Source organism: Pteronotus mesoamericanus, unplaced genomic scaffold, assembly GCF_021234165.1.
Source record: "Pteronotus mesoamericanus isolate MK-2021 breed Mesoamerican mustached bat unplaced genomic scaffold, CSHL_Meso_final contig_94, whole genome shotgun sequence".
Taxonomy (NCBI): Eukaryota; Metazoa; Chordata; class Mammalia; order Chiroptera; family Mormoopidae; genus Pteronotus; species Pteronotus mesoamericanus.
The window spans coordinates 51,279,474-51,344,450 of record NW_026555285.1 but is presented as its reverse complement, the minus strand read 5'-3'; the positions used below and the strand labels follow the sequence as shown (position 1 = coordinate 51,344,450).

Below are 64,977 nucleotides of genomic sequence, written 5' to 3'. Positions count from 1 at the left end.
GAAGTCAAGCAGCAGGGACACGAGGCAGAGGCTGGGTCTGGGGAGACAGAGGCCGGGCAGCGAGTCGGGAAGGGGAGGCCGGTCTCGACGGCGCAGCGCGGGGCCTGGCAGCGAAGTAAAGGGCAGGCACCGCGTGGACTTGGGGAAGAGCTGGATGTTTTGAGTACATCACTGTCTCCCGCGAGGCAGAACGTTGATTGGTCTCAATTAGTGCCCCTGTTTGATCGCTGTCAACCTCAGCGGGCCCGCCCGGCCGTGGAGCATCGTCTGGCGAGAAAGCTACCGCACGAAACTTGGCAAACCACCTTTGACACGTCCGTTCAGTCCCAGCACCCTCTCCTTACATTGCACAGATCTTTTTTCATGTGTCATCTCCATTTTTATCTTCCTTGAAATAATAAAGCATAATATGCTAGAAATGTATATTTCCTTCCATCCTCAGTATTAAAATGGCTACACAAAAAATCAGTTTTGATAAGTTTTTTGTGTTAAATGCACACTGATATGACAGCCTTCACAATACAATCTAACAAAATTGTTTCCAATGAAGGTTAAGACAACTAAAATGCTACTAGGGCCATAGTATGGAAAAAACCAAACGAACTTTTTTTTTGGCCACCCTAATATATTTTTTAATCCTCTCCCTAGGATATGTTTACTGATTTTAGAGCAGAAGGGAGCGGGGAAACAGCGAGGCACTGATCAGTTGCCTTAGGCGTGTGCCCCAACTGGGAATGGGGCCCACAAGCGTTTGGTGTACAGGGCGACGCTCAAACAGCGGAGCCGCACTGGCCAGGGCCTTCCTGATATTTTTACCTCAAACTAAGCGTTCACTCCACAAATACTGACACGTTACTGGGCACTGACCGCGTGCCTGGCGCCCTCGCGGGCTGCGGGGTTACCAGGCAGGGCCGAAACCCGCGTTCTTACAGAGAGGCAGGACAAACGGGCACAGCGCTCACCCAACGCCCTGCAGCGCGTCTGTTACAAGGGGGAAACCAAGTAAAGATCTTGGGAACAATTGTGCGTAAGGGCCATTTTTTCTTACTTTTCCCCCAAAGCAATTTCCCACTCTCGTACCTGTGTCTACCAAAGATACCAGTTTTCTCCCATCCTTGATTCTTGATTCCTGCGGGGGGGGGGGGGGGGTCCGACTTCTGTTGGTCTTCCTGTCAGAGGGTCCGTACGACGCACGCCCTCTGGCCTTTCCCAGCGTCCCAGGTCCCTGGTTCCAGACTCTCCCTCCGATCCCTTTCAGCTCTTCGCCCCCCCTCCTACAGCAAAGCCTGCACATTTTCCCTCCTAATTACCCTCGGCCACGTCCCGTTCTGTGCGCTTGGGAAATCAGGTTGCAGGAAGATGGGCGGCCCTCGGTTCGGCACCGGGGCTGCGGAGTCGGGCCGGCCAGAGTGAGTTCTGAGTCAGACCCAGGGGTGCTCCCTTAGGCTTCCCGGTGCCTCGGCTGTTAGGTGGGGTAGTGATTCGCATCCCGAGATAGTTGTCAAGGGTGAACCGAGATGAGCCGACAAAGCCCTGGGGGGGGGGGGTTCTCAGCAGCCGAGGGCTGACCCCCGCCCCCCAACCGCTAAACCAAGGTGCTCCCCTGCCCCCCTTGCCGCATCACAAGGCATTTATTCGGTGTCGTCCTACCTTGTGCCACTTGTCTTACTTATCCAAGGAGCCTGGCAGTTACCGTGGGGAAACTCCACGCTCCAAACCCGGAGGAGCTCCGCGCAGAGCAGGTCCCTGGGCCACAGGCCGGCCACGACGTCTCACCCGCTGCCGCAGGGCCTTTCGGCTGTTGGGGCGCTGCCTACGCCCACCCTTCTCCAGGGGGAGCCGAAATGTCGCCTCTGTGGACACCTCCCCGTGCCTGCGCCCCGAGGGGACCCACGAAGGTGTGCGAGAACCCTTGTATACGTGTCTCTCCTGGAGAGAGCGAGTTGGCCCGGGCCGGTGCCCATCTGGTCAGTCTGGGCACCGGGTCCTCGGGAAGTGTTCAGGGACAGCGAGGGAAGGAGAGTCCAAGGCGCGGGGCCGGGGGCAGAGCTCCCGAGGAATCCGGGACGGGGGTGCAGGGGCCAGTCCCGGCGGGCAGCGCAGTGCACGTGGAGCCGTTAAGCAAGTGCCGCATCAGCGCCCCGGGGCGGGCAGGTGCCGAGCCGTGCCTGCGCCGAGGGTCGGGAGGGAGCGCCCCCCGCTAGGCCCACGCTGGCCCGCGACAGGAAGGCAGCCGACTCCCCCGGGACGGACGCCGTGTCCTAGGGCAGCGTCAGCCCTCACAGTTCAGAGAAGAGGGGCTTCGTTTTGTCCTTTCATCGCAGTTTTCAGGCCTTGAACCAAACTTGGCTGGAGGGTCCGCCCAAACACACCCTGTGACTGATTCTCGTCCCTCATACGATTCCCATTATGTAGTTTTGGGGGGGGGGGGGCTTCTAACAAGCGGTAGGACGGCAGCCCATCTTAAATCAAGAGGTGAAAAAAACAAAGCAAAGGGGTCTGATTTCCTGTTACAGGACAGTCGGCTTCCGAAACCTGGAGCATCAGCACGAGGCCTTCTTTCCCGGAGAAGGGCATTTTCTTGGAACTTCCCAGACCCTACGGTTCCGGGGGACATAATGGATTAACCTTCCGTCCTGGGCTCGAGGAAGAAACAACGGGAACTGGGCACATGACAGGCTACCTTTTAGGCGCCAGAGTTTCTTGGGAAGAAAATGAGAACGTGCCGAAAAACCAGACGACACGCAAACGGTCCGTAAAGCCACGTCCTGCCAAAGCTGGGAGGGTCCTGTGACTGGCAGAGAGTGGGCGCCGCCGTGCCCTCCGCCTGCCTCGTGCCCAGACGGGAGGGCCCACAAGAGCGATGGGCCCATTTCTCTTCTCAATAATACATTTTTAAAAGGGAGCCACGGCCAAGTGGTATCGGCTCTGAGGGCCTCAGAGGCTTCACACCACGCACACGCTCCGAGCAGATCCTGGCTGCTTCCCGCTCAGAGCGGCCTCAGGCCGAGCGCCCAGCCGGCCGGTCAGCGGGCAGGGGCGAGAGGCGAGCGACATCCGGGTGTACCGTCCTCCTGCAAATGCTGCCCCAGGCCACCGCCCGGCGACAGCCAAGCTGGCCAGGGGGACGGCAGCGCCCGGAGGGGCGGGATGCGCGGTCGAGGGCAAGGCCTTGCGTTGACCTGTCAGGGGTGCCATTGGTAGGACTTCTTGTTTCTTTAGGATTTTATCCATTTTCAGAGAGAGGGGAAGGGAGGGAGGGAGAGAAACATCCCTGTGCGGTTGCCTCTCGCGCGCCCCCTGCTGGGGACCTGGCCTGCAGCCCAGGGACGTGCCCTGACTGGGAATCGAACCGGCGACCCTTTGGTTCGCAGGCCGGCGCTCAGTCCACGGAGCCGCACCAGCCGGGGCTGATTTTTCCACGCACAGGAGCAAAGTCACACTCTCCCGCGTGGCTTTATTCTACGTTCACCTCTGCAGTCAGTGCCTCTTCTTTGGAGAGCCCCAGGCTGCCAGGGCACCGAAGGCCATCAGGACGGAGTTTCCTGCGTGGGTTCTCGGGGGTCCACGGCGACCTCCAGAGGCGGCCCCGTAGGCGGCAGCCAGGCCGCGCGGCAAGGTTGCACACGATCGTCGCGCAGTGCCAGTAAGCCTGTATCTCTATTCGATTAGATAGTATTGTATCTTAATGGCTGTTGAGCAAACAAACACGCGTAAGGACACGACAAGCCGCTTAAAGTTCTGTGGCGAGTTTCAACCGCGTTCACCACTCCGGGGAGATTAGATTTTCTCCCTCCTGCACCCACGCAAACGAGCTGCTGCGGCGCCGGCTGCGGGCGACGGGGTCCCCTGGACTCTGCGGAGCTCCCCAGGCACCGCGGCGAGTAACCATCCGAGGGGCCGGGCTGGGCGTGTGTAGGGGAGTGTGCGGGGCGGGGGGTCGTTTCCAAACCGAGGTGCCGTCTTTTAGCTCTTCTTCTGGGAACCACCCTCCTCGGCCTCCGGCTCCAGGTGGGAAGGCGAAGTCCCCGGGGCGACCGGGGCGGGGGCGGGGGACGGGCGGCGACCAACGCCGGCCGGGGAGACAGGGAGGAGGGCCGGGCAGGGGGCCACGGAGCCCGGCCGCCGCGAGGCGCCCCGCCGCCAGTTTCCGCGCACGTGGCCGCGGGCGGGCGGCGCTGCCCCGGCGCGGGCTCCCCCGGCGGCCGGCGCGCGGCTGCGGCGGGCGGGGCGGGCCGGGAGCAGGGCTGCTGGCGGCCGTCCAGGTCGGCGCACTAATGCGGGCGCGGAGGCTCCGCGGCTCCAGTCTGACTGACGCCGGCTGGGGCCGCTGATCCGGTCCCCGCCGCCCCGGGCGCGCGCGGCCAGGCCGGGAGTGCGCGGCGCGCGGAGCGGGCTGCGGGGACCCACCGCGGGGCGGGGGGCCGCCGGACGGGGCGGGGGGGCGAGGAGCGCCGCCGGGCGACAGGTAAGCGGTGCGCTGCGCGCGGGCCGTGCGCGCGGGTGTGCGTGCGCGGCGAAGTTTTCCCACCGCGGCGCAGTCTGCGCGGCTGCGGGTGGGAGGCGCGGCTCTTTGTGCTCTGCTTCGCCTCCTTCTCGGCGGCGCCTGTTTGGGGGCAACGGACCGGAGGGGCCGCTCTGGGCGGTGGCGCGCGCCCTCCCCGAGGCCGCCGCCCGGCCGCGGGCACCCGGGGACCCGTCCGAGGAGGCGCGTCCCGCGGCGGGGCGGGGGCGCCGGCCGTGCGGGGCCGGGCCGGGGCGCGGACGGGGATGCGCGCTGGCTCTCGGCTCCCCGCCCCGGGCGCCCCGAGGACTGGCGCTGGGGAGACCCAGACTCGGGCGGAGTGACCGTGCGCTGCGGCTGCAGAGGGGCGGGCGGGGGGACAGTGCAGACATCGGAGTGGTGGGGGGGCCGATGGCGCCCCGGCCGGCCGCCCTGGCCCCCGGCCGCGAGGCGCTCGTTCGGCTCACCTCCGCGGCGGCGGCGCGGCGGGAGGGGCGGGCCGGGGCGCTGGGAGGGCCGCGCGGTGTCTCTGGGCGCGCGCCGCGGCCGCGCCGGGAGCTGGATGTTTGTCTTTGCCTGCGCCTGCCATTCGGTGCCAGCGCTGCGCGGAGGGGCGGGGGCCAGCCGGGAGCGGGCGCAGGAGACTCGGCGACGCCGGCTTTGTGCTGGAAGGAGGGGCGCGGGGAAAGCGCTTCCGCGGAGGGCTGAGCGCTGACAGGCCCTCCAGTGCCTGCGCCGGCCGCCCCTGCCGCCCGGGGGCGGCGGGGGGGGGGGCTGGGAGTGACCGCTGAGAAACGCGCTGCTGCCCTGTCGCTGGGCTGGGGCTGGCCCCCGGGGGAACAACCTGCGGGTGGCGTGAATCTAGTTTTGGAATAAACTTGCGGGTGGATTCTTCACCCAGTCACTCACAGCCAGATGCGGACCCTCGGGGCGCTGGGGTGGCTTTTTTCAAAATTTTATTTTACAGAGAGAAGAAGAAACATAGACTTGTAGTTCCACTTACTGATAACATTCATTGGTTGAGTCTTGCGTGTGTGCTGACCGGGGACCGAACCCTCAACCTTGGCCTATGGGGCGATGCTCCTGCGCTGGCTTCTCCCGAGTCCCGTCCTCAAGGCCCCTGCCAGCGCCTGATTTCTGGGGCAGCCTCTAGGGAGCGTGGTTTAGCGGCAATAACAGAGGATAACTGGCAAATTAGCGGCATTCAGTAAGGCCACCTCCTTGGTCATGACCTGCGTTTGGGGTCCTCCTGGGTGGCTGAGATGGGAACTCTGCAGGCTCCCCCTGGCCTTAGGGTCCTGTCCTAGAGAGGGTTGTTTACATTTTAAAAATAGGGATCTAAATTTAAAAAGGAAGTAACAGGAAAACCCAGACACATTCTCCCAGCTCCAAATAGACAGCTGATGAAGTGAGCGTCTCTGCATGTGCAGGAAGCCGGGGACGAGATTTTGGAGCCCTTCCAAGCCTGTGGTTCTCCAAGGAGAACGCTGCAGATAAGGAAATGATGCAATCGTTTATAAATAAGGGGCGTGTTAAATATAATACGGCAGGAGTTTCAAATAATAAAAACAACTTTTAGGGGCCGTAGTTACCTTCACAGACGGCGAGGCGGCCGTCTACGGCGGTCGGCCTTCGGCCTCCGTGCGTTCGGGGGTCCGGCTGCCGAGCGTGGCCTGACCGGCGGCCTCGGTCAGCAATGGCCCGGGCCCCAGCTTGCGGTTCCCAGCGACGGATCAGAGAACGCCAAACCTCCTGAGCTGAGCAAGCTCTTTTTTTTTTTTAAATCAGCACAGCGTTTGCTAAAAACCAAAACTATAAACAAATTTTAGGTTAAACCCCCAAGGCTTGACGACGCATACACACTTGTCATCACCGTTTTAGCGTCAGCCAGAGCTATTTGTTCTTAAAATGCTCTCCACTTCCCGTCCTGTCCCCAGCTAATGAGGCGTCAGCAGTTTCTTGCAGAGGTCGGCCACTGCACCTCCGATTGGCCCCCGGCAGGGGTGGCAAGGAAGGGTTTTGGTTTTCGCGAAATGCTGCCAAGGATGCCTGTCAGCGATAAACAGCTGGTAAACTTGTTTGTCCTTTCCTTTCGTGTGAGCCGTTGCTGGAGAAAACAATCTGTCAAGCAGTTATTTTATAAATATTAAATCTTTCACTTCAGTTTTACAAATAGTTTTAATTCTGATTAATGAGAGTGCACATGCCGTTGCCGAAATGGAGAGAGCGCATTTACTACGGGTCGCTCTGGCCCTTCAGCAACTAACTAGTTTACACTGGGCCCTCCCTCTGCAAAAAAATACACATAAAAAACAGCAATTGCATCATATTCTGCCTCAATGTGTCTGAAATGATACTGATCCATAAAATGTGTCCTGATTTAAGGGAAGGTAAAGGTTATGGAAAATAAAGCAGCTTCTTTTGTGTGTGTTTACTTTGCAAAACATACCGCATTCCATTGTACAGCTCAGTGAAGCTTAGTTTTCTGTGCGTAGCTCACAGCATCGGGAGAGGAGTTCAGGAACCAAGCAGCGTCCAGCACCGAATGGCAGTACAGACACACCGAACGCTGGGGCTTTTCTACCGGTCACCACCCAGGGCTGCCGGGCTGACCTTCCCTTGGCTCCTGTTGCTCCCAAGCGGGAGAATTACTCTAACTCCGAGCAAAAGCAAACAGTAAACTCAAAAGCGTAGCGCCGGCTTTTCCTGCTAACCCCAGTCTTCCTCCGGAGTCGCGGACTTACCAAAACAACAACTGTCACTTGGCAACAAACTAACCTTTTAAAATAACGGTTCCTGTAAATCATGTGTCTTAAGAAGCGTGTACCGACCGAAGTCCTTGAGGTTTTGAGGTATTTGCAGACGGAGCCGGCCCACCCGGGAAAGCTCGCCTCGCGGGCCGCCGCGCCCCGCCGGCACCCCCCGCCCCCCACCCGGGCAGCTGGCCCCGCTGCCCCGCTGCCGGCCTCGGGGGGCCCCCCACCAGCCCCACGGCGGGGCTGGCGGCCGCCCTTCCCGGGTCTGATGACGCCGGCAGCGCCGGCACCGCAGCCCCGCCACAGACAAGCCGGCCTCCAGACACCCCCCCCACCTCCGTCTGCACCTTGACTGGCACCGAGGCCCCACGGCCTTGCCTGCTTCCCCGCCGCCCCTGATTCCCAGGCTTGGCTCCATCCTGCTCGTCCCCGGCCCCGCCCGACGGCCGTGGCGCAGGCGCACGCCCTCCTGGGAGCTGCTGCGGCTCTCCGCGTTTTCCACTCGTGCCACTTCGGGTCTTGTCATGAGCTGCTTCTGTGCTCACTTATTTCTTCTCCGCAGGTGGAGGAAGGGGCCCCGTGTCATCTGTCCTTCCGTTCCCTTCCCGGCGCCCGGCGGGGGGCTCGGTCCACAGGTGTTCAGCCACGCACCTGTCGGCAAACCCGCGGCCCGTCCTGAGATAAAATCTGAAAGGGGCCTCCCCCGTCGAGCAGGCCTTGGCGGCCCGTCCGCCGAGAGGCCGGGGTGACCGTGAGCCCAGGGCTTGCGCGGAGGGCGAGGGGCTCGGCCCGACACCCTGCCCGGTGGCCCAGCCGCCTTCCCCGAGCCCCGCGGCGCGCCCGCCGGTGAGGACGCAGTCAGACACTCTTGCTGCGGCAGCACCTTTCCACGCTGGAGTCGCTGGATACCCAACGGGGACCATTGAGCGAAAAGACCAGGTTTTAATGCGACAGGGCTGCCCCAGCGAAAGCCTAGCGCGGTTGCGCGGACGGTCGCTGCCACGGCGGGCCGACCCTGCTCGCGCCCGCAGCCCCGCGAAGGGGAGCGCCGGGTCCGCGCGTGAGCTCGCAGGGCGGACGCGGGCCGTGGCGGGCGGGCTGGTGGCGCGCTGGGCTGTGCGCGGGCGGTCGCGCGGGCCTCGGCGCCCGGTCCCGGCCTCCGTGTCCTGGCCACGCAGGGCCAGCCAGCGTCTTCAGACGCATCATCTTTGGTTAAGTGATTCCGAATTAATAGAGTTAGTATAATGTAAAAATACAGTTTGTTACTTTGGTATAAATATCATGCCTATCCGATATATCTGATTATGCAGTTTTAATGGGGACATCGAATCAACTCAAAATCCATCTTGTAAAGAATCAGAATGACACAAAGTTTAAATTTACCATGTAAAGTTCAAGGCAGAAAGAGTAAGAAACAAATTATAAACATGCATGGACAGAGCAGTATCACTTACGAAATCATAAACCTTGAAAAGATTTTGGTTCTTCCTTTTGATTCCAGAACTCGTATTTAATTCAGAGACGAAAATGTAACCCATGAAGGAAATGTCAAGGACTCCTACAAAGCTCTGGTTTTTCCCGTAAGGACAATTTTCACTTTCTTTTGTAGGGGGAAATGACCAATATCAAAATCTTTCTTGATATTCTGATGTGCTAGTGCCCCTGGCAGGGATTGTTTTTACATCCGAGTTTTCCCGGCAGAAATTCAATGTTTACTACCTGACCGCTTCTGGCCCCCTTTTACGGTTTCACCTGCGGGGATCTCACCAGGAACGGGGCATCCCGGTCACGACCTTGGCTCGGCGCCAAGGGCGAGGGGCGCGGGCCTCGGTCCACGAGCTCGGGTCCCCGGGGACGACCGCTCGCTCCAGAATCGGGTCCTGGTGTCCCATCCCGCGACATGTGACCTGGACAAGGCACGTGTGCTTTGTGGACACCCGGACGGCTGTGTTCATGGCGCTGGGGATGCGTCCTGGAAAAACGTAGGGGGGTCTGGGCGTCAAGGAGGCCCAACCCCGCGGACCCCGGATGCCCCCCGCCAGGCAGCCTGGGCCACCAGCCTCCCCCGCCCTGCCCGGGGCGCGTCTGCCCGCTGGCCGCGGTCTCCCCTGTGCCCTGGGAGCCGAGCAAATGCAGGTTTGCGTTGAGGGGCGGCGGGTTCCCACGTCTGTATGTTGTTTTTTCAAGAGCACTCACTAGATATATGATGATGATTCATTTATTTTTTTCTGCTGGTTCAAAATTCTTTTTTCTTCGATTTTATTGACTTTACCGAATGACAGTGGTTAAGAAAATTATGTAGGTTTCAGGTGCACAATCTACAGCACATCGTCTGCATACTGTGTTGTGGGTTCCGCACCACGTGACGCCTCCTTCCATCACCACTTACCCCTCTTTTCCTCTTTTCCTTCCTTCTGCCCCCTCCCCTCCAGTCCCCGCTCTGCTGTCTGTCCGGAAGGTGTACTTTTTCTTTGCTTAATCCCTTCCCCTTTTTCGCCCAGCCCGACCCCGCCTCCCCGAGGGCAGCCGCGGTCTGATCTCTCTGCACCTCTGCCTCTGTTTCTGTTTATTTTGCTCATTAATCCCACACAGAAGGGAGACCGTAGGGCACCTCCTTTCTCTGACCGGCTGTTTTCATTGAGCACCTAACCTCCAGGCCCATCCACGCTGTCGCCAGCACTGAAATTTCCTTCTTTTTTACAGCTGAGTCATATTCCATCTTGTAAACGCACCACAGCTTTTTTATCCACTCGTCTACTGGTGGGCACTCGGCCGCTTCCGAATCGCGGCGATTGTAAATAACACTGCAGTGAACGTAGTGGCGCACGCGTTCTTTCGAATCTATGCGTTGGGCGTCTTAGGGGATGTTCCCAGAAGTGGAATTGCTGGGTCAGGAGGCAGCTGCCTTTCCAACTTTGGGGTTTGTCTTCCCCAAGGCAGTGAGCGTGGAACGGGTAAGGCAGGAGACGTGTCTGGAAACGTGGATCAGGGCCAGCTATCGACAGCCTCGAAGAATTTGGCCCCAGGTCCTCGCGGGCTCCGGAGGGCTCCGCGCGGGTGGGAGGCACTTTCTAAGTGCGCGTGACGGAGGGCCGCGTTCCCCCGCGGCTGCTGTCTGAAAGCCGGTGTCTCCATCGCGCCGACTTGGTGGTAGCGTGTTCCAGATGATAACTCGGGGTTGACAGATGCCGTTGGCTTTCCTTCTCCTGCTGGGACCTGGGCGGCTTCTCTCGTCCACGCCGCGTGACAAGCCCAGGACTGTGGTGCGCCTTTTCCCTTGCTGAGACGTCCGCTCGAGAGCCCCCGTGTCTGGGGGTCCAAGGAGGGAGGGGGCGTGCGTTCAGGCTGCAGCGGGTGAGGGTCCGAGGCACTGGGCGTGGCGGGGGCAGCGAGGGGGCAGGCGCCAGGTCAGACGCCGCGCAGCCGCGCCGGGGTCCTCAGAGCAAGAGGCCGCCTGCCAGGGCTCAGAGGGTCTCCGCGGGCTGGCCGGGGAATGCATCACACGCAGAACAGTGTTTCTATGGGGAAGCGACCTCCAGTGTGCCCAGCCCGTTCCCCAAGGCACGGGCGGCGATTAACGAGATAGCGATGATCACTAATGATACTGAGTGGTTGTGGAAAGCCAGTGAATGCAGAAGGGGGGAAAACCTGTTAAGCGACCAAGATTGTAGGCTGCATGTTGTTCTCTTTCCCTTGTTGATGCGTTGATATCATGCTTTCCCTGTTGTCTGCTAGTAGAATGGCCTTTTTTTTTTTTTTTTTTTTTTTTTTGGAGCAGAAGTGGGATCAGATGTTTGCCCAAGACGCAGCCCTGTGTACAGAAGTGCGTCCCCAAGGTCACCGGTCAGTGACGCGTTTGCGCACGGCGGTGCCCGCTGTGGGCAGGCGAACAGGGGCGCGCGGGTGCCGGGCGGTGCTCCCACGGGGCAGTGCCGCCCTCCTCTGTCAGTGACCACAATGTATTGCAAATAGGCATTTTTAATTCTTTTCAAAATTTTGTATTGATTAGGTATTTGGGTCTTGAAATGTGATGTTGGTTTTTTTTTAAATGAAGTCATCGCTCTAGAAAGTGGAACTTACCCCCATGGGGGCTCGTAGAGGTTATTTATTCACCCGTTACTCCCTCTGGCTCTTGGAACCCAGCAGAATAAAGCAGCGTGACGAATACATTCCCAGCCTCCGAGATGTCACAGCCTGATCAGAGAGCGAAGCCAAGGGAGCGAACGTCACAGTGTTCGCCCGGGAGAAAGACCCGTTAGGCAAAAAGGAGACAGTAGTCTGCCCTGGGCTGCTCTCTGTATTTTCTGGTTAGGGTTCCGCTGTCCCCGTGGGTGACTTTTCGGCCGCGACGACAGTTAGGATGTCCCCGTTGGGGGAGGGGCGCCCTGAACGGAGGTGGGCTGGAAGGTGTCCTGGGGACAGGGATGCTCGCAGCGGGGACGGGGGTGCCGGCCCTGGACCTGGAAGGCCATCGCGGGAGGGGCCCCCGCGGCGGCGCTGTCGGCGGGCAGGGGCTGCTGAGAGGGGGCCCAGCGCGGTGTGGGCAGAAAAGCGAATTTCCCTCCCCCTTCTACGCCCCTGGGACCCGGGCAATCATCAGATCACCGTGGCACAGACGCGCAGGAGGGCATGTCCCGCGTGTATTCCGTGTGTTCCCGTCGAGGGGCCTCGAGAACGCGAGACCCCAGGACGCGGGAGGGTTGTCGAGGCTTCCACACCTGCCCGTCTGGACTGAGGGCGGGGCGGGGCCTGGGGCCTCCGGGGCGCAGGCCGCTCGCGGCCCGTGAGAAAGCAGACGCGGCCGGCAGGTTCCCGCTGGGCCACGGGGCGCGGGGGCGGGGCGACCAGCAGGCGGTGGCGCCGGGACCCTCCGGCCTGCCCCGCGTCTCTCCAACGTGCGGGCGGCGGAGCCCCTCGCCCGGAAGCAGGCGTTTCCGTCCGAGTTCCGTCGGGCAGGCCAAGGGGAGCCGCACAGGTTTTTCTGAGTCTTTTGTTTCTTCGCAATCAGCTGAAAATCCATATCCCCAAAGGCGTGTTTTGGGGTGGTCAAACCCGGCCCCCTCAGTGCAGGATACAGCTGTCTGGGGTTCGCGAGGGGCGTCTGGGCGCCGCGCAGCTTGGTCAGGCGTGGCGGGGGCGCCTGGGGGCCCAGCTGAGGGCGGGTGGAGGAGCCGGCGGGCCGTTTCTCTGGGCCCGTCCTGCGACCGGGCGGCCCCGCGGCCCCGGCCCCGGCCATGCCCAGCGCGCGGGGCGCAGGAGCAAGAGCGGTGCTGTAGGAACGCTGAGAGGTTCCATTTCGGTCCCTCCCGGTTCAAAATCAATACGCTGCATTTGTCTGGAGCAGTTTTAGGTTCCCAGCAAGCACGGAGCGAAAGGAACAGAGAGTCCCCAGGCCTCCCGCCCAGCCGCCCCCGGGCGGCCCATGCGCTGCGATCGATGCGCCTCCACTGACAAGGCCACCGGCACCCCGGCCGCGGGTGACCTCAGGGCTCACTCCTGGCTGCGGACTCTCAGCGTGCGTGTGCGCGGGGCCGCGGTCCCCTGGGCTCCCCTTGTTCTCCCCTTCTCCCGACGCGTGGCAGGGGCCCCATTCCCGCAGGGGAACGCGGTGCTTCTGGGAACCGCGAGTGGGCCCTGGCCGGGTGGCCCGCTGGGGGGCAGCGTCGTCCCGGCTGTGGGTTCGATCCCCGGCGGGCGCGTGCGGGGTCAAGCAGTGAATGCAGGGATAACTGGAACAACAAATCGATCTCTCTCCCTCCCCCGCGCCCTGCCTTCTAAAAATCAGTCGATCAATAAAAATCTGTTAAGAAACACTCCTGGAGGATGGATGTCGGGGGCGGTCGGATGGCGATCTAATCCCGTTTCCTGTCTGTCTGTGTCAGCAGGGCCCCTCCCTCGGGGCGGCCTCCGCGAGGCAGCGAGGCTGGATGACAGCAGGCGCCCCGCGGACAGGACAGACGTGCGCGTGGCCTGCGGCCTTTCCGGGGGCCCGGCGCCTCCGCTGCTGCCCTGGTGCCGGTCCGGGGGCCCCGCCGGGTTCGGATCGCTTGGGAGCACCCTCGGAAACGGCACGGTAAGCGCACCTGGAACTCAGGGGGCGGGCAGGTAGTTCCCGGAGGCGATGACCTTGGACGCGTGTGCTTCTGAGACCGGGTATCTGATTTTTAATGGGGTTTTCTTGGCTGTCTCGTTTGTTGCTGGTTTGTCGGTTTTGGTCCCTTTCCTTGGGGCCAGGCGGCCCTTTGATGTGCGTGTCTGCCCCGGCACCCGCGTGGCACCCGCGCGCGGCGCCTGCCCTTCCCGCTCCTAGTCGGTCGCTCTGATCTGCCATCAGCTTGCAGCCCTGTCAGCGCCCCTGCTTAAACGGGGTGCGAAATGGCTGTGCACAGGTCCTGCGTGGTCTTTCCATACAGACCGGGTCCCGTCTGTCTGGGCAGGTCGGGCCCTCGTGGCGTGTCCTCGGTCACGCTGTGTGCGGGCGCGGTGGCTGGACCGCCCCGCGTTGCACGCCGTTCGCCGCCCTTCTGTCCGGTCCGCTGGCCTCTCCCTGTGTCCTGGATGCGACCGGGAATGAGCGGGGAAGGACACACGAGGGGCTAGGACACCCCTCCCCCGCCCGTCGGCGAGGGCTGACGAGGAAGCCAAGGGTGCCTGGCTCCCGTTCCTCGGCGACGCCACCGCGTGGAGACGTTCTTTGCTGTGAAACACCTTTGGTTTCCTTCTTTGCTTCGGACCTATTTCTGAAACTGTTTTACTTTTTCTTGGCACCTTTTCCTTCTACAATGTGGATGCAGGGGGACGACGCTGAAGTATAACTTCCTGTGAATAATAAGAATAACCTCTCTCCCTGGCCGGGCGGCTCCGGCAGTTGGAGCACCGTCCCGTGCACCGAAAGTGTGTGGGTTCGAACCCGGGTTCAGGCACATAAGGGAGGCAACTGATGGATGTTTCTCTCTGTCTCCCTCCCTCCCCCTTCCTCTCTAAAATCAATAAAAACATATCCTCAGGTAAGGATTAAGATAATAATCATCATCTTTGTGGAGATAGTCCCATATTTTCCTTTTTGTTAGTGCAGAAACAAATGTTATTTTTAAAGGAGGATGCCCCAGCCCCCAGCTACCCCAGCCAGAGGAAAGGGCTCAGCTCCCCGAGCCCACAGCCGGTGCAGGGAGCGCCGAGCGCCGCCGGCCGCCAGGGTGCACGAGCGAGGGTGCCCCTCGCAGAGGCGGCTGTCGCAGGGGGAGTGACCCAGAGCAGCGATGGTCAGCCGGGCGCTCAGCAGACTGTACCTCAGGCAGCGTCTGACTGTTTCATGAGCGCACGGACCTCCTTTCCCTGACAGTGTCCGGTCAAAAAGTGACATCAGCCGACAACGCAAGAGCTGTCTGGTGTGAAATGAATCGAAATTATGCCCTTTTTTTTTTTATCAGATCGTTGAAAAAAATAGACTCTGCTTCTGGGCGGGCCGCAGATGGTAGCGGCGAGCCCACGGGCGCGCGGGGAGCCTGGGAAGCCGGGCCTGGGGCGCGTGCCGGCGTCGCCGGGCCGCCGGTACCAGGCATTCTCGTTCCTGCCCGGCGTCTACGTACCGGCGGCCACGATTCGCCACCTCAGAATGAGAGTTTTCAAAAGCCCTCTAATTTTGGCCGAGGGAGACTTTATTTGTAAGATCTCAGGACGGTGGTGATGCGGTAAACGATTACTGTATAACGTCGGAATGAGATACTCCTTTATCGGGGCCAGATCGCCCCCCCGCCTCGCCATCTGAGCCCCTTTCAAGGATACGGTCCCGCGGCGTGAAGTACATTCACGTTGCTGTGCAGCCAGCCACCGCCGACCTCCAGGACTCTTCCGTCCTCCCAAACGGAAACTCCGCACCCACCCCACAAACACTCCCCGGGCCCCCCGCCTTCCCGTCCCTCGTAACCTTCGTTCGACGTTCCGTCTCTAGCACCTGCTATTTCAGGGACCTCGTATGAGTGAAATGAGGCAAGATTTGCTTTCTGTGTCTGAGTCACTTCTTTAGCGTAATGCCCTCAAGGTTATCCCTGGGGTAGCAAGTATCAGAAAGCCCTTCCTTTTGAGGCGGAAGGGTCCCCGGTGTGCACACCGGACGCTTCGTTCGTGCCTGTGTCTTCGGGTAGCGTCCACCGCCTGGCCGTCGGGAATGACGCTATGGACGTGGGCGTACAAGCATCTGGGTTTTCAGTCGCTTTGCGTCTCCACCCAGAAGTGCAATGACCGGGTCATGGGGTAACTCGACATTGAATTTTTGAGGAGCTGCCAAACTGAGCCATTTTAGATTCCACTGATGGTTAACTTTTTCGCGTCCTTGCCAACACTCGCCGGCTTCTGTTTGGTTGGCCATGGCCGTCCGAAGGGGCGTGAAGCGGCGTCTCACTGTGGTCTTGCTCTGCATTGGCCTGATGGCCAAGAAGGCTTCGCATCTCACGTGCTTGTTGGCCATTTGCGCATCTTCTTTGGAGAAATGTCTGTGGGAGTGCTTTGCCCACTTTCGAATTGGGTTGTTTGTTCCGTTGCTGTCGAGTTGGAGGAGGTCCTTCCATAGGCTGGATACGGATCCCTTAACAGACGCACGATTTGCATGGAGTGCGATTTTTAACGGAAAGTTTCTAAAAAACGATTTTAGATCTCTTCCACCTATTTGTCTCTGTGGCTTTTCACATCACAGAATGGATTCTGTGGCATTTCATAACGTCGGTCACATAAGTAAAATATTTTTAAAAATCCCTCGTTTCTCAAACGTGCCAATGAGGCCGCGTTCATTTTAAACAAACCATGGTTCGCTCACGGGCTCTCCAGCCGGCACGGGCGCCACCGGCCCAGCGTGCGGCGCAGCTTGTATTCTGCGAATGAAGGTAGGAGGGCCCTCTGGCCCTCGTGGCTCCGGAAGTTTGCGCTGGCGAAGAACCGTGAGCGCCGCGCCCCCAGGTCTGTTCCACCCTCAGCACCCGCCTCACGTCAGAGCTTCCCTCGGAGTCGGGAAGGGCAAAGCAAGTGGGCTAGAAATAAAAATCTTTTAAATTGGGTCCAGTTCTGCTTTCGACACATTGATATATTAACAGTGTTACTAAAAATTCAGCGGCAGATATTACTAAGAGGCAAGATCCTTTGCACAGGAGTAGGGTAGTGAAGATCTTTAGTCTCGTTTATATCGGAGGTGTCTGGGAGAGAAAATAAAACCGCCCAAGCTCATAGATGCAGAGGACAGAGTGGTGGGGGGCAGGGGGCGGGTTGGCAAAAGGGTGGAGGGTCCGAGGTGCGAAGGGCCAGTGAAGGGACCCATGAGCCACGGGGCATCACGGTGCACGACTCGGCCGTGCAGCTGCTGACACTGCATCTCGTCCGTGAAAGTCACTCCAGGAGTAGACCCTCAAAGTTCTCACCACCGGAAGAAAACCGGCTGTGACTCTGCGGTGGCGGACGTAACAGACGCGCTGTGGCGATCTCTCCCCGTGTATACAAATACCGCGTCGGTGTGTGTACACCTGGACCCAGGCCCCGGTGGGTGCGGAAGGTAGACAAGTAGCGGTGTCATATGCGGGTTTTGATGGGATGGGGGCCAGCACCCCCAGCCCCCACATTACCCCAGGGGCGGTTGGCGCTGGGGATTCTGCAGGGGAGGAGGCGGCGCGCTGGCCCCTGAAAGTCACCGTCAGGCTGATGCTGACGCGCACACAGCGGGAGGAATGGTGTGGTTCGGGGGTCACTCCTAACAGTAAGCGAGGTTTGCGTTGCGACCATCGGCACATATGCAGGCACACGCGGAACACATACTTCTGGGTGAAAAGTTTTAATGAAATAATACTTGTTCTTTGTTAGCTACGCTTTGATACCGTTTATTTTGTTAGTTTTACAAAAGCGGTTTCATTGCAGTACATGGATTTGCACTGGTAAAAAACAACAGTAAACCCTGGTTCGGAGAACGGTTATTTGTTCCACAGAACCAGTTTTTTAAAAATGTGTATTAAGTTTAACTGTGCTGAACATTTTTATAAAAAGCTTTCTTCTAGCCTTGGCTGAGTGGCTCAGGTGGTTGGAGCATCGTCCCATGCGCCAAAAGGTTGCCGGTTCGATCCCCAGTCACCGCACATTCTAGGTTGCGGGTTGGGTCCCCTGTTGGGAGGGTATGGGAGGCAACCGACTGATGTTTCTCTTTCTCCCTTTCCCTTCCTTTCTCTCTATAAATAGATCCTCGGGTGAGGATTTAAAAAAAAATTTCTTCTCCCGCTGACCTAAGCTCAAGATTTATGCCAGAATTTACTCCTAACAAATCCCATGTGAAACTAAGCAGAAGCCCCAGGGCGGCAGGGGTTCAGATTACTCTGTCCTGTTCCTTTCCCCGAAGGCCCCTGACCCTCTTCAGCCGCTGCTTTAAGGGAGCCTGTCTGGATTAAGCAGAACTTGAACACGACGACTAACTCTACTTTTTAAATTCGTGGTTGTTAAGCCACGATGTCGGCTTTTCCAAACAAAACTCAGCGTGAGTCCAGCTGCCAGGGGAAGACAGATAACTTTCCTGTCCTCGACTCTCCCTTTCTCCGTAGTTTGCGTCTGTGCGGCATCCTCAGCGAAGTCCACAGACGCAGCCGGGCGATGGAAGTGTTGCTTTATATTTCTTTTTTTAATTTGTATTTATTGATTTGAGAGAGAGAGAAACATTGATTTGTTGTTCCACTTATCGATGCATTCATTGGTTGCTTCTTGTACATGCCCTGACTGGGGATCGAACCTGCAGCCTTGGCGATGCTCTAACCCGCTGAACTACCCAAGACTCAGAAAGGTGCAGTTTGGCCTGCGGGGAAGTGAAAGAGAAAATTATATTTAATGCATCTTAAACAAGCCATTGTGGGAGATTAGGAGCAAGACAGATTGCAAACTACTAAAATGAGTCAGCTTGCTCCAAAATGTTGTCAACAGCCACTTCAAACATTAATAAGGAGGCTGGTTTCTAACATCTGGAAGGAGAGGGCTCGGTCTCGGCCAGCTGTCCCGCAGGAGAGGAGGCGCAGCTCCGCCCCAGGAATCGCGCAGGGAAGGGGCTGCCGGGAAGCTGGCCGGGGGTGTCTCTGCTGGGTGCAAAGAGGTGGACCGATGTTCAGGCAGCATGAGACAGGGGCCCGCATGTCTTGTGCACACATTTGTGGTATGTGACTGTGTATAACTTCTAGAAAACAGTTCTCAGACTTTCTGGTCGTATGACCCTTTTTCTGCTTTTGAAAATTCCTGAGAACTCCAAAGCACCTGTGGCTTATCTCTATCGCCTTGTACCACATTAGGCTCGATCAAAAAATAGTAAACACATTGTATAGTAATGTCAACCTATTTCTATTTTAAAAACAATATTTAAAAAACATAGTGGGAAGAGTGTTACTGTCTTCTGCCTTTGCAAATCGTTTTCATGCCCGGTGGGAGGGATGGCGCTTGGGTTCTCGCACTCACGGCTGCGCACGGGCTGCGGCAGGGGGTGGTGTGAGTTGAAGTATTGGGTTGACCAAAACCTCCGTCTAGTTTTTTTCCATAAAATAAAAGACACATTTTTTTATTTTCACCAATAACTTTATTAATTTGGATATTTGGAGTATGTCAGCTGTCTCCCATGTGGTATAACATTGATCATTCTCAATGAATGTCTCAGTTTGATCTCTATCAACATCAACTGGTCTGTGCGACCGTGGAGCATCATCCAGCGAGAAATCTCCAGCACGAAACATTGCAAACCACTTTTGACACGTCTGATCCATCACGGCACCTTCTCCACACACACACACACACATATATATATATATATATATATATATTTTTTTTTTGCTTTTCAATTGCGTTTTTTTCCTTTCTTGAAATAATTATGCATAATATGCCAAAAATGTTGCTTATTCCATCTTCAGTATTAAAATGGCCACACACAAACTCACACACAAATTCATGTTTCAGATGAAGGTAAAGACATCTAAGCACTGCTAGAGCATCTTAAGGGAAAAAAAAGTGAACAAACCTCTTAGCCAGCCCAATGCATAAGGAAAACTAACGGCTGGCGTACGCAGTTGAGAGAGGACAGGCCAGCCCCGTGACAGGGAGTCTGGGGCGCCAGGCGTCCTTGGCTCCCAGTCTGAGGACCTCTGTGCTGATCGGTAGTTTGGAAGCACACGTGAGCGGGGAGGTTGCCCGGGACCCTAACTGCTTTCTCCCACACTTCCGCACCCTGCAATGGCGGGGGTTCCGCGAGCCAGGGTTAAGTGAGAAAGGAAGAGCCGTGAATGCCAGATTTGGGGGCCCTGGAGGCGGGGGCAGGAACATTCATGCCTGTAACTCCTTAAACAGGGAACTCACCTGTTAACAGTTGTACTGGGTCGGGGGGAGAATGGGCTCGAATTGGAAGGGAGAAGCTACGTGAGAGGCTCTCACAGCCACACAGGTGAGAGGGGAGGTGGCTGGGCCTCAGACATTGGTGGAAATAGAGAGGAAACTTGAAAGCGGTTTTGAAGCGGAAATACCAGGCCTGGGATGGAGGGAGTAAAGGCGAGGGAGGAGTTACAACGGCCAAGCGTGTTCAAGTCTGAAACATTTGACGGTATTTTCTCCCTTCTGTTCAACGTGAACCATTTCTGCAAATCGTCCTGATTGAGCTGAGGAAGCCTTGTCCTGTGTTTCAGAGTTCGCCAGCGCACTCCTGCAGGGGACAGTCCACGCGATTCCCAGCCTGCGTCGGCCACAGTAAGTCCCCGGAGAAGAGGAAGACCTGTGACGTCCCTGGGGAGTTTGTGACGTCCATGGAGGGTCACGTGCAGCCTCCGTCGCTGAGGCCCTGCAGGCCGTGAGGGGCGGGGTGTCCAGTCCCTGTGCACCCTGGACGCCGCCGCCCAGCCCCGATGCACCCCAGCACCCCCATCAGCTCCCTCTTCTCCTTCACCAGCCCGGCCGTGAAGAGGCTGCTGGGCTGGAAGCAAGGAGATGAGGAGGAGAAGTGGGCGGAGAAGGCGGTGGACTCGCTGGTGAAGAAGCTGAAGAAGAAGAAGGGGGCCATGGACGAGCTGGAGCGGGCCCTCAGCTGCCCAGGCCAGCCCAGCAAGTGCGTGACCATCCCGCGGTCCCTGGACGGGCGGCTGCAGGTGTCCCACCGCAAGGGCCTGCCACACGTCATCTACTGCCGCGTGTGGCGCTGGCCCGACCTGCAGTCGCACCACGAGCTGAAGGCGCTGGAGTGCTGCGAGTTCCCCTTCGGCTCCAAGCAGAAGGAGGTGTGCATCAACCCCTACCACTACCGCCGCGTGGAGACGCCCGGTGAGTCCCCCGCGCGGCTCGGGGCGGGGTGGAGGGCAGGAGGCAAAGCCCAGCCAGGACCGCCCCCATCACTGAGCGAGGGAGGAGGGGGACGGGAGGGGGCCCCAGGGTTGGCAGGTGCATCCGGGGCAGGGCGTGCCCATTAAGAGACAGCTCTGCCCAAGTGGACAGGCCTTGGTGGGACCGGAACTCCACAGACAGGATCAGCGCCCTCATCAATTTAAGAGGCCGCTGGAGGACACAGTGAGGGTGCCATTAGAGGACAGGGGTCTGCAGCCCAGAGCAGGGCCCTCACTAAGGCCCGGCCAGGCCGTCCCCCGCCCTCGGACGCCCCGCCTCCAGCCCTGGGAGGAACCTGCACCTGTTGCTGACAAGCCGCCCAGTCGCGGACTCCCCGTTAGGGTGGCCCGCATGGACGGCGACAGCTGTGTTTTGAGGGAAAGCATTTAAACATAGGATCAGTATGGGTCTAGGGTGACTGAGCCAGTCTGGCCAAGTCACTGGGATGATGGGATCAGTTTTCTTGGCGAATGTTCACTGCCTTTGGTGTTACCCAGATGCTAAGAATACATTTATCAAGCCATTTGTGTCCGTAATAGAAAGCACGTTCCTTCTTTTCTCTGGCGCATCCGCTCTGCGCGCCCTGAGGAGTAGAGGGGCCCGCGCTCAGGGTCCGGGGGTGATGCCCTGTCGCTCCACGGCAGGGACGCGCTGCAGGCCTCTCCCGGGAAGACGGGAGTCACAAGATTATTCAAGACCCTCTCTATCCCGAAAAGGAAAAGGAGTGTTTATTTGAACTTTGTTGACCTTGTGGTGAAGACGCGTTGTTGTTAAGAAGCCCTATGTCATTTCCTGTCCAAGCCTCGCGCTTTCAGACAATTCGGGGGGCAAGTCATCCGTCCCTGCAGGTCGCTAGGACACACAGCAGGACCTTTGGAAGCTCCTTGCCCAGGTCATTTTTCATGGGCACAGTGATGGGCAGCGTCCACCCTGCAACGGGAGGGGCAGTGGGTGCGAACAGGGCCTCTGACGGGCAGCGGTCGCTTGTCCCTGCCCGCGCACCGGTCGTGGTTCAGCCTCCAACACGTTCCACTTGGCCCGGTTGAGGTTGCTTCCTACGTGCAGACCTGAAATCACTGCTTGTTAAAAAGGAGATGAATGTATTGTGGCAGGTAAACGGTAGCCTTTGTGACTGATACCATTGTTGTCTGTTTACTTGAAAACACTGACTTTTTACGGAATTTTTTAACGAATCCTTGCAGGTAGTAACAAATCGATAGCGCAATGAAAAATGGGAGTGACCCCAGCCACCTTTCCATCATTTGTGCTTAGTTCTTTTTCTCCTTCCCTCTGTGATGACTAACGCTTAGAAAAATAACTCTAGGTAATGTGTTTACTTATCTGTTTCCAAATTTATCTCCTGTAGGCAATTTCATTGACGCTAACGTGAAAGATAAGGATTTAGCTGATTTATATCTTCTTCTGCACCTTCCTCTCAGTCCTTAATGTGTATGTTTTGATTGGGAGGTTACGGGGGTTTGTTGTTTTTTTTTTTGTTTTATTTTATTTTGTTTTGCAACTCTGTTGGTTCCCGTTGTGGAATGTGGGGGTAAGAGTTATCCCTCCTTCGAAGAGCGCCGGTCCATTGCCTCCTGGCACCCGGCACTGGCCACGGGAAGCCTTGAGTCAGTTCGAGTCCCATGTCCCTGAAGGTGACTCTGAGGTGCCCCTCTGGGACTTTGAGGATGTCCCACTCGTCCAGACGTTTGACATCCCGTGTGGTGGGATTAGGTCTGGGTCTCTTTTCGTGAACGGGGCTGTGCACCGGGCTTCTCCCGTCTGATGACAGAGATCCTTCTCTGCCGAGGGCAATGCCCTGCGGCTGTTTCTCTGACCGCTCCCCGCTTCCGTTCTCTCCGCGCCTCTGTCGGCGCCGGCGTTGGGCGAGGTCAGAGCTCAGCGGCGCAGAGCACCTTCTCGCTGCCAGGCATTGCGAGGCCGGGCGACGCTGGCCCTTGCGGACTGCATCGATTCCCCGGTGTCTGCATAGAATCAGGATCAAGAAAACGCGTGTTCTTTTTAAAGCATCTAACCCCGTAGGGGACGCACAGAAAGAAGTGAACAGGCTTTATTTCTAAGTTCTCTGTTGCCGCTTGCTGTTTACTTACTCCCTTCTATCATCACCCAGTGTTCATCTTTTCCAAAACACCTTCTGGTTGCCTGTCAATCTTTCTGGTAAGGACAGAGGGAGGTTTTTTTGCGTCAGCAGCGCTACTGAGCCTAAAATCTAGATTGCTCATCTAGATAATGCAGCGTGGTCTGAGGCGGGGGGGGGGGGGGGGGGGGGGGGTGTAGATTTTAGACATCGCTTATGCAGTTATTGCAAGCAACAGAAAGCTATTTTGCCTTCAAAAGAAACCACTTTATGGGCAGAATCAAAGGCAGGCAGGCAGGATTCAATCTGCAGAAGAATTGGGCAGAAGAAGAGGGTAACGGGCGCCTCGCTCCCTGCCGCGGTGGGCGTGAGTCAGTTTGCAGCGCTGGCGTCGCGGCGGTTCTCCGCTGCGCTGTCGCTCACTGTCACCCTCGGCCTAAGATCCAGGCTTCAGGGAGAGAACCGCCGGGCGGCGCGGTGCACGAGCTCGCGCTTTGGGCGGAGAGGGGACCGCAGCTGACAACAGGACGAAGAGCACGGGGAGCGGTGGAGGGGGCTTCTGAAGGGGGCCGTCAGGACGCGGGCGGGCCGGCCGGTGCCCCCCTGCGCGGTGCCCGCGCCCGCGCCCGCTGCTAACCCGCGGCGCTTTCTCCCGCCAGTGCTGCCGCCCGTGCTGGTGCCCAGGCACAGCGAGTACAACCCGCAGCTGAGCCTGCTCGCCCGGTTCCGCAGCGCCTCCCTGCACAGCGAGCCCCTGCTGCCGCACAACGCCACCTACCCCGACTCCTTCCAGCAGCCGCCCTGCGCCGCGGCGCCGCCCTCGCCGGGGCCGCCGTTCCCGCCGTCCCCGTGCGCGGCCAGCTACCCGCAGTCCCCCGGGAGCCCCTCGGAGCCCGACAGCCCCTACGCGCACTCAGGTCAGTGAAAGCCGACGCCCGCGCCGCGCGCCCGCGCAAGGAGCCTCTCTGTGCTCGCGTGCCCCGGCGGCCCCCGGGGGCCTGCGCGACTCCAGGGCGCTCGGGACTGTCCCCGGTGGGAGCTGCCGCCCTGCGGCTGCCGCTGGCTCGGCCCCGGTCTCTGGTTCTTACCCTCCGGAAGCGCTCAGGGACGGAACGGGCTTGAACAGCATCCCCGGGAAGGTCAGGGGGGTTTCCGAAAGGGCTGTCGCCCTAAGATGATCAAAGCCTTCCCTGAGCGCAGCAGGGAGACCAGCGGCGCGGAGGCCTCTCCCAGCAATCCCGGGGAGTCCCTGCTCCGGCCGGCGTGTGGGCAGGGGGAGTCCCCAGCGCCGGCTGGGGGGGCGGGAGGGGCTGGGCGCTGCCCCCCGCCCCCCGAGTCAGCAGATATTTGCTGAATTGAAAAAGCGTGAGGAAGGGAGAGTGCGTACCAAGCGCCTGAGATAGGGCACTTACGAGCACATCTGTAAAGTGGGTATAAATTAGATAGTGTTAGAAAGAACGATGTTAGACCCCAGCTGGGGCTGCTCAGTGGTCTGAGCACCAGCCTGTGAACCAAAGGGCCGCTAGTGCGATGCTGGGTTGCAGGCCGGGTCCCCAGCAGGGGGCACGCAAGAGGCACCCACACATGGATGTTTCTCTCCCTCTTTTTCTCCCTCCCTCCCCCTCTCTAAAAAAAGTAAGTAAATAAAATTTAAAAAAAAAAAAAAAAAAGATGCCCGGCGCCCCCTGGGTGTGAGAAAGTGCTCTCCCGAGGCAAAGCGAGGCCACAGGCATAAACGCAACATGGTGCCGATGCCATGATCCCCCTCGCTTGCTTCATGTCACCCAAAAGGAGAATTAAAGGGTTAGTAAAAATCGTCCTGTCCTCGGATAATTCACCAGCTGTGGGAAGGTAAAGAGGGAGTGGCCCCCTGCCCCCCCACTCTACTGCAGTTCATCTACTTTATGTGCACACCCACTATTTCAGTGTATCACATTGTATCATATCATTGTCTGCGGGGCTGTCTCGGCCAATCCGCTGCCGGTCCTTTTATCTCCTGTGTGTCCAGCAGGCAGCCAAACGGGCAGACCCTGCTCATCGTTAGTTGATGACGCAGGCATTTCGAACCCGGAGGCAGAGCTGGGGTTACAGACACAGATGTGATGGACAGTAACAGCCGAGGCCTTGCCGAGGGCCAGGCCTGGGGCCAGGGTGACTGGCTGCCACGACAGTCTCTCGCCTTCCAGGGGCAGCAGCCGCTGCGAACAGGCGTGAGTGAGCGACAGGGTGTGGCAAAGGCCTTAGCCCTCCAGGCCGGGACTGACCGGGACTTGAAGTCGAGGCCGCGCGGAACTGGAGGAGGTGGGGTCCGCAGGGCTCCGGGGGCGTGAAGGCCGAGCCGGGTGGGACTCCCTCCCATGGTGGGGGAGGCGGCGGAAGTCCCTCCAGAGGCTGAATCCACCGAGAGCCCTAGTTAAGGGATGGGAGGGTGATGATGTCGCAAAGCGGACGTGCACGCGGAGGCCACGGGTGCTGTGGGGACCCCGCACGGGGCCTGTGACCCTGCTCTGGCCAGCCCAGCGAGTGGACGACTTTTCCCGCCCCCGCCCCCCGAGGACGGACCGAGGCCTTGGGGGGGGCCGGCCGCTTCCTCGCGCAGGGATGAGCCCCTCTAATTCCAAAGAGAAGAGTCCTTTTCTGAATGGTGAACAGCAAAACGCCAGCCTGAGTGTTGATCTGTGGATAAATGAGGCCGGAAGGAGTCTCGGCGGCTGAGGAGTTCAGCTCCTCCAACCTTTCAAGCAGCTCCATCGAGAGGCAATCCACGCGGCGTAAGAACTCAACCATTTAAAGCGAGCAGTTCAGTGGTTTTTCATACGTCGTGTTATATTTTTTTTAAGTCGCGATAAAAGGCACATCCCATAACATCGGCCACTTCAGCCGTGTCTGAGCGTGTGATCTGGTGGCATTAAGTGCACTCACTGTGTTATACAGCCTCCCCCCCGAAACTGCGCCGTCGCCCCTGCCTCCCTCCGGCCCCGGGTGACCTCTAACCGCCCCCCCCCAGGATTTTGCCTCGCCTCAGGCGCCACATGCAAGTGAACCGCACAGTGTTTGTCTGCCTGTGTCCAGCTTATTTAACCCGTGCCCCCCTTTTCACAGTGGAGCGATGTTTTTGACTCTGCTCCGTTACATGGAGGTACCACGTTGTAGAAAACCCACTGATTTGGTGTATGGCTCCCCCTCGGCCGCCGGGAATGGCGCTGAATCCCTGCCTCGACTGCTGTGGGGATATGCCGGCAGCAGGGCAGCTGGGCCGCACGGCCGCTCTGCATATGAAGTCCCCTAACTGCATAGGTGGACGGACCCCAGGGCCTGCAGAAGGGCCCCCAGGCCTTACAGCTTTTCACGGGGGACAGAGCTCGTTTTCTCAAAGGGAAGTGCCTTATCCACCGTTCGGCGTGTGGCGCGGAGACCACCGGCGGGGCCTGGAGAAACGCCCATGGCCACGGCCCAGCCCTGCTCTGTAGGTGCAAGATGCCGGGCAGCCGGGCCAGGAATCTGCATCTTTAACAAGTTCCGCTGGTGATTTTTTAAAAAGATTTTGCTTCTTTATTTTGAGAGAGAGAGGGAAACATCCATGTGTGGGTGCTTCTCCTGCCCCCCCTATGGGGGACCTGGCCTGCCACACAGGCACACGTCTTGACCGGGAATCGAACCAGCGACCCTTTGGTTGGCAAGCCGGTGCTCAATCTGCTGAGCTATGCCAGCCGGCGATAGTTAGGCACCCGTGAGTCTGAGTGCCACTTAAGTGGACAATTCCACAGAGGCAGACGGATTCAGATTTTCAGGCCATTGGACTCTCCACTCACGGAAGGAGACCGTTCTGAACCGATGCTGGGAGCGAATACAGATAGAGCCAGCTATTCCGAGCTCCTCGCTTCAGAGCTTCCCTTCTGCCTCAGCGGTTGTTACTGTGTGAGGGACTGATTTCCGATAAGACATCACCATTTTCCTAACGGTGATCCCTGTCCACTCCGGAGCTGCTGTTCCGGCGGGGGAAGCGCCCGGTCGGCGCGCCGGGGGCTCGGTCCCCATCGGGGGCAGACATGCACTGTCTCAGACACGGGACACCGCCGTCCACGGCAGCAGAGGGACGGAAGGGAGGCTCACGTCAAAGAAGGTTTGTCTTTCCCTGTTTTGGAAGCCGGATAACAGGCTCTTCTGCCCCTGTCGGACGCGGGGAGGCAGCTCCTGGGTCAGAGAGTCTCACGGAGCCGTTTGCACTCGGCGGTAACTCCTGAGCCAGAGGGAAAGCGGACCAGCCCTCTGGCGAGGAGTTAGAGCTGCGCCGCGGCCAGCGGGACACTCGCAGTAACCCTTCCTGATCAGTAGCCTCCTCCCGGGCGGGTCTCCCTGTAGCAAAAGCGCTGTCCACCGAGCGTGGCGCTGAGCGGCCGGGGAGGTGGGGTCAGGTTGTCCTTGTTAGTCGATCAGTTTGACATTTTGGGGTTTCGCGGCTTGCTCTTGGTCGTCACCCCACCTGCGCCTCGTCACACCCCGGGAGCCCTGGGGACCCAGAGCGGCCGACCGTAGGTGCCACAGCTGGTGGTCATTTAGCGCGATCGGCGCCCAGCAGAGGCAAGTGGGCGGGCCCCCAGCTGTTGCCAAGGGTGCTTCCTAGTCCCCAAAATAAAGCAAATCAAAACCAAACCAAGGCCAAGGGGGCCGGCCCGCTGTTCGGCAAGCGTTGGACGGGGCGGAGAGCCTGCATGCACGTTTCAACGTAGCCTTCCGCGGCACACGGATGCGTGTGTTTATCGTCCTGTTTACCAGGACACGGTGACTTTTTATTTTAACCCAACATTTAGAGCTGCCGCTCGCAGTGTCTGGTACGGAACGGGGTGTTTCAGACGCCGACGACGGGGTCCCATTTCTGCTCTCACTGTAGATCGGCAGTGGTGTCTCAGGGGAGCGCTCGCAGACATGGGTGTCCGTAGGGTGTTTACAAAGTGCCGTTTGTGTCTGACTTCAGGCGAGAAAAATGTCGCTCCGCTGTACGTTCACACAGAGCCTGTGGCGATCTTGGGGGGACGCAGGCTTGGATCCCCAGGTCTGGGGCGGGGCCGAGGAACCTGCACCCCTAAGAGGCTCCCCGGGACGCCGGCCTGCGGCCCCGGAACCCCACCGAGCTCGCCACTGAGAGCTTCCCAGAGTGAACTTTTTTATGAGCTCAGGACCTCTTGTACGTTAGATAATCCCTAAGTTATCCGTTTTATAAATCTGCATTGCGCGCATAAAGGAACACACTCTAGACACAAGAACGTCAAGGATGTTCAAAGCAAAGGAAGATTATGCCATCGGTAGAAAGGCAGAGTGTGGGGGACAGAGAAGGAAGGAACTCTGAGCTTTTGCCTGGCGATGAAACTGAAAACTCGGGGGTGAAAATGGAACATCCTTGGATTCCCTAATGAAATACACAGCTCCCTTCAAAGTATTTTTGTGTCACAAGTAACTAAGTGTTCCATGTGTACCCTGAAGAAAGCGTGAGGTTATTGAGGGCCAGTTTTCTTTCTTTCTTTCTTTCTTAAATAATTTGAAGTCCTTCCCGATGTTTCTGATTTGGTTTTTGTCCCATCCAAACGACCGCATTCCGTCTTGAGTTGGTGAGAAGGCGGCGTCTCGGCCGCGGGGGCACGCGGTCTGCACGCGTGACAGCGCCGCGCCGTCTGTCGCCCGTGGGGACGCGGTGGCTGCCCGCCTCCTTCTGGCTGTGGACGCGCCGACGGCCAGGCCGCTTTGCCCCCTCGACGCCCGTAACTGTGTGTGCAAACGCTCTGACCGCAGGACAGGCCCCGCCCGTGGCCCCTGCCGCAAGGATGTCGCCAGGTAAGCGCGCCCCAAACAGTCTCCCTGAAAGTGACAGGCGCGGAATGACTGGGAGGCAGCTCCCGCGGCCCTGCAGCCACCTGCCCGCCTAGCAGCGCGGGTCCGCCCGCCCCCCCGCCCGACAGACGGAGCCGGAGCTGGAGCCGGGGCCCGGGGTGCGGGGCGCAGGGCGGGGAAGCTGACGCCCCGGCCCTTCCCTCCCAGACTTCCGGCCCGTCTGCTACGAGGAGCCGCAGCACTGGTGCTCCGTCGCCTACTACGAGCTGAACAACCGCGTCGGGGAGACGTTCCAGGCCGCCTCCCGGAGCGTGCTCATCGACGGGTTCACCGACCCCTCCCACAGCCGCAGCCGCTTCTGCCTCGGCCTGCTCTCCAATGTGAACAGGAACTCCACCATCGAGAACACCCGGAGGCACATAGGAAAGGGTAACCGACACGCGCCGCGTCCTCCCCGCTCTGCTGGGCTGCGCCCGCGGGCAGGACAAGCCCCGCGGTGGCCTTAACCCGGGGGCGGGGGCGGGGGGCGGCCGGGGCTGGGGTGCCGTCTTCCGCGGGGTGGGGGGGGGTTGAGGGTGCGTGTGAGGAAGGCAGACAAGATGACAGATGGGAATGCGGGATGAAATTGCTGAAGGAAAGGACTGCGAATTACTTCTGAGTTACCCAAAGATGCGAAAGAAGATGCCTTGGGAAGGAGGAGAGTTCTGGCTGGCTGGTGACTCACAGGAGGCGAAGGTGGCCGTGGAGACCTGGAAGCTGGGGGGTCAGACGTCCTGACTCATTTATGAGCGGAAGTGACTCGGGTTCCCGGCTCCCAGGCAGTGCTCTTGGGGTGGCCGAAGAGTCCGCGACGTTTTTTCTGTGCCCTGGCTCTAGTAGCGCTTGGTTGTCTTTAACTTCATTTGAAACGATTGTGTTAGATGGTGCTGTGACGGCTGTCGTTTCAGCGGGCATTTAAAAAAAACGTATCAAATCGGTGAATTTTTGTGCAGCCATTTGAATATCAAAGATGAAAGTAGATATGCACCATTTTTGGTATATTATGATCTATTATTTCAAGAAAGGTAAAAATGCAACTGAAGCGCAAAAAAAGATGTGCGCAGCGTATGGAGAAGGTGCTGTGACTGATCCAACGTGTCCGAAGTGGTTCGCAAAGTTTTGATACTACTGACACTTTGGCCAAACAATGCCATGCTGCGGGGCTGCCTTAGGCATCGGAAGATGTTCAGCAGCGCCCCTGGCCTCTCCCCACTAGAAGCCAATAGCGGGAGACCGACCGCATACTCAAAATACCCAAATCAATACAGTTATTGGTGAAAATGAAAAACATGTCTTTTATTTCACGGAAAAAAACCAAGCGCACTTTTCGGCCGCCCAACACAACAGCCCGGGCACTGACGTCGGTGGGCCTGGCCCGGGAGGCCGCCCTCCCCCGCAGGCTGGGCTGTGGCGAGTCCCCGCTGACTCAGGTTGTCGTTTCTTTTGAAGCGGGTGTCACGTATACACCTAAGGAACATTTTCCACGGTGTTGCCTGGTCCTGTTTACATTTTGTTATGTAGACACGTACCCGAAGGACGAATCAGTGCTTTCTGCACCCTATACCCACTTTGTGTCTCATGTGCGTGCTCACTGCTAGAGCGAACGCAGGTGACGGAAGGAGCTGTCCGCGTGGCATGGCCGACTCGCTCGTGCTTGGCAGCGGCTGTAAACGTGGTGGCAGTCGGCTGATAAATGGGCCCATGGAAAAGACACAGATTATCATAAAGCCAGATGGCATCTGGGCCACGGGCTCCCTCGTCCGTGGCTGACGGGGTGAAAACCAGCCTCAGCGCCGACAGGCAGCCGCCCTGCTGAGGTGCCAGAGGTCCCCCGGGCGCACGGGAGGGGACGGGTGTGGTGCACATGCAACCGCAGTGCGGGTGTTGGGGACTGTCTCCCCTCGCAGGTGTGCACTTGTACTACGTCGGGGGCGAGGTCTACGCGGAGTGCGTGAGCGACAGCAGCATCTTCGTCCAGAGCCGGAACTGCAACTACCAGCACGGCTTCCACCCAGCCACCGTCTGCAAGATCCCCAGCGGCTGCAGCCTCAAGATCTTCAACAACCAGCTCTTCGCCCAGCTGCTCGCTCAGTCGGTCCACCACGGGTTTGAGGTCGTCTACGAGTTAACGAAGATGTGCACCATCCGCATGAGCTTTGTGAAGGTGAGCGGCGCTTGCTCGGCGCTGGGAGGTGGACCTTGTGGGGCACACAGGGCTCTCTCCGGTTGGTCGGCCCTTCGACAGCCAGTTCAAGCAGACGGCGGGCTTGCTGGAAGTCTACTTAATGTATTTTAGGGGTGCTCCGCTAGGGGTGTGATCGCTCGTATCTAGCCATTATAGGAAAATTCTTAAGCATGATATTGTCTCTCTTTTTTAGCAATTATAAGAGAATTCTTCAGCATAATATTTTTTGGGGGGAAACAACTTAAGGCACAACAGTTAGGAGATATTTTTCATGGAGAAGATAAAGTGACAATAATACTTTTTTAAATTCCCACCTGAGGACATATATGTATATTGATTTGAGAGAAAGGGGAAGGCAGAGGAGAGAGAGAGAGAGAAACATCTATGAGTCACCTCCCACCCACATCTTGGCTGGGGACCAAACCGGCAACCTAGGCTTGTGCCCTGACCGGGGATTGAACCCCCAACCTTTCAGTGCAGGGGTTGATGCTCCGACCGACTGAGCCACCCAGCTGGGTGACAATACTACTTCTCTAGGGCTCTATAGGACTCAGTGGTACAGGGATTTTTCCATCCTTCAAATCGCCAGGCATGATTGTAACTTAATGAATGATGATGAATTTGCCTAAATGAAATTAGAGACCCTTCTAACTCTTAGAAACTATGCAGGCAAGTGGAGGAGGTCATATTTATAAATAAGCTGGAAAACAGAACTGCCTCTATTACAAGGCACCCTAAATTAAGTGCCTTTAAAACAGCGTCCCTGAGACAGAAGCGTTATGGTGGGCGTGGGTAGTTCAGAGAGAGCAGCAACGCTTCGCCCGTGAGTATCTGTTGACTTTCTCAGGCGAGGGCTTACCGCAGTGGATGCGAAGGCAGGAGAGCTGAGGGAGGTGCCGCTGGATTTGCACCCTGCAGCTAAAGGCCTCCGTTTCGTCACCTGCTCTCTCATTTCTTGCAAAGGGATGGCAAATAATTCTACTATTTCAGAGTCTTAGCTTGTTTGTCGCATGGCCTGGGTGCATTTGTTACCAAAGTGGGATCTGCCACCTGCTGCGGCACTGAAGTGTAACACAAAAATCGGTGGGGAAGGAGCAAGGTCTTTGTTAAACGGTTGCGAGCGTAGGGGGACTGGGGACTCTCCACGTCCACCTCTTCGGCAAAACGCGGAAAGCCGCCACCCCAGGACACCCCGCTCTGTTCTTTTCCGTCCTTGTGGGGCCCAAGGCTGTCACACGAGTGGGGCTCTGTGTCTTGACCTCTGTCCCCCTGGAGCGCACACTTGGAGAGTCCGCGTCGTCACTGCCCCACGCAGCCTCCTCCGTCTCCCGGGCCCGGGTGCACCGCCGATCGCTGCGTCCGTCCACGGGCCCCCAGGGCCCAGGGCTGCTCGCTGCCCTGGGCCGGCAAACACTCCCGGCGCCCCCGTCTGGCCTCCCATCTGGACGCTGCTGTCAGGACGAGAGAATGGGAGTGGCCGGGGACCCTGCCGTGCGCCCTGGAGCCGCAGTGACTTGCAGCCACGCGGCCCAGCCCCTGACCGGGCGAGCCGGGGGAACACGGAAGGGATCGGCTCCCGCATGCGCTCTGTTTAACTGTCCTGCCCCAACATCTCACGCAAGGTGGCCGTGTCCCAATTCCCGGCCAGTCTGGGCGGGCGCGCACCGCGCTTCTCGGTCTGCGCGGCCGCCCGCGCGCCTCCAGCCGCGACGCAGAGGCACGTAGGGGCGGGGCATCGTGTGCTGGTTCCTTAACCCCCACCCGGGGCGTGGAGCCATGCGCAGCTTCCGTGGCTTCAATCCCCAGCCTAGGGGTCGCTGCCGCCCGTTCCTCCCGGTAAGGAGTGCGGCCTCTCGCGCCGCCTTGGGGAGCCCTCCCCGCTCCCGGCGATCGGGCCACCACGTCGCCCCTGTTACACAGCGATACCGTTTCCCCACGGCCACGCATCCATCCAAGGAATCAGCATGGCTTGTTCTAGGTTTTTTTCCCAAAGTAAAATGTATCAGGCCTTTAAAATTACCCTGGAAAAGTAATCGTCCTGTTTTTCTAACCTCAAGTTATTTTTTTTTATATTTTTAATTTTAGTATTTAAAAAAAATTAGAATCGAGGATACAATTTCCGATTTTAAGAATGGCTTCTTGAAACCATGTCTCTTTCATGAGGGCAGAGCAGTTTTATCCAGCTTTACTGGTGCTGTGAAGAGCGTTTTTACTTTAGAAAACAAGGAAATCCCTGTGTCTGCGAGTGTTTTCAGAGGTTCTGCTTTGGAACCAGCAGAGGGCGTTGCATCGCCATGAACCCCCAATCACTGGGCTTGTACGGTTGTTTATCCAGGGCTTTTTTGTAATTAGGATGAAATGCCAATACCTCAGAGGTAGCTATTTCACTATTATATATACTTGCACAGAACCTGATTTTCTTAAAATCGACTAGTTGTTTATCAGATACACAACAATTTAAATCGTCATGCTGCACAATTCACAGAAAACAAACTATTCCTAATATGGCAGGGACTTAAAAAAAAAACACATTAGCAAATATAATTACAGATGATCAGTTTAAAAGCTCTCATTACATTAAAAAAAGGTAACTATGGGAGGTGATGGATCTTCACTAAAATTACTGTGGTAATCACTTGGCAATATATGCATATACCAGACCATTACATTCTACACCTGAAACTGATACAATGTTATGTATCAATTATATTTCAATAAAGATAGGGGGAGAAAGACTCAGTACAAATAAAAGGAAACTATTTCATGAATAATTTCATATTTATTATATGTTGGTACAATAATATTTTGGATATATTTGGCAGAGTAAAACACATTATTAGACTTTTTAAAACATAAAAGTAAGGTAAATTATAGGTGGCAGATGGACTAGGTCATCCTCACGGTCTCTTTCAGTTGACAGGACCGTTGTCCCGTACACTGAAAGTTTTCGGGTTCGATTCCGGTCAGAGCACACGCCTAGGGTTTGGGTCCGATTCCTTGTCGGGGTTCCTGTCGGAGGCCACGGACGGTTGTTTCTCTCACATCGATGCCTCTCTCTCCCCATCTCTCTCTTCCCCCCCTCTCTAAAAACTCAATAAACACATCCTCGGATGAGGAATAAAATAAAGTAAAATGTAGATCTTGGAGAACAGAAGGAATGAGCAAAGAAAGCTGAGAAAGCGCACGCGCGAAGCGGACCGTCCTTTGTGAGCCAAAGGGGAGGCTAAGCAAGCCCTGCCGGTGCGGGGTGCGGGGGGGGGGGGCGGGGGGTGGGGGGGGGCGCGGTGGGGTGCGGTGGCGGGCGACGGAGGCCGGGCCCGCCGTCTGAGCCACAGAGAGGCCTTTTTAATCTTGAAGGGACAATTTTGTTGGGGGCCGGGGTGACGTGCTCATCAGAATGGACCGGAGAGAGAGGAGGAGGAGGAGAGGAAGGAGGCAGCCAGTGCGGAGGCCTCGTGGGCGGTTTTCACTGGAAAGGGGACCAGAGGCGCAGGAGGGCAGTGGGGGGGGGGGGAGGCGAGAGGAGTGTGTCGCAGATGGGAGGGGTCCCAGCATGTCCGTCTGTCCATCTGTCCATGGGTGGGGATGATCCAGGAGAAAGAGCCGGATCGCAGGAGAGAGCGGGGAGAGGTCCTGGAATGCTGTCCCCAGAGGGTGTTTGTCTTTGCGCCAGCGGCAGGCCTGGCTTAGGTGGGGACACGGATCGTCCACGGTGAGAGGTAGGAGGGCCAGGTCCGCGGGCGCCGGCGCTGTGGAAGGTCTGTTCCGATCGCTTCGTTTCTCATTGAATTAGGAAAGGGAAGAACCTGTCGTGAGCGGGCGGGGGGTGCCCGGCGGTCATCTGGGGCCTGGGGGTGCACAGATGGAGGGTGAAAGACCCGGGGTGTGGGCTCTGGTGTCCGGGTGGCATCCAAGGTCTGCTGGGAGTTTCCCATGGCAACCGTAGTGTGATCAGGCAGCCTGGTGTTCGGAATCCAACTTCTAAATTACTCGACAGAGAATCGGTTTTCCCAGTGACAAACCCAATGTGCCTGACTGCCTCTCTCTTCCTTTTAATAATAACCCTTCCTTGAGTATAACATATAGAGGAAAATATACAAACTTTCTATCTATCTATGTATGTACTTATTTATTGGCTGCCTCTCCTATGAGTGGGAGTAAATAGGAACTCGCCAAAAGTGAACGAGACAGAGAGAAGCAAGCTAGCTTTGAATAATCTTGAATAACCAAGAACACCCTCTAGCTCCCTCTTTACCACTTCCCGATCCATCACTGGCCTGTGGGTGCCATTTTGTTCAGTGGTGTCAGCCTCAGGGGTCGGGGTCCCCTTGCGGAAGGGAAGCCTGTGTGCCCGTAGCTCCCAGCACGCTCCTCGGTCTGCGTACTCAGCTGTGAACCAAGCAAAGGTGCTGACCTAGGACCCCTCTCGGGGGCGCCCCCCATCTGGTTGGTGCAGAAGTCGCCCCGGACCCCCAGGGAGGGGGGGCCGTGTCCCCTCAGGTCTCAGGAGCGGCGGGGGGGAGGGTGGGGTGTCCACGGAGCCCCACCTGGCCCCCACGGGGGACTGCCAAGCCTGACCGGCCGCCCTTGCCTTCCAGGGTTGGGGCGCCGAGTACCACCGCCAGGACGTCACCAGCACGCCCTGCTGGGTCGAGATCCACCTCCACGGGCCGCTGCAGTGGCTGGACAAGGTGCTGACCCAGATGGGCTCGCCCCATAACCCCATCTCCTCGGTGTCCTAGTGGGCGGCCCCCACCGCGCTCCCGCGGAGCAGGGCAGGAGCTGCTGGAGGCCGGGGCTGCCGTCGGCCCCGACCGGCGACTGGCGAGGGCCCGAGGACGCGTGTAAATAGACACACGATGTACACCGTTCACCGACTTCACCGCCGATCGCCTCAGGCGCCCGCGAACCGGGCGCCAGCACAGCGCGGCTGGAGACGGGGTTCCTCCCTCCGGCGACGCCGGGGTTTGCGCTCCCGGCGCAACACAGCGTGCGGGCGGCCAGAGAGACACGGAGACCGTCTCCGCAGCGAGAGCCGGGTCCTGGCAGCGCCAGAGCAGGTGACCCTTTCAGACAAAATCAAGTAAGCTCATATCGTTTAAATGCTCTCCCTTTTAGCGCCATTAGCAGGAGAAAAAGTCAAGCTACTGCGGTCAGTTCCACGAGACAAGCCACGCACGCTTTACTCCTGAGGGCGAAATGCTTAGAGCTGGACAATGGTGCCGACCCCAACGACTCATTTTAAACCAGCGTAAACTGGGACTGGGAAAGACAGAGACTGTGAAGTGGGGTCATGTTGCCCCCGATCTACCACCGAGAAAACAAGCGAAGAGTCCAGTGTGCCCAGGTGAACACGGAAGCAGCAGGAAAGGAGCTCTCTTCCCACACTGCAAGGTGAGACCCGCCGGCCTGGGTCCCGGAGCCGCCCCGGGAGCTGCCTGCAGCTTCGGGTCCGCACGGGGCGCGCGCGGCGGGTGGGGGTCCTGCGTGAGGACGAAGCCGGGGAAGCCGGAGGCGGGGGGTGGACAGAAGCGCCGTACGTTCCTCCCACCTTCTCACATTGCGGCATGGCCAGTCCTCGGCGAGGGTCCGCCCTTGGCCATAGGTTCCTCGCCTGTTAGCAAATGTTAACTACTTCCAGGTCACTCAAGCGATGGCAAAGACTTTGGAGGCAATCAAGGCACATGGCTGGGATCCAATTTATGAATTATTTAACTCAGTGTCTCTGTAGGATAAATGATCTACTGCTCACGTCTGGTAGCCTCCTCGTATAAAGCTCACGGCTCATACCGGGAAATCACTTCCCAAGTAAAGTGATAATACTTTTATAACCTCTGTAATTTCTGGGGAACAGTGGTACTGAATAGTAGGACATTTTAAAAATGCACGCTATGAAAAACATGTTCCTATTTGCCCTTGGACTGTCAGGTGGAACTGTCCCCAAGTTTCTAGGTACTCTCGTGTAGGCATATGTATTATAGGTCCTGCCCATTAAACACTGCGTTGCTTGGGACACTATTTCACACCCTCTTAGAAATGTGCAATTTAAGAAGGTAACGTGCCAGTAACAGGTGGTACTTCCGCAATCCAAGAGGTCTCTTCCCTTACGCATCGTGTCTCACCTCGGCCCGGCGTTAGTGTGCACAGCAGTTGCTTCTCGCTCCCTCGTATTCCAGGTAGAAACGATCGTGTGAAAAGATACTATGAGTACTAGTCCGTGTTACCCGCTAGCAGCTTTCCTCTAGGCGATAGGAAATTGTGCATTTCACAGGAAGACTGGGCGGCCCATGTGGTGCTTAGAAAGCCCCGAAGTTCATCGGTTCATCCGCTGTGGACGGCGCGCCTCTGTGCGCCAGGTACGGCGTGAGGGGCCGTGGAATCAGATGCCAACGGGGGGCAGCCCCCGCCGCTGGGGGCTCGGAGTCCGATGGCGACTCTCTGGGTGGGGACGTCTCCGTGTTTCAGAGCTGGCAAAGCAAACAAAATACGCCCTCTTTCTTTAGCTTAAAAAGTGTACGTGATGTCTTAATTACCGCTGATTTGAAACTTGCTCCCCTCCGCTTCCGAGCAAGCAGGTCACGGGCGGAGCCTTCCTCGGTAGGGGCCCCTGTCCTTCCGTGTCCCAGCGCTGTCCTCCTCTGGCCCGTGCTCCTACGTCCCCGTGACCTTCCGTGCCCCCGGTCCTTGGAAGGGGCTTGACCGTGGTGAGGAGTCCTCCGACGAGGGCCGCCCCGTGGCAGCGCGGCAGGTGCGGTGGCGTTTGGTCCGGAGAGCGACCCCGGCCCTCTTGGCGGAAAGTATCCTCTGCTGATGGTACCTTTACAGAATTCACCAGGACTGGCTGCTTACAAATGGCATTTTAAAAACTCTGATTTTCACACAGCTTTGGGACACCGGGACAAAATATTCCAGCGAACTTGAGTTTTAGGTGTTGGAAAAGTAAACGATTAAAACGGTACACGGGCCTCGCGGTCGGCTGCGTCCCCCCAGAAGCCTGTACAGGGGTCCGGGCGAAGGTCCGAGGGTTCAGAGTGGACGGCAGTTAGTCCTCAGCCACTGTAACACAGTCACATTGTAATCAGCCTTTTTTTTTTTATTATCATTATTACTATTTTTACTGGTAAAAGTGGTCAGAAGCTGTAACGCACTCTTTGATTTTAGACTTAGAAATGGGCTCATTCGCATTCATTCCTTGAAGGAGACAATCCAGAAAAATGTCATTGGCCCTTTTCTAGGGCAGCCAGCCAGGTGGCCTCAGGCGAAGCCAGTCCACGCCTCCACGGCGCGGACCGTGCTCAGGGCGCCGTGGGCGCGCGTGTGCAGCAGCGAATGAAGGCGCTCGGCCACGAGACCCAGGGCGTTCATCCTGAGGTTCCAGCCTGGTTTGGTTTGTTTTTCCTTGTTTAAAAAAGAGAGAGAGAGAGAGAGGTGAAAACTACTAGGTAGGGGGTATTGTAACACCCACCAGTGCTCTGGAACTATAAAGGTGTCACTGTTTAACACACTGACTTTGTTTTATTTTTTTACACTCAGTATAAGTCAGAAAAAAACTGGGCCGCAGTGTAGCATTTAGAATCCCGTTTCATTGTCTTCTAAGGAACTGAATACCCCAAACAACAACACAATCATTTTATAAGTATCACTTGCTAGACTTTACACGTACCTGCTTGACTTCAGTGTGTCCTGAATATCTGGTATGTATATTTAGTAAATAAAGCAAAATATACTACGCATTCCAAATTTCGTCTTTCCCTGTTAGGATTTAACAGCCAAACTGTATGACAAGACTGGGGGGTTCTGGCATATGTTAAGGATACGTTCAATTTAATGTTAAAAAAACAAGCTATGGTCCTTCTTTTGAGTCACGTTTTTGATTGTAATATCTAGGTTTCAACTATCCTTCAAATGTGCACTTGTACTGTTACCTGATTGTTTATAATAAAGAATCCCGCACCTGCGTGCCGCGGCTCACCTTCCCTGTCCCACCGTCCATGGGTCCTTAGGATGGTTTTAAACTGCCTCACTGTGAAAACGCAATGCTTTGAAAGTCCAATACGCTACAGGCAATGGTTTTTAAAAGTGTAACTTCTGGGGATGGTCGGCATTACATACAGAAGCTGAAGATACTTGGCCATTATTTTAAAGAGGATGGGCATAGCAGCTTTTTCCCTGAATAGCAGCGAACAGTGAGCGATGCTGCAGCAGACAGGAAGGCGCGAACCACTGCATTATCGTGAGCGTCGCGCGTATTAGCTGTTCGAAAGGTGCTCGTGAGAGGAGACTAAGGGCGGGTGCAGGAGGGTCTCTGAAAATGTCAATTCTCCGTTTCCTCCCTTTAAATTTCCTTTTGGTCCTAAAATAAAGGGGGGGGGGTTGTAACTATGTTGTGAAAACAGCCTTTTTATTAACTTGATCAAGGTTTTCTTTAAAAATACAAAAAGAAAGGGAGCCCTTTATTCAAGAGAAATAGATTGTGGAGTTCCAAAATTCCAGCCAGTGAAAGACAGCACCCCCGGCTCAGCCAGGTGCAGGCGGGGGTTCAGGGAGGCCCGGGTCCCGCTGTGGGCTTCCGCTGGGCAGAGGCCGAGGCCCCCTGGCACCTCCCCTGGTCCCGGCCCCCATTTTTGCATCTAGTATGCGTTATTGGCATTTCAAACACTAACAAGTAGAGCTTTTTAATATATCATGGCATAGACATCAAACAGCGATTTGCAATTATTTCACTTCATGGCACATATAAACTGTAAAACTTGCAGCCCACCAAAAAGACTTTTTTTGCCGATCTGACCAAAAAAAAAAAAAAAAAGTCAGTATCATTTTGCTTCCTTCACACCGGACAGCTATCCTTGTGTTGGCTGTTGTCATTTTTTTCTTTGACCATCGAGGGAAAAGTCGGTGCCCCGGACTGAGTAGTCAGGTGTTGCACCTTTCAGAAACTTGAGCGCGTGGGTTGAAAGGCGCCGGCTTAAGATGTTGTCCTTAAACGGGCGTCCCTGGGAGGGCGGAGCATTCGCCTCCCCCGCAACTCCCACGCTGCCTGGTCAGGCGCCCCGCCCCGTGGGCCAGCGGCCCCAGGTGGGCGCTGCGGACGACGACGGTGCCACGCGGCTCCTGCCCGCGCGAAGCTGCCGGGCCTGGGGGAGCAGGAACCAGTGAAGCCATACAGGTCAGTGTGCTGGCGGCCTGCAGGCTTCCGCGCACCGCGGGATGGATGGCACCTCCGTCAGGCCCTGGGCGGGCCCCAGGGAGGTGCTGGGCGGACCCCCCGCCCTCCCTTCGCAAACATCCCGCCCAAGGTGCGGGGCCCGCTCTCTGCTCAGCCTCCGCCACCAGCTCTCTCACCACATCGCTGGTGGGACCGGCTCTCTGCCAGGCCCAGGTTCCTTGCGGGTGAGGGCTGTGTGTGCGTGTACAGCTGTCGTCTGTTTAGAAAGGCGTTGCCTCCCCGGCTGGTGGGACTCAGTGGATTGAGTGCCCGCCTTCGAACCAAAGGCTCACTTGTTCGATTCCCAGCCAGGGCACAGGCCTGGGTTGCAGACCAGCTCCCCAGCAGGGGGTGCGCAAGAGACACCCACACAGGGATGTTTCCATCTCTTTCTCCCTTCCCTTCTGTCTAAAAATGAATACAATCTTAAAAAAAAAAAAAAAAGACAGGCATTGGGTTCACACTGTAAAGGAAGACGTGGTATTTGTTTCCAATTCTCCTTTTTAAAAATCAAGTATTTAACCCCTCCTCTTCAAAATACAAACAACTGCACATCTCAAAGTGCATGTCCAGGGAGCGGGAACAAGAGAAGCCATCGTGTGATTCAGTTGGTAAATGCAGCGGCCCTTGAGCAACACAGGTTAGGGGCGCCGAGCCCCCCATGCAGCCGAAAATCCACGCGTCAGCCAGTGCCCCCTCCCCATAAATTCAATAGATGGGGGGGTGGAGAGGAAATCACAGGGCGGTGACGGCAGCCTCAAGGCAGAGCGAGAAAAGGTCTGTACTTGTACCCTGATCTATGGTCGGGCACTGTAACGCGACAAGGACCCTTGCCCAGCACCCGGACTGCCTGCGAACCCCCCCGCGCCTGCGCAGCTGCAGGCGGGCCCCAGGCAAGGAGCCGAGCCGCGCGGGAGGACGGGACGTCGGGCGCGCAGTGGCCTGGGGCGCGGGTGGACTGGGACAGCGGCTCCCTCGGCCCCCTAGGGCGTCCCGGCCGGGGAGGCGCGGCGGTGGCGGCCGTGGCTCGCGGGGCTGAGTCCTGAGACCGGGCCTTGCCTGTCCGTCCCTGCGCGTCCCAGCAGAGCTATGCCCGTGCCACCCCCTCACCCCCACACACACCGCGCAGGGCGTGCAGGCTGGACGCACGTGGGTCACGGAGGGGACACCCCGCGCTCCCAAGTGGCATTTTCCTCCGCGGGAGCCAAGCCCCGCCCCCAGGACCCGGGGGCAGAAAGGGCCGGGCTGGGAGAAGCAGCCCTTGGGCTCTGGCTCCACCTCCTGCAACACCGAAGGAGCCCCGCTGCCGGTTCGCGGAATTGCTGAGCAAAGTGGCCTCTAAGCAAGACCCACCGGCTCAAAGGTGCAGGCAAAGAAGCCGTCCATCCGCCGGGACGGGAGCAGCCCGGGGAACGGGCAACACAGAAAGGCAACGACAGGGCTCCAGGAACGAAACCCAAAGTCGCGCAAGACCGCGACTTCAGTGAGAATTGGAGATCATAGTTACGAAGAAACTCAATGAGATTCCAGAAAACTGAGTGAAAAAGGCAGTTCAGTGAGCTCGGGAAGCAACTGGTGAACAAAGTGATTATTTTTCCAAAGATAAAAAAGGACCGAAGGGAAACCCGGGAGCTGAAGCGCTTGGCGAGCGAGGCGAGGGACGCGGTAGGGGGCGCCGGCGCGGAGCCGCCCGGAGGCGGAGGGAGCGCGGCGGGCGCGGCGGAAGCGGGGCCGGAGGGGGCGTTACCCCTGGAGAGGGCGCTGGGACAGCCGTCCCGCTGCGTCAGGAAGAGCAGCCCAGCCCGGCCGCTGAGGCTCGGCGGGTGGGCGGCGTCCTGCAAACCGGAAGGTCGCTGGTTCTCCCCGGCAGGGCGCAGGCCTGGGTCGCGGGTTCGGTCTCTGGTTGAGAGCGCGCTGTGTTTCTCCCTTTCTCTTTTTCCCTCCCTTGCCCTTTCTCTAAAAATAAAGTAAATAACATTAAAAAAAAAAAAAAAAAGAAAGAGCAACCTAAGACTAATGGGTATATCAGAAGGATAAGAGAAGAGGGGAACAGAGAGGCCATGCAAAGTGTGTGTACGTGTATGTGTGTTTTCGTATAAAATTCGCGAGTGTGGGAAACAGGAGGAATGGCCGCGACCGACAGCCCGGGGCTGGGCAGGGCGCGGGGCCTGGGAGGGTGGGACAGCCACACGGGAACAAAAGCGGGGACCCTAGCGAAAACCCCTCCGCATCTAGAAAAGGGTTACCTCGGTATATTTATATGCAGTTATGTGTGTGTGCGCTTACAGGAAGTTTAAAAATATAGCATCTACCGCAGTGCTTGCTGTGCTCAGAAACTATACACTTGAAAGTGTTAGCGCCCGCTTTGGCAACAAAGTTACACTATAGAAAAAGCATCGTTTATGGGGACGGAAGTCTTAGGTTCAAGCCTTGGCTCCGCCTCTACCGGTAACAGCTGTGTATAAACCGCTTCACTCATCCAAAATTAAGGACACTAACACCTGCCTCGCCATGTTTTCAGGCTCAAGGGAATTAGCCCTTTGTGAAAGTACTTCCAAAAGTAACATTATTGTTGGTTTAAATAAAATTTGTCCGTTAAAACATTCCAAAAGTCCAGGCTTTATTCTTACGGCCAGCAGATGCCGCATTTGTCAAAAGCAACGGTCGCGCTCAGAGTGCACGGCTCCCCCGCCCCCCCGCAATGGCCACGCGGGCCATGCTGCTCCCAACCCCGCGCAGCGAGTCACTGGAAGCTGGAGGCCTGGATCTCCGTCCGGCAGCCGCGCGACCTTGAGCGTCCGCTTGGCCGCTTCAAGATGCCGCTGTGCCTGCGCAGTAATTGTTGCGCGCACACACCTTGGGGCTGCTGTGCGCGTGCGTATGCGCGCAGAGCTGTTTACAAAGCTACACTGGCTACAAAATTGGTATCGTTTTGCCATGTTGTCTTTAGCTTATGCTTTCTTCGTGCCCCACCACCAGAGGAGCGGACCTGCTGGGCCCCAGAGCAGATGGTAAGAAACTGCGGGAAGGAAAGCGCAAGAGAAATAAGTCCTATATGGAAATCAAGGTTCATGAGCAAGAACGTATTTCTTCCCGTAAGCGAAAAGGAAAGCACATCAGCTGTCTGCTCTGCTGAACCTGGAATAGGCTCTCAGTTGGTTGATAAGTGCTTTGGAAACCGTCGTGCAAGCATAAAAAGGGAGTACAAAGGATTCTTCTGATAGAAGATGATCTCCCAACCGCGGAGGCCCCAGCCCCCAACCCAGAGCACCCGCGCCCCAGGTTCCCTTGTGGAAGGAACTTTCTTTTTATTTACTTTTAGAGAAGGGAAAGGAGAAAGGGAAAGAAACATCAGTGTGTGGTTGCTTCTCGCGCGCCCCCTGCTGGGGACCTGGCGCACAACACAGGCAGGTGCCCTGACTGGGAATCGAACCGGGGACCCTTTGGTTCGCAGGCCGGCGATCAATCCACTGAGCCACACCAGCCAGGGCAACATCGGGGAAGCAACTTTCCAGTGTGTGTGTGAGCCCGTGTGCACCTCACAGACAACGCTTGGGAACGCTGGTTAGGAGCCTCCGTGTTTGCCTAGACCGGATGAAGCCTCTGACCCCAGCCCGCTGACAACTTCGGGCCAGCAGCACCTCTGGCGGACGCCGCGCAGGAGGTCCGCCCGGGTGGCTGTCTGCGTCCGAGAGGTTGTTGGACTGACTGCTCCTGCGGTGGAGCGCCTTCCACAGCGCCCCCCTGCGGTGGGCCCTCCCTGGGTGACTGTTCTTCTGCTAAGTCCTCCAGCCTGACCCCCTGCCGTCACGCTCTCCAGGGTCAGCCTGGGGCTGCTCTGCGACAGCCCGCGAAGACTCGCACGGGCGGGGGGCCTGGGGGTCATGCCTACGGCAGGGGGTCCCAGCCGGCTGCCTCCCGCCCCGCTGGTCCTGCAGGGTGACGGGCGCGCGGCTGCTGCCGCGGCAGCGGGGCAGGGCTCTAAAAGGACCAGGGGACGCTTTCCGAGCCGCTGGGGCCGCTCAGAGCAGGCCCCGTGTGTTTCCTCCGCATTCTTGTCGCCAAAAGAGGTTACAAGACCGCTCCGCCAGACTGAGGCAGCGACCGCCCCTCGGCCTCTAGGCGGAGGGAGGCAGAGTGCATCGCTGTCACCACGCCGGAGGGATAAACGACCGGGGCGTGGCACAGCGGGTCTACCCCGAATGAATAAGCCCAGGAGTCCCACTGACCTGTGGACACTCAGTCCCTTTTCCTGGCATTCAGCCTTCGCAGGCCTAGCTCCCCCCTCGTCTCCATGTTCCACCAAAGCCCAGCTGAGATTATACATAGAGAGATATATACATTTTCCCACCATGGAAGTGAGGTGACACTATAGGGATTCCATGAAGCTCCCAACACCAGAAGCCGGAGAACAAGCGGCGGAACGAAGGCAAACACAGTCCTCCGTGTCCAGCGCGAGCGCCTGCGGCGGAACAAGAGTCGGTGGCTCAGAGGCCCGCAGCTGGGCCCGAATGCGTGGTTTGGGTAGATATGCAGGTATGAAGCAGGTAAAAATGAACAAAGGGGTTCTTTCCCTCTTTAATTACTTCTTAGTACAGCTATGACCAAGTTTAACTTGACATACATTTCAGAGTTGAAAACCCCAGAAACCAACACATTTTTGCAGTTAAACTTGAGACACACACATTCATTGTCCTAACACTGGAAACACTTTGTTACTCTTATTGATAGGTCTGCCTTTTAGAAGTTTTCCCAGGAGAAAACACAAGAAAAAAAATTCTCTCTGTAGGTGGCCCATCAGTCTTTGACTATTACTTAGGAATAACAGTCTTAAAATCGCTCAATTTTGAAAACCACTGACAAAATACTGGAGTGTGAGTTTTACCTTTGGGGTGTCTTTGTGAAAAAGAATGAGTATTAAACAATCTCCTCCTGGTGCTGGTGGGACGAGGCGTGTAGCCTCTGCTCACAAACCCCAGTGCGCAGGCCTTCGCCGGCCGGGCGGTGCGGAGGGGCCTGGCGCGCACGCGGTCTCCGCAGCCACGCGCCCGCCGCTCCCAGGCTTCGCTGGGCATCGCTGCAAAGGGCGCCCGTCCTGTGCGCTGACGGCCACTAACCGGACTCGCCCTGCGGATGGGCGGAGAGCCCGCCTCTTCGAGAGCTGCCGCCTGCCTGGCCGAGGTCCTCGGGGGCGCCCAGTGCGAAGGCTCCACCGCGCGTCTCCATCACAAGCGGCCCTTGGCGTCTCCTGCGGGCCCATGACGCAGCCACTGTGTACGAGAGCCCTCGTGGCGTGGGGCCGCGCCTGGTGAGCACCCTGGCCCGTTCCCTGAGAGCTGGCAGCTTTCATGCCGCGGTGACAGCCAAGCACCACGCCCACACGCCTCCCACTGCCCACAGTGGCGGCCACCGAGCTCCACGTCCAACGTCGCCGCCAGCGGACGCTGCAGCCTCCCCAGAAAGGACCTTCTTTCTCATCTCCAGAAACAATGACGGAGGAAGGTTTTGTTCCAAATACATTGTAATTAGAAGTTACTTGGAGTTTCTGACAGGGTCAGAGGCACAAAGTGTGATGCTTACTGGTCCCCAAACGCGCACACGCATTTACAGAAAATAGCTGTCCACGTCTCGGTGGCCTCTCTCACCCACGGTCTGTATAAAAATAGCTCTGCCTCCTGCAACGGGGTGAAAACCCGCAGCGTGGGTGGCGCGTGAGGCCTCACACCGAGGCCCCGGAGAACCGCTGCTGCCTCTGCTCCAGGACATGCTGGTTTAGAAGCTGCTGCTGCCTCTGCAAAAACTGCACCACCTCGGGGCTCCTGAGTAACGACTGAAAAAGGAAAAAGAACACGGATTAACAGAGTTACGCTTGCGGGTCAGATCGCAGCCGGGCGGAGGGGCGGGGCGGGGCAAAGGCGGGGGGGGGGGGGGGGGCGGGGGACTGCCGAGGGTCAAGCCGGTGCGTGCGTGTGTGTTTGTACAGGTACAAGTACTGACGAGTGCCTTACCAAAATCTCAGAAAAGAAGTTCGATTGCTCTAAAACAAGCAATCCTTTCAGACATGTTTCACTTTTGAATACAGTGTAATCATGTAATAATGGGCAGTATAACATTTTTTTGTTTTAATGAAATACATATACAACCTCATGAAGAAAAACAACTTTGGCCCCAATAAATTGAAAAAGAGAAACTGAATGAAGTAGAAATATCACTAAACACTGATTTTAAAATTTAACATTATGACATTGTACATTTTCTATTTGTTAGTTTTACTTAAAACGTAGTTGTAAAGGCCACCTAACATGTTAAGTTATATTCACTATGCTATTACGGTCGTCCTGATTCCCCCCCCCCCGTCCCCCCGCCCCGTCCCCCCGAACTGTCCATGTCCGTGGGCCATGTGTGTAAGTCCTCTGGCCGCTCCATCTCCTGTGCTGCACTTCACAGCCCTGTGGCTAATCCGTAACTACCTCTCAGTGCTTCTTAATCCCCTCGCCTCTCCACCCATCCCCCACCCCCTCCCATCGAAAACCCTCTCTGTATCCATGAGTCTCTGTTCTTGTTTGCTTAGTTTGTTTTTTAGATTCAGTTGTGAATAGATTTGTATTTTTTTGCCATTTTATTGTTCTTTGATCTTTTTCTTAAATAAGTTCCTTTAACATTTCATATAATAATTGGTTTGGTAATGATGAACTCCTTTAGTTTCTTCTTGTCTGGGAAGCTCTTTAACTGTCCCTTGATTCTAAGTGACAGCTTCGCTGGGTAGAGCAGTCTTGGCTGTAGGTCCCTGCTTTTCATGATGTTGAATATCCTTGCCACCCCATGCTGGCCCGCAGAGTTTCTGTGGAGAAATCAGCTGACAGTCTTATGGGAGCTCCCTGGTAGGTAACTGCTTCTTTCTTGCTGCTTTCAAGATTCTCTCCTTGTCTTTAGCCCTTGGCATTTCAATTCTGATGTGTCTTGGGGTGGGCCTCTCCCGATCCATCTTGATTGGGATTTTTTGTGTTTTCTGGACTTGTATCTATTTCCTTCACGAAGTTAGGGAAGTTTTATTTTTTTCTGATAGGTTTCCAGTTTGTTCTTTCTCTTCTCCTTCTGGCACCCCTATGATATGAATGTTGGGCCTCCTGAAGTTGTCCCAGACGCTGCTTATACAACCCTCATATCTTTGGATTCTTTCTTCTTCTTCTTGTTCTGCATGGTTGTTTCCTTATGTTCCAAATCATTGATTTGATTCTCGGCTTCACCCATTCTACTGCTGTTTCCCTGTAAATTGTTATTTATTTCCATTGGTGTATCCTTCATTTCTGACCCAATTTTTTTTATGCTCTGGGGTCCTAAGTTCCCTGAGCATCCTTATAGCCAGTGTTTTGAATTCTGCATCTGAGAGGTTGCTTATCTCCATTCATTTAGATCTTTTCCTAGAGTTTTGATCTGTTCTTTCATTTGGGCCATGTTTATTTCTGTCTTCATTTTGGCAGCCTCCCTGTGTTTGTTTCTATGTATTAGGTAGAGGTGCTAGGACTCCCTGTCTTGGCAGCGTGGCCTAACATGTAGTAGGTGTCCTGTAGGGTCCCGTGGCACAGCCTCCCCCATCACCCACGCTGGTACTCGAGGTGCATCCTTCGTGTGGGCTGAGTACACCCTCCTCTTGTAGTTGAGCCTCGGTTGCTGTTGGCAGGTCAGTGGGAGGGATTCACCCAGGCCAGTCAGCTGCAAGGACTGGCTGTGACCACTGACCACCAACCTCCGCCCTCCGGTGGAGGATCCGCTGTGCAGGGGCCGGGTGGGGCTCCAGGGTGGTCTGTAGCTGACCACTGGGTGCGCTGGCCCTGGGGTTTCCGGATGGTACGCCCCCACCTGTGTTTTGCCCGAGGCAGCCTCCCTGAGCCATAAAGCGATCTGAGGCGGCTGCTACTTGTGCTGGGCTTGGAGATTCCCAGGTGGAGCCAAGCTGTGAACCTGGGCTGCTGCGGCTGGCGCTGGGCCTGGGGCTCCCTGAGGCCAGCTGCCGCTCGTTTGCGAGGACTCAGGACTTCCGGAAGCAAGACCAGCCATTCCTGTGGAGCAGCAGCTTGGGTGGGCCCGTAAGTTGGGGGCGGCCGAATCTCAGCATCGCCCAGTGTCAGCCAGGTTGATGGGGACGGCCCTTGCAGCTGCCCCAGCCGGGGCGGTGCAGCCCGGGGCCCAGCCCCAGCCCCAGCCCCAGCCCCAGCCCAGCCCCAGCCCCCGCCCCCGCCCGGCGGGGGGCGGGGCCCCAGCCCCCGCCCCGCGAGGCACCGTGCGAGGCTGATGGCCAGTCTCACAATTGTTAAACTCTCAAAAGTTGTCGTAACAAACAACTTTTGTTAACGGGTTTGTAAATACTCTACAGACACTTACCAGCCTTTTTTGATTTAACACTTGTTCCAAAAGCGTCGGTCTCGCCGGCCGATCCCCACAGGCTCCTGTTCGTTTGACGATGGAGAGGATGTTGTCTGCGCTTTCCTGGGACAAAGGGTAAAAATGCAGGTAGGATTAACATTAACACCGGCACTTCCGGGATGGAGACGATGGTCCCGACTCTCTTCCTGCCTGTCCGGACCCCAGAGGCGGCGGGACACCCCGGATTAGACCTCAGGCAAAGCGCTCTTTTCTCGCTTTCCCTCTAGGATTTCCAACCCGGGATCTTCAGTGTCTTGAAGGGTCTTAAAGTCAACAGCGGGCCGTGGTAGTGGTGTGCGGGGAGCAAAGAGTTACTCGCGAGCTATTTTTTTCCTTTTTACATTGGCCTGAGAGAGAGGGGGTGGGAAAGAAACGTTGATTTGTTGGCCCACTTATCGCTAATTGGTTCCTCTATGCGCCCTGACCGGGGGGTGAACCCCCAGTCCTCACGTATCAGGACGGTGCCCCAACCAACCGAGGTACCTGGCCAGGGGGCTGTTTTCAGTATTGTAAAGACGCGCCAAGTAGAAATCGAACTTTCTCTTCATAGAGAGCTGTGCATAAAAAAAAAAAAAGTCTGCCGGCCTCCGGATGGAATACAGGACCTCAAAGGCAACTTACATGTTGCTGGAGACACTCCGATGCTTTTTTGCCCAATTAACAGCAAAAAATAAGGGGGGAGGCAGTCAAGCATTGCTTAAGGAAACAACGGACAAGGCTTTCAAAATTTGGAAGTCACTGGGAGAAAAAGGCCGACCCGGCTCTGCGGACTGGACACCACCAGCACGAACACAAGCGGAGGGCGGGGGGCCCTACAGGGACACCACGTCGGCCTGAGGCCTCACTCCCCAAACGAAGTCGGAGGCGCGTCCTACCCAATACGCGCACCGCCCCGCCCCGTCCCCCGTTAGCGGGCAGAATCTTAAACACTTCACTATCCCCGGCATAACCAGACATCCCAGGTAACCGACACACTCCTATGAACACGCGACGCCACGGACCGCGCCCAAGCCTCCCGCCCACGCAAGCGGGGCGCCCGCAGCGCGCCGGCCGGGAGCCGCGCCCGACGGGCATGCGCTCACCGCCGGGCTCCCCGTGTCGGTTTTCATCAAAGCTGTTTTTCACTCTGGGCCTTCTCTCCATTGGCTTCGCTACCTCTTTCATTATAAGTTTACCAACCTGTTTTAAAAAGGTTCAATCCCTACACATGGTAGGCCTCAAAATGTAAAAATCTATAAAAAGAGGATTCTAATACCAAGAGAAAAGTAATTTCTCCGTCCTCTCCCCATAGAGTTAACTTCATTTATGGGGCCGTTTTTGTTCATTGACTTTACTGGGATAACGTGGTTAGTGCCGTTCTAACACTTCAGGTGCACCACCTTTTAATAGGACACCTGTCCACTCGAGCGTGTGCTCGCCGCCGGACGCCCAGGCTCCGCCCGTCCCCACGCGTTACTGAAGCCCTGTGCCCCTCCCCCACCACAGGCGACCAGCGTCCGAGGGACTGCAGCGTTTTCGCGGGCACGGGGCAGGGCCCGCTCCATGGCAGAGTCCCCTGGGCATTCAGAACGTTAGGGTCCCAGCATCACAGAAGCCTGTGGGGGCGACAGCCTTGACTCTTCTAGGCCAAACTTCTGTAAACACCGGCATCGCCTTTTCAAAGATTCTGAACGCCCTCTGTCCTAAAGGGCAACCAGCTTTTGAGGCCCCCCCCGTGTGGCTCTGAAAAGCTCTAACGCTGAGGTGGCCTTTCCTCGGGCTCCGCTGAAATAACACGTCCCTGTGATTCGCACCCGAGTCCTCGTGGCGGCCTCCTGCCTTCCGCAGGGCACAAGCTGAAGCTTGGAAGAGTTCAGTAACCCGTCGGAGGGCACAGAGCCGCCCAGGACGGGACAGAGCTGTGCAGGAGGACGTCCCGCGTCCCCAGCAGCGGCTTCAACCGCCGACGTGGCTCCATTCCAACAGCCCAAGTGTTAAGCCCCGGCATTACTCAGTCCTTTTTCTCCAGGGGCACTAAGAACACCGGCAGTGAGGACAGGGGACTCAGCAGGGGCCTACCGAGGACAGGGTAAGATGCCTGTGGACCTTAGGACCCGGGGGACTAGGAACTGTGACCCTCACAAGGGGTGCCGAGGAGACAGGCGAAAACGGTACGCGATGGGCCCTCTGCCACGTCCCCCTGGCACCGGGACTCCCCCCGCTCCCTGCCGCTCCGTTGGGGAGGAGCGGCCAACCCCCTACCACCTGGCCTGGCCGTCCGCCTGTCGCATCTCTGCTGTGCCCGCTGTTCTGACGCGCACCCTCATGGTCCTGGAAATGAATTCCTCTAGCGCATGGACGCAACCGATGTGCTAAGGCGTTGCCCGTGTCTGCGTGGACCTGAATTTAGGGCCCGCCCTCCCTAACTTGAGCCCTCCCGTCCAGCCTCGGGCGGCGAGTGCGCGGGCGCAGGAAGGGCGCCCCCTCCCGCGCTCCGAGACCCCCCGCTCGGCTCGGATACCTCCAGTTTGGCGGTGCCCGCGCTGCCGGCCGGAGCGGTGCCCGCGCAGTGCAGGGCCTGGTCGCTTTTCTTCTTCTTGTACTTGTCCTTGTACATCTTGTTGCGGTGCTTCTTGCACATCCACGGCTTGCGCTGCTTGGCCACCTGGCTCGTGGTCTCGCTGCAGCCCTCGTAGGTGCAGGTTTTGCTCACGCCGACCCCGCCGCCGCCCCGCCTGCGCGCGGCCCCGCCGCCACCCTCGCCCCCGGAGTGCGCCTCCTCGTCCTCCAGGTCCTCCAGACTAGCCGCGCTCTCGCCGCCTCCCGGCGGATCCGAAGTGTCCAGCAGGTCAGCCTCGTCCTCCACGGCCTCGTCCTCTCCGTCCCCCGCCGCGTCGCACAGGTACCCGAGGGTCCCGCCCGCCGCGGCGCCGCCCCCCGCGCCCGGCGCCGGCCCGAGGACGCCCTCGGCTGCGCCGTCGTCCTGCGCGCCGCAGGGGCGCATCACCAGCAGGGTGACCTGCGGGGCGGCGCCCGGGACCGGGGCTGCAGCCAGGGCCGCACCCGCGGCGGGCGCGGGGGCCCCGGGGTGCAGAGCCCCGCCGGCAGCGCCCGGCCCCGCGCCGAAGCCCTGCACCTCCGTGATGCTGAGACCTGGCGGGGGATCCACGACCCCAACCTTTCAGCGGCCCCTGGGCCCAACGGCACCTCGCAAACCAGACTCTAGACCCGCGACAGGAAAACGGGCGGCTCCGCGAAGGCTGCGGGACTGCGCCTGCGCAGCCGGCGAATCCCGCCGTTCGCGTTCATACGCAGGTGCTGCCCCGGGAACCGACCTCTCCGAGGGGCGGGGCGGGGCGTCCGCCAGCGGGACTGACTGCGCAAGCGCGAGGCTGGCGGTGGCCAAGCTGACTGCGCAAGCGCGGGACCTAGGGCGGCCGGCTGCTCCCTGCCTGTGCGGCCGTGCGTTCGAGTCTGGCGGCGTGGGGTGGGACAGAGGTTTTTGTTTTTCATTTTTGGTTTTTTGGTTTTTATTTTTGTGAGGTTTTTTTTTGTTTGTTTTGCAGGAACCTCCACTATCTAAAGTTTCAAAGCACATTTGTAGTGGAACTACACTCTGCATCAATGGCCTTTTACACAGAACTAGAACAAATAATCGAAAATTTATATGGGATCACTAAACACCCTGAATAAGCACAGCAATCTTGAAACACAAGAACAAAGTTGGAGGTATGTCGCTACCAGTTGGAGGTATCACGCTACCTGACATCAAACTATACTGCAAGGCTATAGTAATTAAAACAGCAAGGTGCTGGCTTAAAAACAGACACATAGATCAATGGGAGAGAATAGACAGCCTAGAAATAAACCCATGCCTATATGGTCAATTACATTTGACAAAGAAGGCAAGACCATATAATTGGGTAAAGACAGCCTAGTCAGTAAAATATGTTGGGATTATTGGATGGATACAGGCAAAAAAAGTGAAACCACCTTCATATACCATATATAAGAATAAACTAAAAATGGAGTAAAGACTTAAATGCAGATCAAAACCTTAAATCTTCTAGAAGAAAACACAGGCAGTAAAATCTCACACATTTCTCTTGGCATTATTTTTTCTGATATAGCTCAGCAAGCAAGGAAAACCAAATAAACCAATGGCACTACATCAAATTAAAATGTCTTGGACAGCCCATTAAACCATCCACAAAATGTAGAGACAACCTGCTGAATGGGAGAACATATTTGCCAATGATACAGCTGATAAAGAGTTAATACTCAAAATTTAAAAAGAATTCATACTACTCAACACACACACACACACACTCCAATTAAAAAAATAAGGAAAGGCCCTGAATAGACACTTCTCCAAAAAGGACATACAGATGGCCCATAGACATATGAAAAGATGCTCAACATCACTCATCACCAGAGAAAAGCAAATTAAAACCACAATGAGATACCACCTCACACCTGTCAGAGTGGCCGTCATCAATACATCCACAAACACCAAGTGCAGGCGAGGACGTGGAGAAAGGGAAACCCTCGTGCACCGTGGGTGGGAATGCAGGCTGGTGCAGCCACAGTGGAGAGCCGTATGGAGACACCTCAGAAAATTAAAAATGGATCTGCCTTTTGACCCAGTGATTCCAGTTCTGGGAATACAGCTGAAGAAACCTGGAAGACTAATGCAAAAGACTATATTGTGCTAAGTGAAATAAGCCAGTGAGAGAAAGACAAATGCCATATGATTTCACTAATATGTGGAATTTAATGAACAAAGTAAATAAAATAGAAACAAACTGACAGATACAGAAACAAACTAGGAAAAAAATGCCAGAGGGGAGGGGCATGAGGGCTAAGTGGAAAAGATGAAGGGATTAAGGGAAAAAAACCTCACAGAGGCAGAAAACTGTGGTGATGACCTCAGGGAGAGGGGGTAGGGGCGGGAGAAGAAGGGGAACAGGAATAAACTGTGACGGAAAGAGCCTTGCCTTGGGCTGAGGAACACAATCCAATATACAGATGACATGCTGTAGCATTGTACACTTGAAACCTATATAATTTTATTAACCAATGTCACCCCAATAAATTCAATAACGAAAAAAAGAACGCAGCAATTCCAGCCAAGCGTGTGTGTGCGCGCGCACGCACACAGAAACCAGGCTGCCGTCAGTTCAGGCGTCAGTGGAAGCAGAGACGTGGAGGCACGTCTTTCGGAAGAGCCTAGATAACCCGGGGAGGAGAGAGCGAAAGCTGCTCTGGAGAATGGCAGCCTCGCTTACGTCCCCGTTACTGCTCTGCCTGCACCCTTGCCCCGCCCCCACCCCCTGAGCCCAGGTCCCAAGGCCTTGACACCCTTAGCACCTGCCTAAGCCCAGGGAATGCCAGAGGGTACTACAGCGAAGAGCACCTTTCCAAACGCGCTGTTCATACGTGACAGCATTCTTTGACCGCACGTTTGTCAGATGTGAGAGAGTGAGTGTGGCCTTTAGGCAGGAAGGAAGAGTGGTATCGAGATTAGAATAAAGCATCCGTCTCTCTTAGCTATATTCTGGAACGGAGTTAACACTAGAGCAAGGAAAAGACACCCCATCACAAACGGATCTGATCATGCTACATGCTTTTGAACAGTTTATGTCAGATAGTGTGAGCTCCGTCACGGATGATAGGACGATGCATATCGATTTCATACAGCGATTGCTACCTTTAGGCCTTTCCCATGGCAGTGTGATTGAAAATCAAGTCCTAGGGAGAAGCTTTGGGAAAATGGAGTATAAATGTCTCCAGGACCTTAGCTTGGCTGGGATCACAAGCCAGACAGTTGCTGGAAGGAGCCCAGCGCGCTGAAGAACAAGCCGGCAGCTGTCGCTGGTTCTGAGCACTGGGTGGCCGAGGCCCGGAGGGAGGGGCCGGCGTGTTCCCAGGACACACGGAAGAAGCCAGCAGGGTCCTTCGGGGCGAGCAAAGGGCGGCATCGGCGGGAAGGGAGAGGGCGCGGCCTAGAACACATGGTTTTCACAAGCTGCAGGGAACCTGGGCCAGGAGGCCGCAACGTCTCCGAAGGGGAAAAAGAACTTCAGGCAGAGCCGTGGATTTGGCTCCGCGCTGTGGACAGTGTGGGATGGGCCGTGTTCAGGACTACTGGGGCTGGAGGGCAAGTGAGCCGGAGGCCCTGCGCTATTCGCCGGAAGCCGCCCACGGAGAGCTGCAAGGGGCTCGGACAGGAAGGGAAGCTGAACGTCTCAGCGGGGCCAGGTTTGCTGAACCGAATTCCGATCAGCCATTCGTTGGTCTTTCTGGTCTATTGCCACCTCTGTGTGTCCTCACGGTCAGGCTCACTGGGTACCGCGTGCTCTGCCGGACCACACTTCCACTCGGTTCAAAATTCAGTGATTCAAGCCATGGCTACACATTTTCTGCACTGACTTCTCTTCTCTCGTTCTCTGAAGCAAAGGAATATTCGCTGTAGTGTCTGTGAAAAAATGGACACAGGGACGGATGCTGAGAAGGCCGTTGCGTCCGACCGCTTCCATCGATTTTTGTAGACGGTGCTGCGGAGTCGCCGTGGCTCAGGTCTCACCGGCTCGAGGGCTGTAACGCTCTCTGTCCTTCTCCTCGGAGTGGCGGGGATTTGCTCCTGCCCAGTCAGCCCATCTGTCGCTCCTTCATTCATTCCACAAACATCACTAAGCCACCCGGGTGCCCAGAGCTGGGAAAAAATAAGACTTTCAAGTGTGCAAGCACTTTCACGTATATCGTTGTTCCAACTTTAACGTAAACTCGCGAAGCGTGTGCCCACGCCATTCCCTGGAAACAAGCGCTCAGCCGCCACCCCAGTGACGGCATGTGGCCCGGTCCGGCTGCGGCCCACACCGGTGGAAGTCCTGGCCGGCCGCACCGCCGCCCCCGCCTCTGGACCAGCGCTGACTAGCAGTTCTGTTGTCTTGGGGCCGACCGCCGGGAGCCAGCCCCGCTCCTCAGACGTGGAGCTGCCTTGAGGGTGCGCTGGAGGTGCGTGGGGTGAGGCAGAGGGGGGTGACCTTCTCAGACAGGGCCACTTTGTCCTCGGTCTTGGATCTCAGGTTCCTCCTCTCTATGCCAGAGGGTAGCAAGTCACAGGCTCTGAGGTGCCGGTCAGATGCCAGGGCAGCAGGGATGGAGGTGTTGCACCCACAGCGGAGGACCAGGAGGCTCCGAAGGGCGTCCTGAGCCCCCCGACCTCGCGGCCGGTGCTCCAAACGTTGATCACATGGATGCTGGGTGACTCCTCACCCCCGCTCAGCCCCTTGGTCCTCTGCGCCTTTGGACTTGCTGTTGCTACGGCCACGCCTTCTCCGGCGCCCATCCGCAGAGCGAGGGGCCGGCCCGGCACCCTGCACCTGGGGGCAGGCTTCTGCCTCCCTGGGTCTGCTGTGCCTTCGACTTGCACCCAGCAGGGGCGTCCAACCTTGTGGCGTCTCTGGGCCCCGCTGGGAGAAGAAGAGTCATCTTGGGCCACACAGTCAATACATCACAACATGTAATCACAAAAAAAATCTGATAATGTTCGAAGTAAACGTACGATTTTGTGCTGGGCCGCGCTCACAGCCGTCCCGGGCTGCATGCGGCCCGTGGGCCGCGGGTTCGACACCCCCGCGGGAGCTAATTTCACAGTGAGTGAGTTCTAATAGCAGTTGGCTCTCGCTTCTCGCCATTCGGCTGAGGCTGCGTTGGGCTGACACCAAAGCGTACGTTCATTTCTAGTGTGAAAACTCGCCCGACATTTGGAACCGCGGAGCAAGAGCAAAGGGTTAGTACCATTTTAAACCTGCCGACCTCCATCCCCACACGTGCACCCTCGGCGTGAGCGAGCAGGGCCCGTCCCGGGTGTGAGGAATCACTTTTTCTGTTCCTTTTTTCTAGGCTACTCGGTGGAAGCTGCTTTGATGTGTGGGCTTAGTTCGGCTCACTCTGGAGGTTCCGTAACTATTTTTACACCGTAATCTTCAGATGACCATGTTTTTTGAGCCGTAATTTCATTTGGGGGAGGGACGGCAAAAGAATAAAATAACAGATGCTCTTTGGAATGCAAATGGCATCTCCCCAGAAAGGTCTCCCTCTCCACGCGCCCCAGCGTTTGGGTGCCCTCACTTCTTTCTACCCCCTTCCCCCACTGCATGTTCTCCCGTGCACTGAAATCCTCCAACCTACCCTGAATTGTAGTCATTTATCTTGTTATTGTCGGTCTCATCCACTAGAATGTAAATTTCTTGAAGGATTTTTGTCTGTTCCACGGATCGTCGAGTCCTAAGGGCAAAGAACAGTGCCAGGTGTGCAGCTGGTGGCCGCTAAATAGTTGCCGAGTGAACGAACAGCCCCTCTTCGTACTGAAACGAATCTGCCCCACAGCGGGGCTCCGTGTGTCGTTCTTGCTCCCAGGAGCTGAGACGCCCCTGTCCCCGCCCCTGTGTGGTGCCCTCATCCGCGGCCAGGGCTCCAGCCTGGGACAGGCCGTCACAAGGGGTTAGCCACGTGGGCCTCGGGTCCACAGTTCGCGAGAGAACGCTAGCCTGTGCTCTTTCCTCCACTCTGGACAAGTACGTGCGTGTCATACTGGCCTGGGACATATGACAAAGTTTAATATTTGGTTACATTTTTATTGCTCAACCCAGCTTTGGGAGGAAGCATTTTCCCAAGTGTAGCGACGTGCACGACTGTTGCTGAGCGAGGGGAAGGGCAGGGCGGGCACCGGAGTTCGGCGGTGGAACGAGAGCCGCGTGCGGGGGCTGGAGCCTGACCGCCTCTCACGAGCTCCTGCCCTTTACCCGGGTCCTGCGGGGCCGCACGGCGGCTGGACACGCAGTGCGGGACGGAGGGCCCCACACGCGGCTGCTGTGCGAGCGTTGGCTGTTAACGTTCCTCACCGCTGTCCTTATCCCTCCTTGAATACTGATCTGGGGCTCAATCAGTCTGCTTTTGTTACTAGCAACAAGCATGTTTAGATCCTTGCAATGTTATTACAGCTGATATTACAGCGAATGGGCCTCGCGTTTTATAAGTTCCTCAGGACCGGCATCTCTGCAAATAGAGCAGGAAAGCGATGTTTGGGATGATCACTCAGGGTCACTGGCATACCTTGAATTTGCTTCTGAATTATCCAAGTTACGGCAGCTTTGGGGCTGAGTAGATTTTATCATAAAGTAGGAACGACTGGTTTGAAATGTGGTGATCATGAGTAGCAATGTGCAAAAATCCTTCGACGAGTCTACAGCCTTGAATGCTTGAGGGGTAAGTCGTGCAAAGACCACTCTGAATATAAGGACACGCAGACCCTGGAGGGACCAGCCATGTTCTAAAGAGCACGTGCCAGGGGCCAGAGGTGCCGGCTGATGGGCTCCCTGTGGGTGACGTGGGCAAATACGCCGAGGCCTCGCTGGTGCCCGGCTTCTCCAGACACCGTCTTAACACAGCCCAAGCTTCCTGGGGTCGGCTCCGGTTTGACTAACCCAGAACCTTCCCGCCCATCTGCACGTGTCATAGGTCACCGGAAGGCTTGGTTCTAGTGTCTTCTCCGCCCTCGCTTCCTGCATGGGGCCTGCCTTTTCCGGGCGTACCTGCAGCCCTCGGGAACGGGAGAGACAGAGACAGGACGCTTCCGTCCTCCCAGCGACTTCATGAGAGATTAAGTGAGGGCTGTAAAAACGTCGAAGAGGAATCGCAAGGAATGAGCCGTGGAGCGTAGAGAGCATCATAGCTGTTTTGGAAATGAGATTTTTAAATGGGCAAAATTTTGAGCGCTGTAACTTTGCTGCGGCTTGGGAGCCTGTGTGGTGTGCGCGTCGCCCGTTGTGTGGCAAACCCTGGAGTGGAGAGCGTGGACTGGAAAGGACTGAGAGGCGTTCGACAAGGGACAACTGGGGACAAATCAGGAGCGGAGGGGGCAGGATTCTAGAAGGGGTGTGTGCGTGTGAGAGAGACAGAGAGGGCAGCGGGAAGGGATGCGGGGAGGTGAGCGGGAGCTTGGAGCGGGGGCTGGGGGGAAGGGGCTGTGTGGGAACACTCAGTCCTCCGCTCGGCCGTTTCCATGGCTAGGAGATAGGAGACAAGCAGATATTTGTAGCAGGAAGAACAACTCTCCACCCACTCCCTTACCCCACCCCGGGCGGATCTGAATAGAACGTTTTGCCCATCTCTGGTCTGTTTTCCACAAAGCTGCTGGAATCATCTTTCTTAAACATAAATTCGATTATTTAACGCCTCTGCTTCAACTCCTCCAACAGATTCCCACCATCCTCAGGAGCACAGCCAAACTCCGACGCAAGCCTGCCAGGCGCTGCCTAACCTCCCAGCCTCTGTCGGTCCTCACCCCACCCCCAGCCCCCCCTCCCCCGCCCCACCCTGGCCCCAGAGGCCCCTGGGCCCGCTCCTGCCAGCAGGCGTCAGCGCTCACATCTGCTCTCCTACGAAAGGCCCACCTTAACCCCCGCACCCTAAGTGAGTTCCCCTTGTTGTCTCCTGTTTCGCCATTTTTGACTCTTTAAGGTGCGCCCTGTGCCTGGGACCATGCAGACTGTTCGTTGGTTTTTGTGGGCGTCTTCACCGTAAGCGCTGGGAGAGCAGGAAGCTCACCTGTTGGCTACACTATTTATTTAGTAAATGCCTGGTGATGATAGCAGCTCCTCTGGGTTGCAGGGGGCACACGCCCTCCCGCAGCGCGTGCCGATGGCCTCCGGCTTCAAGAGCCGCCGGTCCTGGCCGCGGCGGGAGGACGTCTCTGCACCGTCAGATGGGACCGCGGGGTCGCGGTCAGGAGGAGTGTTGCTCCGACTCGCCCCCCGCGCAGCGCAGTGTCTGGGCCTGGCGTGGAAGGGGCGGGATCCACGGGGGAAGCCAGCTGCCGTGCTGGCCATGGGGGCGGGGCAGGGTTCCACGGGCCCGGGGGACTTGGAAAGCGGAGGTATTGTCTTTGAATACGGAGGATTTCTGTGTGTTCTTGCCTTGTGCGCAATTGCTGTTGGTTCTGGTCTTGCTGTTTGTAAATAGAGGATGTGTATCTGAGCGTGTGCGCATATGGGGCTGTGAGAGCCATCTGCCCATCAGACAACCGGGACAAGGCGCAGCGCGCTCGTCCTCTCCCGAAGGGGCGCACTCTGGGGACAGCGGGTTCCGCGAGGCCCAGGGCGGCCTTGGGACGCTCGCCTGCCCTTCCCCCGCCCTGGTCCTCCCCTCACCTGCACCCTTGTGCTCTCTGTCCTCAGCGGCTCCGGCCCCAGCGGGGACGAAGCACCGGAGGCTGGGGTCCTGTGCGGTTCCAACAGGCCCCAGAGGACTTTCTAGAAGAGAGCGGGGCCTGGCATTGCTTTGCGGGGGAGTCCCCTCTGGGACGGGGAGAGGCAGACCCCGGGCAGGGCTGGGGAGCACGGCTGCAAACAAGGATTCGCCTTCTGTCTGGGCTGTGGCTTCCCTTGGACTGTGGGCGTGGCCATGTTAGCAAACGGGAAACTACGCTGGCCCTCCGTCAGCCCCTCCGGCAGGGCCCGCCCTCTAACCTGGCCTTGGTCTTGTGAGCGCGGTGCTGCGTCGGAGGAAGGCATGTGGCTTTCCTCCCGACCCTCGTCCCCTGAGCCCGCGGCAATGGCAGGCAGTGGCCCGGAGACCAGACCCGGGCAGGCAGGCAGGCCGCCAGCCTGCGGGGTGCGGAGCAGGGGCTGTGTGTGTGGAGGGACAGGCGGCCTGTGCGGTGCACAGAGGAAGACCTCCTGTCCCGCACGGGCACACGTGAGTAGCCTACGCGGCCCTGCCCTGCCATGGCTTGTCCCACGGACCTGGGTCCTTGTTAAACACGCTGGCTCTCTGGCTGCGCTCCCGAGTGTGGCGGTGGCCCCGGAGCCCGAGCCTTTTCTACGCCTGCAGGTGACTCCCCCGATCGGGGACGGGTGGGACTCACAGCCCCGGAGGGCGGCACCCGTCCAGGGGCGGGAGAGGCTGACCCTGGGCCACACGGCACTGGCTCTGCTTGGAGAGGACGGAGGTGACCTCCTGGGGGGAGGCTGGGGCCCCGCCCACAAAAGCAGCGGACGCGAACCAGGCCTCCGTGAGCTCAGCGTCTTTATCCGCGGCCGCGCGTCCAGCCTCCCCGATGCAGCACGCGTGCAGCTCCGGCCGTGCGGTCTGTGACCCTGGCGGGCCCGGACCGCCGGTCCCGGTCGGATCTTTGCGGCTCCTAATCGCCCTGCCCATCCTGGGGAGCAAGAGCCGCCGCGGAGGGGGACGGAGGGGCTGTGCCGGCAGGGATGTGTGAAAAGAGTTGTATTTCTTTTATTTTACTTTTACGCCGCATCCAGGAGGACGGAATACAGTTACCCCTCGGAACAGGTAATACTCCGATCATGGTGCTGTGTGGAAACGTCTCCCTTTATTTTTAAAAATCACATCATCCGTGTCTGTTCTTCCTCGGTAACCAAAACAGCACAAGATCAACCAAAGCGCAACAGCGACCGTGCGGCTGGCTCTGTAACCCTCCGTAGCCGCCACGCGGCCTTGAACTGGGGACACGTGAACACGTCCGTGTTCTGAGAGTGCGTCGCGCGCGCGCACAGGCGCAGAGGGCGCGGACAATGGCCTGCAGTGCAGAGTCCGCCTCGTCCAGCGCCCAGCGCTCGGACACGCGGCCGGGCTCCCCGCGGCAGAAGGGGACACTCAGCCCCAGCCGGACGCCCGAGGGCAGCGACTGCCGGCAGGTCTCGCGGGGCGCGCGCACCTTTGTGTCCAGAAGTAGTTCCGGGTGGTTCGAGGCTACGGACTACGAAACAGAAACCCGTCCTCCCCTCTCAGCGCTTGGGGGCGGGGAGCGCACGCCGCCCCGGGGAGTGGCGGGCTCTTCACCCCGCCCCAGGGCCTGGGCCGCGGGGCCGCCCCGCAGCCCCGCAGGCGAGGGGAGGCTCCACCGCCTAAGGCCAGGCCAGGCGGCGCTCCGACCGGGCGAGGAGGCGCCGAGCTCCGCGGGCTGAACGCGTCCCGCAGTCACGCCGGCGGCCATTTCCGTTTAAAGGGAAATTCAGCGGCGTCCTCCCGGACGCCGCGGTCTGCGCACTTTGTCCTGCTTTCAGGCGCAGCTCCGTCGCCTCCGCATCCCTCGTCTGCGCCCCTGCAGGTGCCCCCGTTCGAGGGCGGCCCGCGAGCTCGGGCGGTGGGGCCGACCGCAGCGTGGCGGGTCCCGGGACCACGCGGCTCCCAGCAGCCACGCGACGTGCGCCCGGGTGGCGTCCAGCACGAGCCCTGGAGGTCTCGAGCGGTGCGTCACGCCGGCACACAGCTCCGATGGCCAGAGACACGCAGCGGTCACGGAGTGCGTGACGGAACGTGTGTTACAACGTCGTTTCGAAGTGTTGCGACCTCATGAGAGTGAACCAACGTGGGACACCTCAGAGCCTTCACGTAATTCTGCACTAAAACCATAAAGACCAGGAAACGGGAGGAAGGGACCTACGTGGCCGTATGAAAACATAACTGAATGAGTGTCCCCCTAGGCTTAGTTCCCACGGGTGGGTATGGAGGGCATGAAACAACAACTTCTTGGTTTCTCTTCTGGTACTTCTCTTCGCGATAGTAGCAGTGGTTTCACAAAGAAGTCCAAGGCCGTGAGGCGTTACGACTGTAAGGGAACCAAAAAAACAAAAAAAAAAAAACCAAAAAAAAACCCGCAAGGGGAAGAAATACTCATATATTACAAACTGCATCGTAACACATGACTGTCTTGCTATTCACAGTTAAACTCTGCCCAAACTTTTCCAAATACAACTCCATTCGCCAATAAATGTCATTCTCATTTGCTAAAGGGACATTAAATAAAATACTTTGCATAGTTTTGCCTCCACTTTTAGACATGTGATACGTTAAATCTAAATTGACTTTTTTTAAAAAAGTGGTGTTTCCCCTTTACCTTTTAAACGTGGAAGACACCTCTCAATGAACTTGGACTGAATTGTGTCCTTTTCTGCCGGTGCAGTGGGCTTCCTGGGCTCGGATGAGAACGAAATGTGGGTTCCCTGCCCAGCCCCCGCTGCGAGGCCGCTCAGGCGACCCGCGTCGGGGTCCAGCAGAGTGGCGCGAAGGTGACCTCAAAGCGGCATGCGCCCCAGACTCGCCCGGAGCTTTGTGTGCCCTTCCGCCCCTGGAGTCGGCCTCCGTTTCTGTCCGCCTCGGTGTCTCCGCTCACCAATGAAAAGGACGGTGACCGCAGAAAGGAGTTGTGGGGACGGAGGGGAAACGGGTCAAACTGGTTGACAAGAAGAAGAGGGCCCCTTTTGTCCCGAGGCGGCGACGCCCCGCATCAGGGACAACCGACGCTGCCGCAGGACGCAGGGAGGCTCCCGTTTCCGGCACCCGTCACGAGGACAGGGTGGAGAAGGTGGACCTCTGGGAGGAGATGCTGCAGACCTCCAGGTTGGTGAAGGAGCTGCCGGCGTCGCTCGGGCACTCGGGGCAGGAGGGGCTGGAGGAGATGATGTTTTTGAGCCTCTGGAGAGCAAGGATTAGGAGCAGAAGCAGACAGGCTAAAAGGCTGAGGAATATGGACACATAGACGTAGACGCTGGACAGGTGGCCGGGGGACGGGTCCACCGAGGTGGACAGGGACGTGGGGAACAGCTCAAGGAAAGTCCCGTTCCCCGCATTTCCCGAGAGCACAGACGGAGGGTCGGGTTCGGGCATCCTGCGGCGGGTCAGGGGACGCACACGCGGGCTACAAGCCGAGGCGTCCCACGGTGGCGGGAGCGGGCAGAGTCGGCGTGTTTTGCATGGTGGCTTCGGCAAGAAATTCCAGGCAGCCAAGTCAGCACCACAAAGTTGTCTTGGTTTCCAGAAAAAGGCTGCAGGGGATCAGGCGTCCGCCGACACTGGAAAACAAACCGACAAACACCCCAGCGTCTGAGTGCCTTCTTCAGGAAGCGCCACGTTCGACCCTCACCCTCGGCCTTCCCTTCAGGAAGCCCTCACTGTAACACCCACAAGAGAGGGGAGGGAATGGAATAACCGGAACCAAGCGGTGTTTGTGCCTTAGCAGGGCACACGAGGATATAAAAATGAACTTATATTTGACCTCCATGGGCCCTGGCTGGTGTGGCTCCGTGGACTGAGCGCCAGCCTGTGAACCAAAGGGTTGTCGGTTGGATTCCCAGTCAGGGCACGTGCCTGGGTTGCTGGCCAGGTCCCCAGCAGGGGGTGCGTGAGAGGCAACCACGCACGGATGTTTCTCTCCCTCTCGTTTTCCCTCCTTCCCCTCTAAAAATAAATAAATAAAAATGTTTATTTGATCTCCACAGGACCCTAGGTGCCAGGTTCCTCCAAGGAAGTGAAGATAAAATGAAACGGAAAAATACATTTCTGATGTGCGCCCCCTGCTACCATTTCATCAGATGCTCCACAAGGGTGTTCTGAGAAGAGGACCCGGAAAGTGAGCTGCAAGCCTCCCTCCTGCAGAAAACTAGCTCTGCCCATCCTGCGCCCCCCCAGCCTGTTGTGGAGAATCACTGCACGAACAGGTATCATGTGCAGATCCGTTCACACAAATGTATCTCCTTGAGAGCAGAGGCCACCCCCACATGTCTCCTTCCCTCTGTGTCTACCTACGTCGTTGGTTCTGCAATGAGTAAGAAACTTGAGGTTAACTTGGAGCAAAGGTTGGATTTCCCGTGACTGGGGGAAAGCGGACTAGGTTTGCTCTCAACGCTCCTTTATCTCTGGGAGCTTGGGCTGTCTGAGCGCCACGTTCCTCCTCTGGAAACCAGGGTCCCGGCGCACCTCCTCCCCGCGGTGTGCAGCAGCGACCAAGATGGCAGGCGCGGACACACTGCGTGAGCCGTGAAGGGTTGGGCCAAACTGTGTGTGTGTGTGTGTGTGCGTGCGCGCGTGCGAGAGAGAGAGAGAGAGAGAGAGAGAGAAGGAATGATTTTGTCCCTGCCACCAGCGAAGAAACGCTCTTCCCCACGTCTGTGTCCTCGCGTGGTCCCTGGAGGGACAGCAGAGGCAGCGTGGGCTGAGACAGGCAAGTGGCTCCAGGGACAAAGCCTGCGTCCCAGGCTCAGGTGTGGGTGGAGCCAGTCCCGGACGCTCCCTCCCCCGTGACTGGAGGTCACAGTCGGTTTCTGACGGCCTCGAGCCTGCCCCGCCCTGCCGGGGGCGAAGGAGGCGGCCTGGGGCAGGTGTGCCCGCCGGACGACTCATTCTCTCAGGCCTGAAAAGCTACCCAGCTCTTTCTGGCCTCGGGTCGTTCTGCTGTAAACCTGGAAATCTCTTCGCCCGGGATGCAGTGGAAGGCTAGTGTGCAAACGTCTCGCTGCCTGGATTTCCCTTCTTCTAAACCCTGCCCGGCATTTTACCTCGAAAACGTGCCTTTCCCTTCCGCTCTCCCGACTGAATGAGGCAGCTGCTTGTTTGAGGGGCTGACATGGGCCGCTGACCCAAGAGGAGCGGCACCCGTGACCTCTGGCAGAAAGGGGGCCCTCTGAGAGGGCTGCCCCCCTACGGAGTCACCCCGGCTCGTGATGCCCCTGAGCTCCTCTGAGTAGTGTCTTACTGTGTAATTCCCAGAATAACTTGGCTCCCACTCATTCGGCT

At 57.4% G+C, this 64,977-nt stretch overlaps 3 protein-coding genes across 3 annotated transcripts; 1 reads left to right on the top strand and 2 right to left on the bottom strand.

Annotated features, from left to right (window-relative positions):
• Positions 1–4,310: 4,310 nt before the first annotated feature.
• SMAD9 (SMAD family member 9) lies at positions 4,311–38,901 on the top strand. Its single transcript, XM_054586563.1, has 7 exons — positions 4,311–4,468; positions 13,146–13,333; positions 19,935–20,562; positions 23,377–23,634; positions 28,751–28,972; positions 30,490–30,746; positions 35,366–38,901. Exons 3-7 carry the CDS (start codon positions 20,151–20,153, stop codon positions 35,507–35,509), a joined length of 1,293 nt encoding a protein of 430 aa, XP_054442538.1. The 5' UTR covers positions 4,311–4,468; positions 13,146–13,333; positions 19,935–20,150; the 3' UTR covers positions 35,510–38,901.
• A 6,574-nt stretch (positions 38,902–45,475) lies between these two features.
• RFXAP (regulatory factor X associated protein) lies at positions 45,476–51,555 on the bottom strand. Its single transcript, XM_054586669.1, has 3 exons — positions 50,897–51,555; positions 48,355–48,459; positions 45,476–45,802 (listed from the first exon to the last, which is right to left on the bottom strand). The coding sequence occupies exons 1-3, from the start codon at positions 51,377–51,379 to the stop codon at positions 45,692–45,694; spliced, it is 699 nt and encodes a 232-aa protein (XP_054442644.1). The 5' UTR covers positions 51,380–51,555; the 3' UTR covers positions 45,476–45,691.
• An 11,193-nt stretch (positions 51,556–62,748) lies between these two features.
• SERTM1 (serine rich and transmembrane domain containing 1) lies at positions 62,749–63,072 on the bottom strand. The gene has a single exon (XM_054586668.1). The coding sequence runs from the start codon at positions 63,070–63,072 to the stop codon at positions 62,749–62,751; it is 324 nt and encodes a 107-aa protein (XP_054442643.1).
• Positions 63,073–64,977: the final 1,905 nt, after the last annotated feature.

Bases quoted from the DNA above. Each gene is read 5' to 3' on its own strand.
- SMAD9 (XM_054586563.1), top strand. From the start codon at position 20,151: ATGCACCCCAGCACCCCCATCAGCTCCCTCTTCTCCTTCACCAGCCCG. The intron at 20,563-23,376 runs GTGAGTCCCCCG...TTCTCCCGCCAG, and splicing joins CCGCCGCGTGGAGACGCCCG to TGCTGCCGCCCGTGCTGGTG. The intron at 30,747-35,365 runs GTGAGCGGCGCT...CTTGCCTTCCAG, and splicing joins TCCGCATGAGCTTTGTGAAG to GGTTGGGGCGCCGAGTACCA.
- RFXAP (XM_054586669.1), bottom strand. From the start codon at position 51,379: ATGCGCCCCTGCGGCGCGCAGGACGACGGCGCAGCCGAGGGCGTCCTC. The intron at 48,460-50,896 runs GTATCCGAGCCG...CCTTTGTCCCAG, and splicing joins CGGGCACCGCCAAACTGGAG to GAAAGCGCAGACAACATCCT. The intron at 45,803-48,354 runs GTAAGTGTCTGT...TTCCTTTTTCAG, and splicing joins TGTTAAATCAAAAAAGGCTG to TCGTTACTCAGGAGCCCCGA.
- SERTM1 (XM_054586668.1), bottom strand. From the start codon at position 63,072: ATGCCCGAACCCGACCCTCCGTCTGTGCTCTCGGGAAATGCGGGGAAC.